This window comes from Seriola dumerili, unplaced genomic scaffold (assembly GCF_002260705.1).
Source record: "Seriola dumerili isolate Sdu_G_001 unplaced genomic scaffold, Sdu_1.0 BDQW01000533.1, whole genome shotgun sequence".
Lineage (NCBI taxonomy): Eukaryota > Metazoa > Chordata > Actinopteri > Carangiformes > Carangidae > Seriola > Seriola dumerili.
Window position 1 is genome coordinate 524,646 of NW_019174788.1, and position 60,948 is coordinate 585,593.

The window sequence follows — 60,948 nt, forward strand, 5'->3', positions numbered from 1 at the left end:
TGCTGTGCTTGTCATTTGCTATCTGCCTTCATTTTTGATCACAGCGCACTGAGACAGCAGTGATGGCAGGCACAACTGCTTTGCCGCTTCAACAATTAATCGCATCATTGGACAATACATGTCTGCCAAAAATTCTACAGGTTTGCTCTGGAGTCTATTTCCAAGGTAGGCATTTTGTTGTTTCAGTGATTCTGAACTGATACCGTGAGTGTAGATGAGGACAAAGATGAATAGAGTAGAAACTACTTGAGGAGATTAGATCGCTACAAATTGGAACATGTCTGGATTTCGTATCATGTCTGTCTGTATCAATTGCATACATTTATATCTATGTAGTATACAGGATTCAGTCTTTTCTTAACCCCAAACCAAATAAAATAGTGAGCATTTGTTTCAGTTGATATATTTGTACTGTTCCTGATTGATAGAAATATTTCAGATCAGAGTATGTAAGATTGTGTACCGTAGAAAAATAAGAAAACGTTTTTTGTGCTTGATGTATCTGCTCTTTGCTGAATTGTGATCTTTTTCTTTGTTCCTTTTTTGCTCTATTTCTTACTTTCTCTTTCAGGGTCTATATATGAAATTTCTGGGAGTGAAGTGTGCTTTTCTACTGGGGATCTAATAAAGGTCATTGGTATTGAGCTCCTATCAGTAAGCTTTCAAGACATCATCAACAATGAGAAGTTTGAGTTGCCTATTAACCACACAGGTTGGTTTGTGCTTTATCAAGGTTGTTTTGAGAACAGATAAAGATTTTTTTTGCTGACCACTGACACATATTTGTTTCTCAGGGTTGTTCAAGGTTGTTCCAGAGGAGATGCCATACAGTACCGTAGAAGAGATGGTGAGCCTGAGGCCTGTCGGCCTGGAATCCTGCCTTCCCTTCACTTTCACCAGCCGCTCCAAGATGACCTTTGGAAATTTAACACTGGGGGCCGGGAAAGCTTTGACTGTGATCTCCGTTGAGCGGCGTGAGGGTGACGAGGATCAGGTCCGCTGCCATGTTCGAGGACAGCAGGAAGCTTCGGCCGAAGTGTGCATCCCTCTTTCTTCCCGAGGGGAGTTCTTTGAGTGTGAGAGCGAGGAGTGCTTTACCCTGAAGGACATCATGTCTTCTGCGTCCCTGTGTAGCCGAAGGTTTCGCTTCAACAACCCCATCAAAAGTGACAAGCCATTTATCCTGAGTCCAATATACCAAGTCCACGCCATCATGCACTGTGAGAATAACTTTGTTTTTCTTTTACTTTGATTTAAAAAGTAATTCAAATGATCTGGATCTTACATACAAAGAGCTCTTTTTTACATATCTGCATACATGTTCATTATTTTGTGTGTGTAAATTACGCAATAAATTGTCATAGTTAGCATATTTGTAATAGTTGATATACTGATTAAGATTTTAGATACAAAACCAATGATGAGTTCATTAGATATGATGCATTGTTATATATCAAACTAACAGTAAATAACGCAAAAAACACCTTGAGCAACTTCTAAATCAGTAAAAATTCACTTATAAACAGAAACTGTGTTATAATGTAATACACATTTGTTATATTGAGCATGTTAACACAGTATTGCTACTTTTATTCACTGTGTTCAAGTTCATTTAATTTAGTGCTGCCACTACATTTTCAAATATTGCCTCTCACATTTTTTTTTTTTTTTTGTACAGTAAGGAAGAATGTGTTGAAGTTCCCGTCCAGCTTAGAGGTGGATGTGATCGACGTCACTGAATTGTGCAAAGATGTAAATTTTGTAACACCACTCAGTCTGACAGAGGTCCTTTCCCAATCTGATGAATCCTTCCCTACAGTAGTGGAGATACTGGAAGGCCCAGAAACCCGCCCTCCATTCAAGTGCAACTGGCTAGCAGAACTTAGCAAGAATGAGCACCTGGTTTTTCACAAAAAAGGAACCTCAGCGATGGTTTTGTTATCGAGCTTGAAGAGCCGGAAGGCACAGCAGTACTTTCTGGTGTCTCAGCAATATGGTGGACGATTTCGGAGGCGGCCAAGAGAGTTTAACTCTGTGTATGAGCTATATGTTGCTTTAGTCCAGGCACCAGGTCTGACGGTCAGTGTGACAAGGAACTCTGAGGAAGTTGAGGAAGAGGGCCTGCCTGGTCTCAGTGTTGGGGAACAGCTGAAGGTTGTTCGCTGGGAAAGGATAGAGTTGCCTTGTGGAAGCAGCGAAGGAAAGAAGCAGTCCGTTGAGGCTCTTTTATGTCAGCGTCTTCAAGAGGAGGATGATGGGGATGATGATGATGATGATGATGATGATGATGATGGTGATGAAAAGAAGGCCAAGCAGGAGAATGAGAAGGAGGAGATTTTTCTGCCTCTGTACATGCAGGGTCACTTTGTGGAGGTACTATCTGATAACAAGAAGTACAAACTCAAGGACTTGGGTAAAGGGTTTAGTTTGCCGCTGGATGTTAAAGTGGTGAGCCGTGACACTGAACTCGAGACTGATCCATTAGTTGGGTTTGCATGTCTCAGAATAGAGGGGTCTATGTTGGAGCCCACCATCGAGGCAAGCTTTCCACACAGGCCAGACCACTGTTTCGAGATCCCAACCCAGTGGCTCACTATGTCTGTCTCTTTCACCAAGGATCCCCTGCCATGGCCCAGCAACCAACCCCCTAAGTGCCATGTGGATAGGGTTACTGAGGTGACAGACACATTCTTTTATGAATTTCGCAAACAGGGGAACTCAGATGAGGCTCCTCCTCCTCGACCACCAAAGCGAAATCTGTTATCTTCAGACCTTCCAAAAAAATCATCAAAAGCCTCAAAGAAAGCATCCAAGGCAGGCAAATCCAAACCTCAACCGGATAAAGGTGTACCAACCAAAGAGTTGGCCAGTTTGACTTTAAATAGTAAAAAAAGACCCCCAGCTCCCCCACCTCCAGTAAGTATGGCTTTTGTGCATGTAGTACATCCCCCAGAGCTATTAAGAATATCTTGTGGTTAAGGTGCCATTTTTAATGTGAGTTATTCAGTGAAGCAAACCAGTGTGACAACTGTTTAAGAAAGATATTTTCTCACATTTCAACTTTCAGGAAATCTCACACTGATCAAACACTATGCAAAACACAAGATGCTTCCACTTTTTGCTGTGGTAAAGAACTCATACGTGTAATAAAACAGAGTATTTTTGACTTCCTCCTTTTGTGCAGGTTATCTTTGATGATCAGCCTCCACCAGTTGTACCCCGAAAGCACTCAGCACCTGAAATGACAACAAGCAAAGCTCTGCCAAACACATACGTGAAAATGGAGGAATCTTTGAAAATAGGTGAAGCTCTTTCTTCAGACTGTTTCACACAGTGTATGTGTGTAACCATCCATCTCACACTTAAAAGTTATGTCTCATGTTATTCCTCTGTAAATTCTGATGTCATCCAAGACCAAAACCAACAATACTCTCCTACTTCTCTATCTTATACGTATGTAGCACTCAGTCTCAAGCCCATATGTTCAAGCTGAAGGTGAAAATATTTAGATGAAGGTTACAAATATATAGTTTAATATTTTAAAAAGGCAAGGTAACTTCTTAAGCTATTATCATATTTTGTCCACATAGTCTTTTCACTGGATTTGTTCACAGAAAGAAAAAATAGAGTACTGCGTATACAAGTTGCACTAACTGATAAACTTATGCTTCTTTCCCCCTAGCATCGGTATGTGACGTTGTAGCAGATGAGGACAGTGACCACGACTATGAAACGGTGGATGATAATTTTGCAACAATGATGAAGAAAGCACAAGAGAATGTCATGTTCTACTAAGAATCACATTCTCATACAACAATGGGCTATGGGAACTGAATTTAAAAGTGAGTAAAGGAAAACCTTGTACTGCAGTTTTTAAGCTCTATATTATTCAGCTATAAACTCCTGACAGTATACTACATCTGTTAGGACCCCTGAGATTGTTTGCAAGATTTAAAGCACCCTGAGGAGCTTCTGGTGACTCATGGTACAATAGAGAAAAATGGAGCAGGTTGCCCTGTTGTTTGTATCAGCTGCTCAACCAGCACATGATCAGCACAGGCAACAGCTCAACCCACTCCGTCCTCTTCAAGGTTTTCCCTGCTTTGTTACACAGTATACCACTCAAACTTTGGCTGAACTAATGCTGCCTTTATCGTAGTATTTGTTGAAATATGATACATTACCTTTGTACAGCTTGTTCAAACTTGTCAGAAAAGTGTTGATTTAATTCTTTGGTAGTTTTGGGGGCTGTAACTTGTAGTTTTGTAAATAATAGAATTATATTGTGCAATACAAAACAGTTATATGGTTCATTCTAGAATAAAACATAAGCAACTTTTTACAGTATAATACAAGAATACACAAAACTGCCTAAAATTGCCAATGTTGAATCAACACTTCTTAATCTCACAACAAAAATTATAAGCTTTGCATAGGTAGTAATGGGTTACTTTTTTATTGTATAAGCATTTAATGTATATGTCAAACTCCTTCCGTGTATATATGCAAACTCTAAACAGAAACAGCTAATAGTCAGTCCTTGCTGGGAGGCAACAGTTAACCACAGTGGCGACAAAAAGGAGACTCTGCTGCTTCTCACGTCGTCATGCATTCTATTGCAAGCAGTAACAGAAACGTTGTCTCCCACCACATCAAACTAATGACCTGAGAGTACAAAAGGGTGCTGCACATTATGTCAAATGCTGTTTTTATTTATTTCATTGAAGATTCCATGATAGAAGTATTCTCATTTCAGTTATATACTGTGGACTGGGAACATGTTCCCAAAAAAATGTATATAAGTTTTGAAACTTGTTGAGTAATGAATGTGAAAAGCTTCCTGCCAAAGAGATAATATACAACATAATATACGAGTTCATTTTGTGTACTATCTTACAAGGACACCGTAGCTTAACTTGTCTGTACGTGGATTTTGTACCAAAGACATCTCTTAAAGTTCAGAATGTACTCAGACCTACTTCCTTTATTCAAATTTTGTCATGTCTTTCAGACAGATGTGTTGGTCTATATTTCTGCATCATGCCCAGTCAACTGAATTTGACACAGATGGACTCACCTGGAGTCAAGTAAAGACAAACATCTAAAGCATAAGATGCAAAATTCAGTTTGTTGTGGCATGGCTAAATATGAGAATACATATGTAAATGAATTGTTGTTGTATTTAAATCTGAATAAATTTGCAAAAATGGCTTGTTCATCATGGAGCTGTGTGATGATTGAAGGGAGTGGTTGTTTGAAATGGAGGTTTAATGCAACAAAATGTGGAAAAGTGAACCGTACAGACTATAATATTAAGAATTACCTTTATTTTGTTGGAAAAATATAATTTCATAAGCATTTCATAATGTTATAAATTATGAAACAAAAGAGTTACTGTTAGCCAACCAAACTGTATTTTGAATTATCTTTTAATTTTGTCAAAAGTAAGTTACATAGACAAAAATAAATCCAGTACTTTTGCTTCCAATATTTAAAATTACAAAATGATATACAGTGGAAGGGGGGGATACAGAAAAATAGTATTACCTGCTAACAGCTTTAGTAGCAACACTTAGGACTTAGAAAAAAGCAGAAGCAAACCCGGGATTAAAGGATGTGTAAATCTACAGAGTCATCGAATATAAACAATGTGCTTTTGAACTAAACGGAGGACTCACAGGATTTCTCTCAATTCTGAGGCACTGAATAGATCAGAGTTCAGAAAGGTTGCGATTTAGTTGACACCTTTGAGTTATAAACCCTATACTTATGATTTAGGTCAGTTTAAATTCAAATAAGTATCCCCACTGGTGCTGGGAAGGTCGAGTGTCTAATCGTCGTTGTCTGTTGATTTGAAGTGATCTTCGTCAATGGTGGAAAAGATGTGACCTTCGTTGCTTAGAAATTCCACTGCTTGCCTGTTAGAGCACATAGACAAATGTGAATCATATTTCTGCAGCACTTTAACTTTCTCTACTGAGGAGCTCACTTTTGGACACATTCACAATAATCCTACATGATCGGTCAAAGTGACATTTGAGGTAGAGGATGAACTTCATATGTTCAAAACAAAGACAGATAGGTGCTTCACAATTAAAAGAAAACAAATGATGGATCAGAAAAAGAAAATATGATTTAGTATTAAATAAAATTCTATTACTTGATAACAGCCAGACTCATGCCACTGAGTCTCTGCTTCAGGTCCTGAATGCTGATGCCCTGTGCATCTGGACAGCTTCTTATCAAACTCAGCACCTTGAAAGATGGGAACATACATTAAAACATGTGAGTCAAACTACAAATATAGAAGCATTTTTCCACTCTGCTAACTTCTACTAACTTAGTTTCTTGTGAAACCATCATGTGTATGCTGTTACCATGTTATTCTTATAATAAGACAGGAAGTAAGAGAAAAAATGTTCTGTGTGGTTGTGCATAAAGAAAAAAAAAAGCTCTGGTCTTAACCCACTGACAATTTTTATATCTAGTTAGTTCTTGTAGATGAGGCCACTGCACTGACCTGCATAATAATGGAGCCAAGTTCTCTCAAGGTAGTGAATTGTAAAATTCCAATATGAATCTGTCATTTAGACTCACCTGATTCTGGTTTCCACTTAACCCATTGTTAGCCATGTCGTTAGCACCTGCATAGCCCCCTGTCACCCCCCCCATGCTCCCCATGCCCGGCCGTGACATGGGTGTGGCGTTACTGCTCATTCCCCCTTCAGTCCCCATCTGAAAGAGAAACGGAACTAAATTGTGCTCACAATGCATTTCCTGGTAACAGTGTTAGGGACATTTTTAAATATAGATACTTATTTACTTATTACTATTTTATACTAATATTATTATTTTTATTTTTTTTAATAAATTATTGAGTGAAATTTATTCCAGTTTAAAAGACAGCTGGATTTCTTGTCTTAACTGGGCTGGGGTCTTCTGTTGTCAGTTGCACCAACAATAAACAGACTACCTTCATACCTTCATCTGCCTCTGACCAACCCAAACGTGTGCTTTCACTGTCAGTGAATACATTTGACTCTGCCATTGAATTTATGGCAGCAGTACTGCGAGCACAACACAAACTAACTAGTGGATTCATCTATACTCTGTTGGGTTTCTCTGCACTAACTTAAACGAGACATTCCCTAACATAAGTAGTATTCATAGGAACCAATAGTTAACTGGATTACCACACTATCTATGTTGCAACCAACAAGAAAGGCTTTTTGTGGTTAATGCTGATGATATATTACCATGCTCTGAGGTTTGCTGAGCACCATGTGCGCTTGGACCACCTCCAGCATATGTGAGGTGATTTCGTTCATATCCTCCAGGGGTCTGACGCTGAACGCCACGACAGACCTGTGGTTCTGAGACAGGAAGACAAACACCCACACGCTCAGTCAATCATATAGAAAAAAGAAGAAAAAATAAAGTTCAGACAATTCACAGAGGAACTAGAGGGAGGGGTCAGATTTGGGAAACATCCTCCTAATCGCACACATTTAGTTCATTAAAACCAAACAAAAACCATGTTGGTCAGCATACCACGGCCTTCTCAAACGGAACAGCAGTAAAATTCAGAAGCATGACACGGCAACAAATACATAAGCTATAAATGTGAATAACACTTCCAAAACATAGAACTTGTGAAACAAGCTTATATGTACCAGCAACTTAAATTTCCTATGGTAATATCTCCTCGCAAGGGAGATAAATAAAGCTAAGTCCCAATTTGTTTCTGGGTGCTATGGAGAGGATTTTAGGACATTAAACTCACCTGAAAGGAGCGCAGATTGCCGGAAACTTTGACATACGTGCCTGGGGGCAGGACAGTGCTGTCAACACTGGGGTCCTGAACAAATAAAAATCACAGAATAATCGCTAACGCATTTGAGTTCTGTAATGTCCCAAACAAGAACCTGATAGAGCTTCAAGTTTTCAATGAGAACCAGTGGAGTCAGTTATTACTGGTAGCAAAAAGTGTGGGATTATTACCAAACCTCACACTTTATATTTGCTCTGGGTCTTGATCTTACATTCATAATTCATGCTGGTATGTGTAACTCTATGGTTGTTTAACCTGATAATTTTATGTTTCTGAATGTGTATACTTTCATTTGTACCATGCGTGTGATTCAAAACTTCCTCAATTTGCTGACAAGGTTAAGATGGGAAGTGACATTTGTTTCTCAGAAATAATGGTCAGTAATGAGTATGCTCTGAACTATCACACCAATGCCATCAAATGATCTCACATCCATAAAATAATGCACTGTTTTAGGTGGTTGAAGAATCACCTTATTTTTTTTAACGGTTCATATGCATCTCTCACATGTGAGCATAAGTAAAACAGCAGAATATATATATTTTTTTTTTTAAATTGTGTGGACAAAGGTAAAATGACGCCCACTAACCTCTGTGTCTACCCACTGCTTCACGTCCATGGGAGCACCTGTCATGTCATCGACCTTGTACTGGATATTGGTCATGGATTTGTCTGTGCTCCTGATGACACCCACAATGGTAACCTACGAGAAAGACACAGAACATGAGCTGTTATCAAACAAAGCAACTGGGAAAGTTAAATGACTACATATTAATTAAGGTGTGTAACAATATGCTGTATTGTATTATCACTTGAATTACTACATGGCACGAAAGAAGTGTTTCCTTCAGAATTATATGAACAATGCAGGTTGTGGGTTCTAGCCCCTTTTCTATATTTTTGACCATTAAAACGATCATATAAAAAAGGGGCACTAACCTCAGAGCTAGCAACCAACATGCAAGTTTTGATGAAGATTTGGATTGTGCAAATCACACAGTTGACATACCTCTTTGCCATTTTAGTTGCAGAGAATTAGCCATTTTAAAAATGGTTTCTATCTTTGCATATGCAAATGTTCCTCAAAACAAGTTCCTCTCTGACATTATTTTGCAGGGGCCCTGTTGCTACATCTTGTTTGCTTTAAAGAAATGCAAACACGCCAGGGTTTTTTATTTTATTTTCAGCACTGTGAAGATAGGTCCTATCACAGACAGCATATACAGACAGGTCTTAACTGCTGAAATGATCAATCAATTAATTAATTAAAATGACAATGGATTAAACATTAAAGTCATTTCTCAAACAAAAATTAGCTAGTTCCATCTTACCTGGGCAACTTCCACATCTCCTACTTTGAAGGTCTCATCAGCCTGGGAAGCAGACATGAGCTGAGACACTGTGCAGGGGATTATTTGTGTCGCACGGGTTCTCTGTAAAATACACACACACAGGGTTTCTGCACAGTTCCCAAACTTACATCTTTTAACAAGACTTTTTAATACCCCATAGAATGTAATTGAATACCACTTTTACAGTCATACTGGTCGAACAATGGCAGAAAACAAAGGACTACATATCATATTTTTGTTAGTGCTTCACAGCTGTGTATGACAATAATTCCTTGTAACATAGTCTATTAATGTGACCTGGACCCATGTATAGATTGCTGGTCCAGGGGACAAAGACCCATGACCAGGAGCCCACTGTCTCATCTCCATCATGTCTGAAGCTACTAAAAACTGATTAATGGATGTAGTTAAAAAATAAATAACTTGTTAATTTTAGTTTTTGCTCAAATCGACAGCATTCCTAACAAATGTCTCCTGGTAGCCAAAGAGGTAACTGCTGTTAATGTTTACAGCAAGGACATCTTTGCACACAAGTTGACTGCTGTGCCTCACCATCCTACTGTAATTCAGTGTTTACATCAACACACAGGGATATGTGCGCAAATGTGTAAAAGGGAAAGAGGGGCTAAATAGACAGGTTGATAAATGAAATCTGTTTCAAGCTTCCAGTGGATTATAGAGAGGTACAGACCCCTTTCTTCTCTCCTCCCTGGGATAAAGCAGGAGATGCAAAGCCTCCTGGAGACTGAGTGTAACCCCCGACCATACTGGACTCACTGTACCCTCCTGAAAAAAACAAAAAGGCAGTGACAGTTGACTTAACTCGGTGTTTACACCACACACTACCTGCTAACTACCAGCCAAGACACAACAACAAAAAGGAGGTCGTTCATATTCAAGCTAACGTTAGTTGCAGTCAAACAACATGGCCACTTTATGAACACAACAGAGTGGACATTAAACTCACCCTGATTCCACATGTTGGCGCCTTGTATTTAAGTTAATAAAATCGATATTACTGACACTGGAGCAGGAGCAACAACAGCACGCAGGTTTTAGACGTCTTACTTGTGTAGAAGTCCCGCGCCAAACTCAATATACAGCGCATGCGCATAGCGGAAGTCCCGCGAAATCTTCAACAAGACCAATGTTTTTGCCCTGGTTTTCGTTTGTCAGACGGACCTCAATCTCTGGGTGTGTGTACATTGCACATTTGTCGCAATGATTGGCGCGCTCGACTCTCAGCTACAGCCCTAACCATACTATTAGTGTGTAGTCATCTGACATTTTGGATGATATAATTTACTGGGGGCGGTGTACAGCTTTGTAGAAAGAGTGCCTGAGAGGTAAAGCTCGGGGCTTAAACTCACACTAGTTTAACAAGCAGGGCGGTGAGCCAGGGCATTGATGCCTTCATGTGCTGTGGGAAATATTGCTTGCACTAACAATGTACTCTATCGAGGCATCTGGCGGTAACCACCGTGTGAACGTTACACACAGTACTGGGTAATGTTGAGTACAATAGGAGGAAATATACCCTCAAGCTTTGACAAGTCTGGAATTATAAAATGTCTACCTACCTTTTAAATGCTTCTCCCCTGTATTAACATCTTACTGTCAAAAATCAGCTGTAAAGACACATATTTGCTCTTAAATTACAACTTCAGATGCAGAAAGTACGAGCATTACTTGAAGGTAGCATTAGCACATTACCACACCGATTAAATAAAACAAACATGCATCCATTCGTGGTGTGAACTTTTATAGGTCGAGTGTAAGATGCTATTTTTGAAACTGTAAAAATAGGCCTACTGATTTTATCTTGAGCCTACATAAAAATAGTTCATAAGGAAGGATTCGGCAAGTACCCAGATTACTGTCTCTGATGCCTTTTTATGGTGATCTCAAATATGTAGCCTATAATTAGCTTTTATTTGCCTTATAGTCTGTGAGTTTACACTACATTAGATGTGTTCTGGGCGTGCTGCCAAAACTCTCTTAATCTATGGGATACTTATCCCTTTTAATTCATTATGCACACTGACTTTTGAATTTCTTAATAATAAGAAAGGTGTAGCCCATATTAGGCAATCGAAGATAGGCTGTTCGTTTAATATTTGAAATTTTATCAGTAGAGTTAGGGAACCAAATATAAAACGTCTCTCTTGCAGAGTAATGGACTACCCTCAAGCCAAAGATACGTCATGAATAGCTGTATCTTATCTTGCTTTGCCCTTTATAGACTTACCTCTCAAGCCTAGACTTCACTTTTGTCGGATGTTTGCTTTCTTCCAAGAGTTCAGCATGTCCGCAGTGAAGCTGCTCCTGTCTTGTCTGCTTTTCAAAGAGGTCCATACGCTGTCAGGTGGGTTAAGTGTCCAAAAGACCAAAAATACATGGAAATGTTTCTTCAAATGGTCCTATCTTTTTGCTGGAATAACTTCGTGTATGCAATTACGCATGTTTTTTTATATATATATATATATATATATCCAGGGAACTTCTGGCACATCACGGATCTGCATTTGGACCATACATACAATTTGACCGACACCCCTGAACTGGTGTGCGCATCAAGCGGTAAACGACCCGCAGTGAATGCGGGGAAATTTGGAGACTACGCTTGTGACTCGCCATGGCATCTTATCAACTCCTCTGTGTATGCCATGAAGGATATTCTGCCAGACCCGGACTTCATCGTGTGGACAGGGTATATGTGTCTGTTCTGTACTGAATGGATAACTGCCTTGTGCTAAGTCCCAAGTCCAGCTTCGTAATCATGGTGTTTTTTTTTTACGAGATACCTTGTACTAGGGGCACAACTTGGCCACAGAGAGATTGCTGCGTAGTTCACCATAAAGAACTACTGTATATTCCTACTGTACTTTCGTGGACAGGACCCTCTCATCATTCCCTCTCCATCACTGCCTCTTACAACATTTAATACTTAAACTAAAAAGAAGAAGCCGATTTTGAACAACCTGTGTTTTGCTTCTCAGAGATGACACACCACATCTACCCAATGAGGATCTGGGAGAAGACAAAGTACTGGAAATTATCAGCAACCTCACTCACATCATAAAACAGATCTTTCCAAGTAAGTCTAAGTTAAAAATCCTGTGTATCATCATCATAGAGCAACATTCATTTTAGTGTTTTAGTATTGATTTAGTATTGTTAATGATGAAAGTTCTTCATTGCCTTCCTCAGACACTAAAGTGTATTCTGCCCTGGGGAACCATGATTACCACCCCAAGAGCCAGCTCCCTGCAGGCCCAAACTACATCTATAACCAAACAGCAGAAATGTGGCAGGACTGGTTGGAGCCAGAGTCCCAAGTAACATTTATTAAAGGTGAAAATAGCCTCATCTGATACTAACAAATGTATGCATGATTGCTCTCCCAAGAATCAACAAATCCAATTATGACAATTTCACAAATTATACATTTTAAAGCACATGTCATGTGTTTTCTACAATGTTCCTCCTCTGCAGGTGGATATTACACAGAAAAGCTGCTGAGTCGAACAGGTTTCAGGATGCTGGTCCTCAACACTAACCTCTATTATGACCAGAACAAGCTGACCACGGACATGGACGACCCAGCGGGCCAGTTTAGCTGGGCTGATCATGTTCTTACTGAAGCTGCCAACAACAAAGAGAAGGCAAAGCATCTTGTCCATCTGTGCTTTGCAACAGGAGTTAAATTGGATTTAAAAGTGGGAGCCCCATCACAATTAGTAGGGTGTTTAAGGGACTTCCACTTATCCGCAGTCCTGTGTGTGTTGTCATGTTTGAATTAGTCCTACTGAGCAATAAAAAAATACCTTGCATGAGTAATTCTTTCCTCTTTTTACAGTTGGTTACCAGGGTAAACAGAAGGAATACTGTCCATTTAAATCTCTTGTACTGTATGACTAATAATGAAAAAGAGGTTGTGAAAGAGATTCATTTGAATCGCAACCAGACACTATCTGGAGTTGAGCTCTCTAGTTGCTCTGGCTCAGTTTAACCCCCTGCCTTGCATAAAGATTGATCAGTTAAAGTAGTAGAACTCAGAAAATGAAAACTGATAATTTTTAACTAACTCTACATTGGTTTCTCTACCAGGTGTACATCATTGGCCACGTTCCCCCAGGTTTCTTTGAGAAGAAGAGAAATAAGCCGTGGTTTAGACCTAAATTCAACCAGAAATACTTGGATTTAATTCAGAAGCATCATCCCGTCATACTCGGGCAGTTCTTTGGCCATCACCATACGGATAGTTTCCGCATGTTCTACAACACAGAGGGTAAAGTCATTCTATTATGATACTACCACTACAACTAAGACAAACTCTTCCCCTTGTTTTGCATCAGTGTTGATTGATTTGACAGGGGTGCATAGTGAAGCTCACATTAAGAGCCAAGCTCTTACATGACCTTATGCCATACATACATTTGTAATATTAGGAAAATCAGCAGGGATTCCTTTTTATCTTTCTGCAGACTCTCCTATCAGTACAATGTTCCTCAGCCCAGGAGTCACACCGTGGAAAACAACACTTCCTGGAGTTGTGGATGGAGCAAACAACCCTGGGATTCGTGTCTTTGAATATGACACCCAAACACTTCTTGTTAAAGTAAGTCAGTGCCAGTCTGTGTAATTTCCATTCAGATATGTTCAGGAACCTCTTTAAGTTGCAGTATACATCTTAAATTCAGAAAAGGCCCTGTAGCAAATAATGTTTTCATTTCTGCTTTTAAACTACTTATCTGAACACCCTCAGGATGTGGTGACCTATTATCTGAACCTGACTCGCGCTAATGCGGCTCGTGGGCGCTGGGAGAAAGAATACCGCCTCACAGAGAGCTTCAGAGTACCAGACGCCTCCCCAGCTTCCATGCACCAGGTTCTGGAGAGCATTGCCAATAGCCACTGCTACCTACAGAAGTACTATGTGTTCAACTCTGTCAGCTATGACCTGACAGAGTGTGACAGTGACTGCCGTGTTGACCACGTGTGTGCAGCCAGAGAGGTAGACTTCAACAAGTATAAATGCTGTCTGGAAAAAGAGGGGGCAGTTGCCATTCATGCTGGGTTGCTGCCAGTCCTCTCTGTGGCTGTAAGTCTGGTGTTAGCCAGTCGGTAATGATCATCTATCACAGATATGAATATGTTAGTGAAGCCTCAGGAAGTTATTGAATAGAAAAACTGAAATTCAAGAATAAGCATTTTGTATATTGTGGTCATGTAAATATTTGTACAAATGACTAGATTTAACAGTTAGCATCACATCAACATGTCTTCATGTTTTAAATTATAGGATATCTGTAATTTAACTGAGTCATTCACTAGATATAATTAAACAGTGAAAAAACAACCTTTGGCTTTGGCAATCTCTTTGAGCGGCCTCTTTACCTTGTTTATTGATATTGGTTGAGTACTTCATTTCCAGTCACTCTAAAAACTGTAAGTACATACCATGCAACTGTGATATTCTGGATCAAATCCACACTTTAGTCAAATGTTTCTCCCTCCTCAAACTTTCCTGTCAAACTCTGCTGTATCTATTTAATAAACTCAGAAATCAATCTTACTTGTATGAATGTTGTTTTAACAGAAACAATCAATGCACTGGTAATATCAGCATGATTAATAATAATTGCACTTATTCATCTCTGTGTCAGTTAAATGCAATGCAATCTGTTACTGAACATAACAGATAAAGCTGCATTATCTTGGTTCTACGATTATTCCTTTTATCTCATCTAACTATATAAAGATTAAAGATTAAATTAGTTTTTGATTACGGCCAGTAAACTGAGGGGAACTCATTGTGATTGCAGAACATAACAGATACCAGACTTTGAGCCTGCTGTGATGACACATTTATTGAGTAACATATGTGGTTGAGCAGTACATTTGATTGACACATCAACAATAATGTAGCAGTCACATTTTTAATTCACATGCTATGGTATTGACAGTGTAGCAATCAGTTGATAAGACCAGTCAAGTCACATGATTAGGACCTGTTTAGCTGAAGTGAAAGGCTGCATAGCTGCGTCAAGAGCTTTGCTGTAGTCTTGGAGTCCCACCTCAGTGCAGGCAGGAGCTGTGAGCTTTCCCTGCTGGATGAGGGAGCACAGTTCGTCCAGCATGGCTCTAAAAACCCTTTCATCTAAGGAGAAAGGGGAGTTTCTCATGAAATTAATTTAAAAAGACTAATTTCGGTAACTTGATCTGTGAAAGAGGTGACTCAATGCGGACTTACCATTTGAGTGATCTCTCTTCCACTGTGTGACCCAAAATCCCCGAACCTTCACATCCTTGAAAATAAGAGCACTCTGGAGAGACCAAGTTTAGTAAGTGTACTGACTAAACTTATAATAATGTCTCTGTGAGATCTAATGTTAAATCTGGGAGGAGATAGCAAATTTCATCTTACCACAGGGACAGTAACAGGCTGTTTGGCCATCCCTCCATATGTCACCATAGAGCCTCCAACCCTGGAATAAATAAAAAAAAATTGGCATTTTATGACTAGATTTTCTTTGCAGTGGAAAGTTACTGTATCATGTTGACAAAGATTATTCGACATCCTCACTGTAGATGACGGAGCAGTTCTGTTGCACTCTTGCCTCCAACTCCATTTAATGCCAGTTTTGGTTTTGGACAAGTCTTTAAAAAAAAAAAGAAGCATGTTGAGACAATGTTTATGCACTGACAGGCAAAACCACATGACCATATATAACCAGACCTTGAAAAGTTCCTTAATCTCAGGCCGCCTCAACGTCTCTTCTTTGATCACGTGAGTCGCTCCAATAGCCTTCAACCTATCACTGAGTTGTGGGAACTCTGGCCTTTGAAAGGAAGGACACAATGAGGAAGTTCATTACACTCATAAATTCCAGCACACAAAAAACTCTCTCTCTGTTACCCTAGGAGAAAAAGACCCCAGTATCTCATAGTCAGATGGCCTTCAGGGACAGACTGATAACCTGAGCCAATGATTAGGACTGTCTTTAGACTTTTTAAAGGAGAGTGAGGAACAGGAAAGAGAGCTGAAGTGTAAGTCATTAATTTACACAAAATAGCTACAAAACTGAGTCATTTCAGAATGAGAGTAGTATGACTGAGTTAACCTGTCTCGGATTACGTTGATAGTGTTTATTCTTCGTGCAGCAGCAATCTGTATGACAGCCTGCCCCACTCCACTGTTGGCTGCGTTCTGGATCACTGTGTCACCTGAAAACACAACATGGGCAAAAATTGTCACATGATGGCTAAAACTACTTCAGTGCACATTTTTTATGCAGGAATACTGCATCCTAGGGTTTCCATTTCTGTTCAGCAACTTAAACTACTAGACATGTTCTCATCATGTGTCTACCACATTGCTTGTGGGGTAATGAACTCCCATGGAGCTTTGAAGGTGCAGAATTCCACCCTATAGGCAAGTTCATGCTCCAAATACCAACCCATAAACCTGATAAACACAGCTAAAATTTACTGACTGCTTCTGAAAGTCTCCTGTGCTTTAGTGACTCACACACACTAAAAAATTGTCTTTCAAAATATTTGTAGTTTCATTATTACTGAGTTTCCACAAGCAGGGGGCCAAGGTGTCATCCATGTGGTTGTTAAGCAAGCAATTTAATCAAAATCTTCATTCGGGACTGGAACATTAGTAAAGTTAAATGACTCCTCATATGTCTACTCCACTATGTGTAAAAAAAATAATGTTATGCCCTTGTGTGTGGACCTGATTACCTGGCTTAAGATCTTCAAAGTCAAAGAGCATCCTGAAGGCAGTGCAGGGGTTTACCCCCAGAGTGGCAGCAGACAACAAGGGAATGTCATTCGGTAGCGAAATTACATCATTCTCAGCTAGCACTGCCTCTGTCCTCCATGTCCCTTTTCACACAAAGCCACAAAATTCATGTCAGGAGACAAAATTGTGACCCCATGGTCTGACCCATGTAAATCAAGGTGCAATTTACCTAGACCAGCATCTTTTGGAATAACCCAGTCTCCTGTTTTGAGAGAATTCACCAGGCTGCCCACCTCTACGACCTGGGCCACTCCTTCATTGCCCCCAACAGCTGGGAGGTCAGGCAAGATGGCATAAGTACCTGCAAAAAAACAGTTAAATTAACAACTGGTCTTCACACCTTACAAAGAATAAATACTTGTTCTGTTTCTTTGATATGTTGTTTCTCTTGGTATAGCTACTTTTAAATTAGGCTATGGTATGAGTGCTAACTAACTTTTACCTTGAATCATGTTGATGTCAGATGGGTTGATTGGGGCCGCCAGCATTTTAACCAGGACATCCTTTGCACCTATGGGGGGCAGATCTACATCCTCCAACCTGGCAACCACAAAAACCTAGTCTTCATCCACCATATGGTTTTTTGATTTGCTCTAGTTGGGTTTGTTGATAGCATCCTTTATCAAACAAAAATACCAAACTTTTGCTGGTTCAGCTTTTGAAATGTGAGAATTTGCAGCATTTGTCTATTTTATGTCACTATACATTGATTACCACTGTTTTTTTACACAAGGAACTGAATATAACATTTGGGCATTGGGAAATTTTGATGAGCATTTTTCTTCTTTCAATGAAAATTTCAAACAATTAAAGAAAAAAATTAATCAACAGATCAATATCTAACAGGTCGATAACAAAAACAATTGTTCGTTAAAGCCCTAATCCACAAAAATTTGTAAAAGTTTGTTGTTGATCCTCTACTGACCCCTACTGAACATGTCACTTTCATTATTTCCCCAGACACACCGAAACCAACCAGTACACTTAAGATGAAATTATTACTTTAATCAATGAATCAATTAGTTAATTGACAGAAAATCATATATATATTATCATTTTGCAACAAATTTGATAATCAAGTATTTTTTAAAGGAAAAATTACAGAAATTTGCTTGACACAGGCTCTCAAATGTGAACATTTGCTAGTTTTCATAGTCTTCCATGATAATAAGGTGAGATTAATTACTTAGCAATTTAATAAAACAAAACAGCACAGGTCTTAAAAATAGACATTCACACAGGACCCATTTTCAATACCAGAGCTACAAGATGAAGGATGGAGAACCTTTCATAGGTGATACTGTACTTCAGTGTTGCTAATTTCTAACAAATATGGAGTACACCTGTGGGTTTTGGGGCCCAAGGGGGCCTCCACTTTTCATGGTTGGTAATCCAGCCATGGCTGTGTGCTATTCTTTAATACAGGTGAGGCAGTTAAACAGACGTATATTTGCCAAACAAACCAGTCTCATTCTTGAAGTTTTTTCTCTTGTAAGCCTGAAAAATACTGTTTGAAAACACTTCTGATAAAGCATAAATCTCATCTTTGCGTCTTTGTGTTTTCCCACCCTCCGACTGCAGGGGGCAGTAATGAGCCTATTCCGACTTGGTGCGCCACATTAAAACGAAGAAGACGCTGCACTAAAACTTACTCGGACAAGCGAGACAAAGGTGAGATTAATGCTTTATCAGAAATGTTTTCAAACAATATTTTGGACTTTTAAAAGAGAAAACACTTAAAGGATGAGGAATAACTGGTTGACATGGCAAATGTACGTCTGGTTAATCACCCCACGTCCGTTAAACAGCAACGTACAGCCGCTTCCCTGATGTATTTTCTATGCAACCGTGGAAAAGGTCACATATTTACAATTACTACTGCAAAAACGACATGTTAAATGTTATTTAAACGGATCTCTTACTGAATGGTCTGAGAAGGGTCTCCGTGTTTTCTGTACAGAAGTGTCTTGCATGTTTGTGCAGAAAGTCCAGCTGAATGACTGAAGTGAGAAACGTTAGCATTATCCCTGTGCCTCGATAGTTTTAAGAGAGCAGAGGCGAAGCTTCTTCTGCAGGTTGTCTGGCTTCTTAAACACACCGTGTGAAGTGGCAACAACATCGCAAAACATGAGTCCACTTCAAAATATCAAAATAAAAACGCCACTATGTTATAATATTTGTCATGTGAGCTATGAGTTTAGCTAGCGTTCCTCTCACTGTGCGGCCATATTGGAGGTTGTGTCATTGAAAATATAAACAGAGAATAGCGCCACCGGTGGACAAACTCGGTACCTCTATTAGGTAGAACCATGGTACCCTACTGTACATTGGGTTCTTATCTTTTACCAGGCAGAAAGAAAAGAGGAATTGGTTGTATTCGTTGGTATTTCACTTCATGTAATACTATGAAGCTCCTTTTCTCAGGATTTCATACCTCATGTATTTCCTTCTTTGAGTCAAAAAGAGAAAGGTCAGAAAGTGTCCTCAGACGATGACCCATAAAATCAGAATCAGAATCTGCCTTGATGGCCAAGTGTGTTTACACACACAAGGAATGACTGTTTTTTTTATTTGCTCTTGATTATATGTATGAAGTGGGTGCTTATGTACAGTCAATTCATGTTAACATGTCTAAATACATTATATACGGTGTGCTTAGATTTATATTAATTATGGTGATTACATGTACATCTTAAAGTACAGTGTGTATTTAAAATGTAACCATATGACTGTTTTAACTTTTGTGATAGCGTGCTATGGTGAGTCAACAGTGGTGAGTGAAATTTTGTGGATGTCTTACTTCTAATTTGGTTTGTCTCCACCTATACTCACTTCTCTACATTTCAAAAGGAAACACTGTAGCAGTGATGTTGATAGGTTTTCAATGTAGTGAGTCCCCGGGACCCACAGGTGGTGATTTGAGTGGGTCCCTGGGAAATTCAATGGGTCCCATATAAATTTTTTTCATTTCTTATATTTTTGTATTTCTTAAATTGTAGTGTTAAACTCCTTTGATCGTGGTATGATATGGTTATAATTAACGGATATATTCATGTATGTTCAAAACGTATCTGAAATTAAATAAGATTCCAAATCTGAAAAGTTTAATGTAAAACAACTGTCACAGCGGCATGACATACAAAATTCAAATAAAATAGCATTTTTGTAGCAACATAAATAGCACTAAAATAAATTACTAAAATTCAAATGAAAACAAAATGGTGTATGTAGTACCAAAATAAATTATAAATAAAAGTGCTGATTTTAACACATAAACAAAACATTCTCATCACCATGACAGAGTCAACAAATAAATTTTCACCAAAATAAGACCAGAATCTTCTTGTCTGAACATCAACTAAATCAAATGAACTGAGTCAGTCACTGTGGAACTTTTAGTACACAAATGAAACTTAACTAACACAGTGGAAAGTCTGTTGAGAAAAATAAAGTGATTTTATTTATTTCATTACAGCACGTCCCCAAGACGTTAAAACATTGTCGACATGAGTGAACACAGCATCGAGCAGTGGAAATATGAGTTTATTTACTACTATGAAGTTCGTATCTTTAATTGTTGAAACGAAATCCGCGGTGACTGGCTAATTGTTGTGGTAGTGGCTAAACTAGCATGTCGCGATACTGTACACGGGGGATCACGTCTGCGCGGAGTAGATGCGCAGAGGGTTGAAACAGCGCTTGCCTGGTCTGCTGACAGCGAAGTTACTTTTGCTAGTTACTGTGATTTTAAACACGAGTTGTTGTTCACAATGTTTCGTTTTTCATGGAAAAAATGAGTTGCGTCCCTGGGACGCATGGATAGTGAGTTTACTGCTTCCTTTCAGATTTTAATGCGTCAGGGACGCAGGACGCGTACCTAGCAACATCACTGCTGTAGGGCTGCATCTACATCTACTATAACCACATCTGTTTGACAGCTAGAGTCACGTGTTACCTTGTTGATTCATATTTTACATTCAAAACATATTACTATTGAACATTTAAAGCATGGCTTAGAGAATAAAGTTCTCAGTACTAAATAAGACATAGTTCAAATTAAGTCCATCTTGACCAGCTCAACTATTAAAATGCTGGTGCCACTTTCTGCTTAGACCCACTTTATTGTTGTAATTAATGGCTTTATTAATAGTTTTGAAACCATATGTTAAAGCTTAATATTAATCATGTCCAATTAATAGGGACAGCTCTGGGGTTGCCATTTTGTAAAAAATGGCTGGTATATCCCTTTTTTTTAAGGAGTGTATTTTGATACCAAAGTACATTTTGCTTATAAGTATTCTGTGCTCAAAACCTTTGAATGCAAGTCTCTTACTTTTAGTGGAGTATTTTTATGTTGTGTTATTTCTACTTTTGCTTTAGGATCTGAATATTTCTTCTATGACTGCTTAGCGAATGTAGTCAATGATGTCATACAGATCGCGTGATTGTAAATAATTATAAGAGAAAGAGTACATGAAAAACACACATGGATACTGACATATTTATTAGGAAATGGAGCAGATCTTTACATATAGAAACATAATCACAGTAATACTTTGAAAAGCCTACATGCTGCTCATCATTGACAAACTAGCCATTAAATTGCCTGAGATCAAGATAATTGTAAGTTTATGGCAGTAAACACTGATACATTCATCAGTATTAAATGCACATTTTTGGAAGAAGCTCAAGCCACTTACCTGACGATATAACACCACAAATGAAATGGCTGATGGTCACAAACAAAATGTACCACACAGAGCAAACTATGATGCAGAATGCTTTGATGTGCTTCAAATGTTACCCTGAGCAGATAGTCTTACAGGTCCTTGGATTTTCAAGATATTTCAAGATATTTCTAACCCATCTAACACCCGACAATCAAATAACAATAACACACCACTGAGGGGTCAGACAGGTTTGTTGCAATCACAACTTCTGTCATGGACTTTAGTTTCCAAATGATACTTTGAAAACATCACTAAGTACAGCAGAATATTGCAAACATTACAATACAACACTTTTGTTCAACCTTATAGTGGGTGTCACAATCACCAGTTAGACTTTGACAGATGAGGTATTCAGTAGATTCAGGGATTAAAAAGTTACAATCACAGAAATTGATGAACAAAAGTCATATGTGTGCACACCTTTTCAATGCAGAGAAAGGAAAGTGTTCAATTTAGTTAGAGGATGTACTGGCATTATAATTGTAAGTGGTAAATTCAATGTAAATATGCAGAAAAAAATGAAACCATTCCACCTAATCAGAGCACTTACATTCACAATCTTTCTGTCCTTTTATATCCTGAGTGTAATTATCAAAAAAGTGTTTCCTTACGTAACCTTTACACTTGGAAAACGTATAGTATATAAACACAACCTAACATTAGACTACAAAGCAAGATTTGAGTGTTAATTCATCCATGACACATTCTTTTGTCATAAGCATTGATAGTCTGAAACACCAAGTATCAGCCATGTGTTGAGATGAGACAACCCCAGATTATATACTACCAGCCCCAGTCCCTTTTAACAATATTCTACTACATCCCCATCTACAACGATTATAGAGGAAAAAAATACAATAATAGTGGAACATTTTCTTCATATCATATTATATCATGGCATGTTATGTCAATGTGGAGAAAATATAAAGAACATTATCACACTGGGTGCATGGAAAATTCAGTCAAAAAACATGTAAATCTCAATCTTAACTGCTTCACATCATTTGTTATCATTGCTTTTTTTTGACACAATCTTAGTATTTTTAATGAATAAAAAGAGAAACTGTTGCACCTAGACATTCAAAAGCAAACAATACTAAGCCCGTTTTACTTTCGCTCCCTTGTCCTATGTTTCACATCATGCGGGTGAGCAATTAATCCCAATTTTGTCTTGAATAAACACTCCTCGACTCTTTCCAATCAATCTGAAGTAATCCCTGAGTTTTTCAGATTGGCATTTCCTGAGATGAGACTAAGAGTGTAGTTTTTTTTTCTCCCAACCAGCAAGCAACTGTATGTGGTATATGAAATTCTAAAAACATATAATATAAAATATGTAACACATATTCAAAAGAGATTAAAATGAATATAAAAAAAAGAAATGAATGCATCTTACACATGATTAGTGCAGAGTAACATTGCATTGGTTTTGGCATAGTTAGGAATAACAATGTGCCTCTCGTGAAAGACTCATTGTGCACAAAAATAGAAAGTAAATTAAAAAAAACATACAAGGAAATAAAAGAAACACAGTTTAAGTCAGTCATAATACTATGTACCTGTACAGTATGTGCTTTATATTGTTACTCTTGTATTGCAATATCACTGGAATTATACTGCAATGGATTATTAAGGACAATGATTTATCAAGTAAGTAACACGAGTACCTCGATGTTAAAAAATGTGTTACCCAAATATATTCTCAAGTCATTATGTAGCTTTGAATGACATTTAGCAGTTTTCTGACGTCTAATTAAACATTAATTGCTGAGAGGCTTTGACAGGATCAGGAGAAGCTGCAGCATTCTTGGATGAAAATAAATACGTAGTATGATTTTCTTTTTAAAAAAGGCTTTAGAATAATTTTACATATATATTAATTGGGTGTAAAAGTCTCGTCAGCTTCTCCTGTAAAATGGGAGTAAAATGCTGATTAGCTAGCTAGTTCTACATGCTCCTCCGTGCAGGCTTGGTGTTCCTGAACTATTACCCTACAAAGGGTTATAGGGAGGTAATGTCTTAAATAACTACCTATAAATGGATCACACTGGATATAAACAAAAACACCAGCCTTCCCACTGGCAACATCATGTCTGATTCTGCCTCGTTTTCTTCAAGTATCAAGAGGAGAGCTAGCTGGACGCCTCATTAACTCAGTCCAGGTCAAGTATCTTATTAGAAAGTAAGTTGTACATGTTTTGGGTTTAGTATCACATTCATTGGAATTCTATCAAATCCATGTTGAGGTAATAAAAAAAAAAAAAGCAGCAGCCTTTCACACAGCAGCCAATAAAATGAGAATATAGTATAGATGGAAAGTTCACAAATGTAATACTTCCAGCTCCCAGAAAGGTTAAAGAGTAATTTAACACCAAACTGAAAAGCAGCATTTTGCCCTCTCTGTTTAAGAGTAACTGCACCCAGTCTAATAATTTTTGCATTCCCTACCAAATAATGATCACAACATGTTTTTCCACACTCTGAGCAGTTGTGATGTAGCGTGAAGCTATAGTACCACACATCAACAGTACAACAGACCACACCTGACTACATTTAGGTTCCTGAGATTTAAGTGGCCAAGCACACAATGTAAGAAATGCCTGTTGGATTGTCAAAAAGCTTCAGAAAACGCTCTGTGTGTCTGTCTGACAATTTCTGTAACTTTTCAAAAGCCGCAAATCCAACATTCATTCCAACTTGGCCAGGTGTGCCAGGTGAATAAGTTATCTGAAGAAAGATATCACAGGATCCTGGAGTACACCTGTGCATCACCTCAGCAAAATGAGAAGTTCAACCACTGGATGTCAACAAAAACTGAAGCTTTTCAGGGAGTGTTAAGTGACTCTTTGAGGAGGTATATTATAACTAATGGCTAATCCTGTGTAAATACTGTAGTGCAAAAAGGATTTGATTTAATCCCAATTCAAATCACAATCTCCAAAGATGTATTCTGAGAATGTTTGGTTTACCATCAGCAGTTAGGATGACAGTTTTAGTAGCAGACCAAACATGCACCAGTGAGGTAGATCGTGCACTTTTAGACAGCCAGCAAAACGCTGGATGAAAATAATGAAATTTCAACAAAATAACTCTGACCAAAAGCTGGAAACCACTTCTGGTCCGACATTCATTTGGCCTCAGGAAAACTGGATGGTCAATTGCAATATTAGCAGATGCCAATACATTGCCTATAGCTATACCCTAAAACCCATCCCATGTGTTTTCATCAACCCTCCCGTTCCCCATGCGATATGCAAGCTAACATTCATTACAGAGGTACTAACTGTCACGTCTCTGCCCTGTCGGATAGTGAGGTGTAACAGTCAGGAAGAGGACTAAATGGTAAGGCAGCAAAAGTGTAGCTCCATACTAAACACACAAACTGAGTATTATGCAAAAACAAGAGGTATAATGCCCACAGTAGAGGCACAGTATCGCATAAAAAAAGAAATCGCAGATTCTACAAAAACCTATTAGGATAATCCGTTAAATGGCATTAGTCACTACAATCTCAAAACCCTCAAAAAACAGCAGTGATTCAAACATTTAGAAAGCGTCCTGAGTGCAATAATACAGCAGTATTCCTGAGTGTTACACCAAATTAAAACAAAAAAAAAAAAACCAACTTCAGCAACATTCTTCATGAGCAATTTTTTTTTAAACCTGAGGTAGTTCCAAAAGCAGCTTCAACAGGTGGAAGGGGGTCGTGTGTCCCATCCCATCAAAGCAGTTTGATTGGCCTCTGTGCTTCCCCGGTGTCAGTGTTGCCCGATTCATCGTTTTAATCGGAGGTCTCAGGAGGCAGTGCCGAGTGGCTGTGCTCCTCCTCATCTCCTTTCAAAGAGGACGGTTTTCCCTGAGAACCCGGTGAGGACTGTTGTGCTTTGATTGGGCAGTTGGCAACCATGTGATCGATGCTCTGGCAGAAATGGCACTTCTTGGGCTGGGGTGGTAATTTGCACTCCTTGGCATGGTGGTCCAGGCCTCCGCAGTTGTAGCACCTACAAGAGCCAACAGCCTTCAGTCAGATATAATGTGTGCTTAAACCCTCAATTATCATTTTAGCACTTAATAAGCTTTGATCACCTCATTGCCATATCATCAACATTTGAGTTGATATGGATTGCTTTCAAGCAAAGAGTTGCCTATTTACACATCTAGTAGTTACAGAGCAACATCCACATTCATCCACAGTCATGTTTCTGGTCAGCTGGGAAATGTGAGTCCAAGATTTACTCTCCTTAAGCTCGATTTTTGGTCTCCACTTACTCCTAAGGGAAATATCTGATTTTTAAGCTACTAAATGCCCCACTATGTTCACCCACTAGTCCGTAACTTTGTCTTTGTGCTGTGTGACGATGACTGGTCATGGATGAACAGATTTTCTGGTGTCAAACTTTGCACATACATCATCCTGCACAGTGAAGCTTAAACATCCAAATGAAGTAATGAATGAATTTTTGAGTGAAGAGGAGACTTTATGTTTCACCTGTTTGCCACTAGATGGCAACATTTCACTAGGTGTGACTTGAGTTGCATTTGCATAAATCTCACAAGGGCATTCCAGGTCACACTACACTGCTCTGTGAGGAGCACACCAGGTTGAACATCTCAAAACACATCATGTTTATTAAATTATTGGTCAAAAATTATGACCAAAGTTATTACATTTTCTTAGTAGCAGCATTTTGGGCGAGCAGGAGATTCTGGAAGGGATAAATATTCAAGCGGTCTACAGAGCTATGGTTTCCATGGCATGTATTATGTCAGATATCATGAACAGCTTGCCCTATTTGTCAGTTTGTCACTGCCAAAAGCTTCCCGTTGGACTCTATTGTGTAAGACATCCGTTTCATCAGCATTGAACTTTAGAAATGAACACCATGCGGGGTCAGCGGGAGCCATCAGGGGTGCCATCGGCCACCTCTGTTCAAACATAATCTATAGAATGGCCACGTGTGCAGGGGCGGAAGACAGATGGGTGGTGGGCGTGGGGCGGTCAGTGTGTGCCACTGCGGACCCCCTGCCACCACTGTAGCAGCAGATGAAGTTATGACAGGGCGGTTTCCAAGGGTTCAGAGCAGCTCTGTAGCGACGGCTGTAGGGTTGGTGTTGAGGTCTATACTGTTACATCACAGAAGCTCCTAACATCAGCATCCATCAGGAGGCAAGAGGAGGAAAGGGGAAGTGGCCCCTTTGTCTAAAAAAGCTGCAGTAATGACTCTGACCCTGACGCGCATCCCGCGCCCCCCCACCCTTTCCTCAGTCCTCTAACCCCCAATCCCATCCCAGCCCCCAGCCCACTTGCATTTACTCATACGTTGTTGCCATGACAACAGTGACCTTTCACCCCCTTGCCCAGGCTCTTGCATCTGTTATCAATTAAATGGACAGGAGCTTTTTCCCCTCCCTCAGTCATATATACACACACTCACAAAGGTGGTCTATGAAACATGGACTAAAAAACAGCAGCTCACTATGGTGGCATCAAACATGATATTGTCTACTCCTGTCCCAAAGATATCCAACTATTGGCTATAAATATGATCAATCAATCATACACAAATCCATGAATCACCATCCTGTGTTGCATAATGAAATACGCTAGAGGGTAACAATATCTTATCCATGGATCAGTGTGGTCTAGAGAGAGTTATTGAACCACAGCAGGCCTCCCAGGACTCTTTGAGGCGGTAATGATCTCTGTTCTCACACTGACTACTCTCTGGCTCTAATCACAACTGACAGGGGGGTGAAGTTGATACACCTCTAACCCTGCACTATATTGATATTCAAAGAAGGACCCAAAAATCAAGGCCCCCTTTGCTCCTTTTACTTGGAGGGGCAATGTTGCCTTTGAATGAAACTTTTCAGAAGAAATGGTTCAGGAGTAATGATACTGTATATTTGCAGATAGATTGTTCAGTTTTTTCCATTTTGTAACTTTCATAAGACCTGGACTCATGAAATTTAGCTCTCATTTTTCAAGAATCATGCACATGTTCAGTTCAAATGAAAATCACAACTTTTGCAATTGTATTTTTTTTTTCCAGCACCACCAAAGACAGTCTTACTCCTTTCATGTCAAGTAGAAAGAAGAAAGTTCTTGAATATCAACAAGCTCAGAACTTCTATATATTAATGTTTGTGTTATTTGAATTGTGATTGATTTTTGAATTATTAGTTTGGGTTTTGAGTTGCAAATCACAGTGGTAGAGGAGGTTTAGGAAGAGAGGGAGAGTCATTGGGTGTGAATTCACTTGGGGCCAGCAGATTTAAACAGTTATTGATCCAGGTCACACATCAAGCCTGCTGGTGACCCTTGCTAGGGCTAGAGGTGGGGGTTGAGGAAGAGGAAGGAAAATGGGGAGAAACTAAAACACCATTGTATATCTGATCCAAAGTGGACACAACAATGACTGTTTGTTGAGCTATTTAGCGTGCATGATTTGTTGCTGTCCAATCTCCAATTTTTCTGATTTAGATTTTTGTGGATAGATAATATGTGTCTTTGTGTCTTGCATACTCCTTAAGATAAATAAACCATTTGAAAACCCATTGGATTATATGAAAAAATGCATCATCTCAAAGATAAAAACACATCACTCATTTTTGAAAAATCAATGTTTTGGAGATTAATGGTTTTCACAGAACAGTAGCAGTTTATGGAGCTTGTTCCATATACTAGGAACTTTGTATGAGACCCTCTCAGTATATTTTAGTGTGTGAAATTAGTTGTGTTAGCATTAATGAATAGCAGCCTTGGGTTTGGGCTTTCATTACTTTAGAGTTCTCAAGCTTGACTTTTTGCAAAATTCCTCCTGGTGTTCATGGGTTTTTATCCAACGTAGCAGAAAATAAAATAATGAGGTGTACCATGTTGCAAACATCTTACAGAGGCAAATAACATTATCCACTTTACTCATTTATTTAGTTTATCTGACACTTATATATTTCAAATGAGTGAAAATAAAAATGTCTTTCCTGTTCTCTCCCAGTTCATCCTTGCTTACCTATCTCCTTTTGAACGTCGCTTCTGGACCTTCTTGCCTTTGGGTCTTCGCTCGCTGCCCAGACAGTGGATGCCACCTGGTCCTGTAACCCGCTGAGACTCCAGGCCCTTTGATGACTTCTTGAAGGTAAACTCGACCACCTCGCCCTCCTTTAGGCTGCGGAAACCTTCCATGTGCAACTTGCTCTGAAAGGGAACACAGGAAGAGAATCAAAATTATTGTTTGGGGTTTGTGGAACTTGCGTTCTGTGGTGTGTAAAGCCCTGTATTTCTTCATATGACAGAAAAAGTCAAATCACAAACAGGCGAATAAGCTGTGGAGACTTTTGGTGATTTCCAAGTCCCCAGTAGAAAATTTAAACTGGAGCGTTTATTAACACCTCTGTCTTATTTGTATCTCATTAAATGAGTCGCACACACAGTACTGTCCAAATCCCGTCTATGGACATGTTGCTATTGTGTTTGTATGCAATACTGAGTAATGCCTTGTTATCAGCTGGTATAATTAACAATACCAACAACAAGCAAGCAACAGTATTAACAAGCTTCTGACTTGCTCTACTAGAACTCAATCAACTCAGGTGTGACATCATTCCCACCTCCAACATCTGACTTCCGAGGTAAATGGAACCCCCCCCCCCACACACACACACACACACACACACACACACACACACACACACACACACACCAGAGTTTGATAGGTGTTATCAGGTGTCTGGTATTTTAAGGTGATCATTATGTCTCACCTGATAAATAGACAAGCACTACTAAGCTTGCTGTTCCCACTCTACTGCGCAGTTTGTACACACACTGCCCTGCACTGTTGCCTTAATGCTGCTTTGTCTTTCTGCTGTGTTTGGGTGTTAAACCTGATGAGGATAACCTTCAACCCACCCCCTCCATTTGGAGGAACAGCATTCCACACTGCTGTCCCCACCCCCCATCCCTCTTCCCACTCACATCAAATAGCACAACTAACACACTGACCACTAACCCTAAACTGCAGGATGCAGGAGTTAATGCTGAGGTTGGGGGTGGGGTGAGAAGGCAGTGTGGCTTCTCTGGGGGGTTGGGGGTCAGGGTGACATTCCTTGGATAGTTGTTTGGCAGAAAGACGTGGAAGATAAAAGTTGAGGGAAAGCACAAATGATTGATATCTCCCTTTGATATGAGTGCTTGAATATGTGACATCTTTTTTTTTTTTTTTTTTTTTGAAAGAAATGCGTTGATCAACAACAACATTGATGAGGCTTAATTAATCAACAGTGGCGCAACAATGAAACTGGTGGTTCAAACATGTTGAGAGTAAACCATAACCTAGCCCCGTGGTTACCTGCATATTCATTAAATGTTCACCTGAAGTGACCTTCAAGAAAGTCCCTCTCAATACTATTTTCTTTCCAAAAAACATTTCCGATAGCCAAAGAAAGAAAATAGAGATGAAGGGAAGGAAGGTGTGGTGTGCTTTTGAGGATAAACCCACGAGACTGGTTAACACAACATGGGAAACTCCTCTCTAAAATTCCCTTGTGAGAGATTAAATTGTCACCACATTGTCAGCCACCACAGGCTGGCATAGGAAGAAAGATCTGTGATATAGCACGTTTGTTTTGATAGACATTAATCCCATTTTCTCTCTTAAATTTTAAGGAAAGTCACATCTCTCTATCAATCATGAGCAACAGACTGCACTCTGTGCTTGCCAAAACCACTAGGAATCAAACTGAGCTTCTCAAAGGGTACGTTTCAATTCAGACCCAACAGGAGAAGTCTTAAATACAGGATATGATTTAAACAATACAAGAAGTAAATCTCCTAGACACATCTTCAGGTTAATCAACCAGTTAGGACACCTCAGAACTCAAAATGTATGCTGCTGAATCATTACAAACACAGCCAGTGGTTCAAGTGAACTGCAACGCCTTCTGCATTAAACAGAAAACAAAAACAAACAAATGCCCCATCTTCTCTAATCCTGTGACGTTCACTCACAGTTGAGCATGTGCTACAAAGTCCTGAGTGGTGACGATACACAATTGGTGAGCCATGACATTTGAGTGATATCATGGAGGTCCACAGAGCCCCAATCCCATCAGGCCTCTCTGCCCTGGTGACCGTTAACCCACTTCCTCTCCCATGTGTGACCTTCCCCACCCCCCTAACGGACCCTCACCAGCCACATGCCCACATCAGCTTATTAGTACACGCTCACACAGAGACCTACAAACACACAGGTACAGGATCAGAGTGTGGCCTTTACACTTGGATGCACGACCTGATGCTGAGGCATTATCAGGGGGGTCTACTGTAAACTCAGTCCAGAATGTGTCTAGAAGCCCAGTAATAGAGAAAGACATCAGAGCAGTGCGGGACAATAGCAGGACTGCTGCTGAGACAAAGAGGGCCTCGGTCACGGCCGAGGGGTGCTTCATTCACATGCGTGGCTCTATTGTCCACCTGCACAAAGGCCGGTGGACCCTGGGAGTTAATTTTCTTTGAAACGTGGCCACTAATTTTAGGGCTAAAGCCTTTTACGTTGCTATAACCCCTGTACATCTGTCATTGACACGCGTGTGTCTAACTTTTCTTATGACAGAGAAGGAAATAAGTCATTGGTTTTCTTGTGGATGAAATAAGAACAATCACAATGAGGTTATTGCTTAGGTTACAACTTTTCTGGAGCAGTAATCAACTTGTTTTCATGGCACACAAGGTTGTGCACACTGGACTGGACTTTTTTAAGCAGCTGGCATTGAGCCTGTAGTGACACCAACTACTTCTTTATACTGTCTTTTTAAACCTCTCTACCTGCTGGAGCACAAAACTAAGCTTCCGCACGCGGTTGAACTCACATTTTGGTTTTCAAAATGACTAATCACCAACTTCCTGTGTACACCCAAACAATATTTCAGTTTCAACTGTTCCTCAGAACAATTAAATCTTTCTATATGTATCATTGAGCAGAAAACACTCTGCAGGGAAACGGACACAAATAAGAGTTGCTTGAGTGGGAGAACATGCAAACTAATGAGAATAAACCGTGGATGGCAGACCTTCTTTAAATGGATGTGTGCACTTTGTTAGGGAAATATATCCACAGCTGGAGGCCATAGAAAGTGGTGACATGGTGGTGTGTGGACAAGGAAATTTACCTCAAGTAAAACCGCATACCCCCTTTGCTCTTTAAAACTGGTAGAAACACACCACCACACACACACAGAGGGGATTGAGCAGACAGCAAAGACCCTCTAATCACTTTATGACAGGAACCTGAGGTGAATGAGCAGCTAGTGGGGACTCCTCTCATTCACATGCTAAGCCTTTATCTTATCAGACAAGCAGTGGAGGCGCTCACTCACATGAGAAGTAGGAGGGAAACGCACCCCCACCTCCCTATCCATACCTCCCACTTTACCATTAACACTTACAAGGTGGGTGAGGGTTTTGGTTAAACCTTGATGAAATGAGGGGATTTCTTTTATTTCTTCAGTATGAGAAAGAAACAATTAAACCTCAAGTGAAGAATTAAATATTTGGTCAGAGCATACATCTATATCTATCTCATAGCATGACAATTTTTTTTAGACAAATATATGTTAAGCAACTATTTTGTATTATGCCAAATTTGTTTAAAATGCACATTTTAACCTTAAAAAACAAGTGCTCAATTATCCTGATTATGCATCCATTACCGCAAAAAACTTGTGAATTGTCTTAAGAGCTCCCACTTTATGGAAACATGCACTGAGGAATGGCAAAAACATGAAATCCACTCATGTTCTAAAGTGAACATGAAAGTGAGGAGCACTTTCCATGCAGCTCACACAGAACCTATACTATCCTTTAAGCATTGATCTCAACCTGATCTGCCTGTCTGTAGAGGCGTAACCACTTTCATTTCTCCATCACACTGTATCAGTATCAATCTGAAAGACCACGAGGGTGGTCCGCAGACCAACACGTCTTGCCCTGAGGGAGAAACACCCACCACTGCATTAAAACCACCAGTCCAAACCAGATTAACCGATCACGTAAATTTACTTTAATGAAACATATCGAAATCTCAGCTAGATTACAGTTTACCTTATATTTTCCAGTATATTTCTTTTACAAAGTCTAGTGACTTATTGCAGCTTGCAGCCAATTAGGTTGGAGAAGAAAATCTAAATTAATTAAACAACATTGGAAACAGGTGGGATGATCTCGCTTCCGCTGTTGCTTAGGGAAAAGTACATTTCCAGACCGAAATAGTAATTGAGTTTAGAGGAAACGCCAGTGTTGCTACGTTAGTTAACACTTTCACCCCCCTCCCCCCGAGCAGAGGGTGATCCTACCTGATGGACGAATACATCAACCGGCTCGTCCAGTGGCACTCCCTCTCGGTTGGTCATGGACAGGAACCCGAAGCCCATGCGGACGTTGAACCATTTACACACGCCAACCCCGTGGAAAGACTGTGAATCCTCCTCGGTGCTCGGTCCTTCATCCTCCTCGGTCTTACACACTCCTGCAATGAAAAGTGTATGTAAAGTTGCATTAGCTCAACTCGTGCTGTTGCAAATGAAAGAATTTTTGTACTCTTTGCAAAAATAGCATACTTTCAGCAAGGTACAAAAGCCGTAAAAAAGTTTTCTTCTCATTGTCTCGCGCTGGTGCATCACTGATCAATACGAACTGATTAAATGAAGACACAAGTAACAAGCGTAGGCTGTTGTTTTGCCTTCACTTCGATTAAAATGGTCAACGTATTCATAAAAAGAAGGAGACTGAGCTGTAGTCTTGTGCCACGAGTTTGTGCAAAATAAGTGATCTTGAAGGCTGCCTGGTGTCAGGATTTCTAAAGAGCGTTTAATGCTTTGATAAACCACGGATTGCAGATCACGTGTGAACAAACTGGAAAATGTGCCATTACAATCAGATAGACAGTTCACCAGAAAACAACTTAATTAGCTCGTTGAAAAGAAAGAAAGAAGCTTGTTTTGTTACTCAACCTGGGAATTCCTGGTTAGAAACAGAGCCCATGTCTTCACTTCTGCGTTGAGTCAAAATTAGCACCCAAGCTACAGTATCCTTTTTTTTAACCCTCAAACTGGGTAATCCTCACAGATTGCCACTTTCATGCAAAATGCTGTGAAAAGCAGAAGCTGCGCAGCCAGAGGGAAAGCGGGAGAGGGGGGTAAACAAAAGAGGGCTGGCAACCTATTCCCCCTAAACAATGAGGGGTGGGGGGGTCACCAGGCAGAAATTTTGCTGAAGAATCCCCCCCAAAAAAATCTCAAACACAATGCAAGGAAACCCAGCCTCTTCAGAAACCACTTCAATCATTCACAGAGATAACTCCCCCCAAAAAAACTCCCAACATACCTTCTGCCATGTTTGAGGGCCAGTTTACTCCCAGTGTTCACCGCTACCGCGTCCGTCTTTGTTTACTGAAAACGCGTTTTTCGCTCCCCTGCAGTGGTCAGCTCTGCTGGTCAATACAAATGACCATTTCCAATCCAACAAACCCCCCACACTCTCGGTCATGTCCACGTGATTCACAATTATAGTCCCCAAGGATTAGATTGCATATTGTGTGATGGAAGGGCCCAAATGTGGGAAGTGACCAATCACTTCTAACGAATTATCTTTCAAATATTTTAAAATAATATTTCCATCCCGACCTCTGTTCTCATGGTAAATTCAGTGAAGAGTTTGCAATAATGTCATTTATAGCACTAATATATTCAGTGGTAAGGTAGTCTGTTTCATTTGCAGGACTAAGACATATTTGTGTATGAAACATGGGCAACCTGCTTTTATTCAGACACTCTCTCTCTGTCATGTCTGAAAATTGTTTGTGTTATGACACTAAAATGACGTGGATTGACATTTAGTTTTAGGCTACACTGTGATAAATCTTTTAAATGTTATGTAGGTAGCTACATGTACATGTGTGCAGTAGATTACATGTACCCATAGTGGGGTGACAATAGGAAGAAGGAAGTAAGAGTAAAACCTGGTTTTGCGTGTTTTAAAACATCAATTTTTTTTTCTTCCTTTTTTTTTTTTTTTTAAATTAGGAATGAATTTAACAGGACGAGATTAAGTTTCTAGTGCTCCATGTTACCTCATATTTTGTCTCTTGTAATGTGTTTCCTTGTGATCACTGAGTTGGTTAGCTGCTGTCCTAACACGCCAAAGAAAGGTTTGTAATGGTAATCCAGATGAAACATGGAGGGGGAAGGGTTTTCTCTTTTTTTTTCTTTCTTTCTTTCTTTGAACGCAGTAGAGCAACGGCTAAACTGAGTCAAACTGAGCTGATGAGTTAGAGCTATAGGAGAAAATGAAAGCGGACTAAAGTTTACGGTTAAAACACACACACAAACAAAACAAGGTGGCAGCGTGGAAACAAGCCAGGCTGGTCAAACGAATTCACGGATCAATAGTGATTGATCACATCATGTTAAGATGTTGACTGGTGTCCTTGTGGGATGATGGATGAATCAAAGACAGAGGAAAGTGATCCGCTAACCGAGCCCACAGTGAAATATCTAATACACTAATAAAACTGAAATAACAAAAAAAGCTAGATTTTTTTTATAGCCAACCCAAATTAATAATAATTACTTATAAACATGGTAGCATAAATTACTTAATGCAGAGGTAGGCTAATTTATTGTAAAAAAAAAAAAAAAAAAAAAACTAAAAAAAACTAAAGTGTAATTGTAAAATACATATAGATACACACAGATTTAATTTGAAAATGATTTTAAGAATTAAGTAGTTTTTGTGAGTGAGGTTGCAGCTCCACATCTGTGCACCTACAATCCGCCTGATGGATGTTGCAGAGGTGACCTGTCGATTTCATCACAACTACGACGACGACCCCTTGTGGACCCGCAAAACTCTTTGTGAGACCTATATGTGGTCTCAAACGTTACATAACTGACTTGCAGTTAAATATACCCGATTATATAAATAAGAACAACACAGATCAGAGAAGGATATGCCCCGTACCAGTGATTTCATTACATAAAAAAACTTGTAATCAGTTTTCTTATAAACAGGCTTCTTGGCCGGGGAAGGATTGTAATATAATCTACGACCATCTGAAATGGCAGATATGCAAGATAAGACACAGGGGAAATTAAAATAAGTGTATGAGAAACGTTTTTTCTGTAAAGCTGAATACACCCGTAACGCAACATTTGAACTGATTTAAGCACGTATTCACTTCCTTGGTTTTTCCTTGTTTGGTTTATGGATAATTTTGACTTCATAATAGCTAATAAATATTATTTAAATTCGACTGGAAAACGATATTTTATTATGAGACACTGAGATGGGAGATGGCAAGACAACCCCTTTCCCTGTGGTATTAAAATTATTTACATGGACTGCAATAATACTAATAATACTATATAATACTATAATTTACTATCTATAACCTACTCCAAGACGTTTAAAAAATCCTTCGGAAAAACCTGACATACATTAATAATTTTAACGAATAAATCTGATGGAAGAAAGAAAGAAGTTACAATGAATGACCTTGATCCTCAAACACAGCATCTACTTTACAATGGCGCAAAATGTTTTTTCATGGACAGACATTTTAGCTTCTCCCACTCTTTTCACTTTAATATTGTCAGAATTTCACTGTATAACTTTGGCAACTTCTAAAGCTTTTCACAATCTTATTTAAAAAAAAATCGGTTGCTAATATGGCCTGCTTCATGTACCCACTTTCCTTCGGCTGACAGCACACTGACGCAGTCAGTTTTACTGTAATGACAGGCTACAGGTTGTTGGACAAATGTCTGAAAAAGTCAGTTATTTTGGATTAGACAACAAATAAGTTCAACCCCAGGTTGCATGGAGGTATCTGCCCATCGGTCAGTGCTCAGACTAAACTGCTTCGTAGACAAGGAAAACAATCTAATGAAGTGTCAGCAAGTCAGATCATCTCCAGTGGAGGGGTCAGTATCTCCCAAGTGCTGCCATATTATCTTGGCCGGAAGCCAAGGCGTTTGGATCTCACTCAGCTGGACAAGGTGCAATAAGCTAATGGACTGCAAAGATGGCTGTCTTCACTGAACGCTCTATTACATTCACAATTTAGTCTAACAACTGTTTTTAACGTTTTTTTCTTATTTTATGAGAGTGGAAACAAACAATAGCCTAAGATGTGGTTCTGATCACATGTTCTCCAATAAACCTCTTATTTTATTCAAAGGTGGAAATATTGAATAGGCTTAAATTATAACGTGCTCCTTATGAATATAATTAAAAAGTCGTAGGGAGAAATTCGCAATTGGCTGGTTTCCAGCACGGGAAAATGATAATAGGCTTATTAATAATAAATAATTTTTCCACAAGTTCCCCGCTCTCTCCGTCCATTAAACTGCATGTTACAACATCTAGACATCTAGGGTGCCATCATTTCCCGTAGCACCTGAAAGCAGCATGGTAAAGTTGCCGTATGTTCTATAAAATGACCACTAGATGTCAGTATGTCTATGAACTCACAGCATAGGGCAAACGTGAGAGTCAGGCGATCAAACACCGGAGTTTAAACTTTACAAAATATTCTGACACTTTTATTCTGTGCCTCCAGCGAAGAGATCAGACTCGGGCTCTGTGATTAGTCACGGTGATGTCGCTAATGACATAATGACAAGATTATAGGCCTAAAGCCTGGAATCTTGATCAATTATTCTTGCTGATCTGCAGCATTTCTGATTTTTTTTTTTTTTCCTTTCCTTAAACGTTATATTTTTGTCTGCGCAAGTATCTGCATCCACAGGGAAAGCAGAGATCAGAGGAGTCCCGCCTCTTTGAGATCCAAAATGCGCTGTGTAAAGGAGCAACCAACCAACCAACCAACCAACCAACCAACCAACCACGGAGGCTGGAAAATCCCTCTGACATTACCGGAGAGCATCACACTGCATCTCGACGCCGGTCATCTGCTCAGTGTAAGGGGGATGGATCTTCTCCTGGGCGGGACAGGGTCAGACAGCTTGGAAGCGTTAAGACAGTTCAGAGAGTTTACAGTGTGGAGAACCGTGTAAAGCGTCAACATCACCGGGATTAGTCGTTAGACTACTGGTAGGCTACAGCGTTGAGAACGAAATTTCCAGCAGTTCTTCCAGGAGCAGGAGCAGGCGTGAACAGACAGACCTCACAGCTCAGCAGAATGCAAAACATGAAGCTGCAGAATAAAGTTGTAAATCCCACAGCGAACTGCTTCAAGTAGTTTGCTGCGACTGGACTGGAATCATGTAGCGTCTGTGAAGAGCAGCTCGCAGATTGTGAGGTGAACTCTCGGTGCGGGGAAAACAGTAACGGACACACAGAGGTTTATTTGCGCTTCTCGTCCCGTTCACGCAGTTTGCAGCTTCTGCCGCTCCAGCCTAACATGGCCCGGCTACGAAGGAAAGCGTGCATAGCTCTGTTTCTTTTTACGTTGTTCATCTTTGGAACCATGATGGGACTGAGGACCCTGAAGCCCAGTGACGGTTTCTCGGACCTGGCTCCGGGTTTAGTGCTCCTGCCGATGATAGCAGGGAAGATGGACCGGCGCTCCGTGTCCCATGATGCCACCGCGTCCCCAGGTCAAGCCCGCCCAGCTGGCAGCAACACCAAAGTAGTTTTGTCCAACTCCGGCCCTGAGGGCACCATCTTTTATGATGTTCATATCTTTTACTACACCTGGTATGGCACCCCACATATGGACGGCAAGTACATTCACTGGGACCACATCCTGGTGCCACACTGGGACCCCAAAATTGCGTCCAGCTACCCGAGAGGGAGACACATGCCGCCTGAGGACATCGGCTCCAGTTTCTACCCCGAACTCAATCCGTACAGCTCCAGAGACCCGGACGTGTTGGAGTCCCACATGGAGCAGATCGGAGCATCTGCAGCAGGTACAGTTCAGAGATGCATAGGGCAATCAAAATTTTCTTGGAGAGAGAAGAGCTGAGTGTTGTGTTTTTTTTTCCTGCTCAGCAGCTGCACAGAAATCTGGCTTCTATAAGCGCAAAACCGCCTCCTTTTCGCTTGAGGGGCAGTAAACATTTTCAGCACCACACATCCACTGGACAGCTCCCCACTTGCTCAACTGAAAGTCCCCAAATATCTGCTGCTGCGCTTTCCGCCTGCAGCACAGAAGAAACTTCACAACTTTGGAAGCCTCAGTTAACTAGAGATTAACTTTTAGGTCAAAATTATCACAATTTCAAAACTTAGACAGGCAACTTTAGAGTGTGTTTCACTTAGTGTATTTTTCCACACAGCATGTCCCCTAGAGCTGAGTAATATAGTTGAAATCAATATCAGGGTATATTTATTTTAAACCTGATCTTAATAACTCTTAACAAATGTTAAAAACTTTAATAACTGTTTTGGAATCATTACTTAATTCACCAGAAATACTGTAGGCAAAACAATAACACAATATGGTCAGATCATTAGGGTATGATATGTTTCGACTGAGAGTCAGTAAATGGTAATATTTTTGTAGTATTCAGATAAACAACAAGACGTTTGACAAACAGACTTAATAATAATAGTAATAATAATACTAGAGCTTTAAAATCTCCAAGGGGAATGAATTCATCTTAATATAAAGGCCATGTCTTAAGGTTAAGTTGGAGTGTGTGCTTTAGTTACAAGAAAGGGAAAAGAAGCAGTGTAAGGTGTTAAATTATCACTCAGCCCTAATCATCTCCATTCCAGGCTTAGATCTGTTTTTTGGATGTCTCATGAAATATTAATAGGTACAGTATGTTGTTAGTCTTTTCAAAAACTTGTATGACTTTCGTAAAAGACAGCAGTCTGGTGTCAAGTAACAGCCTCGTGTGTCCAGCCATCAGCAGCCAACACATGATAGGCCCTGATGTTTCTGTTCTGCGGCTCAGTAGGTTATTGTACACCATCCGGAATGATGACCGGACCATCCAACCCTCTGAAACCTCACTGCACTGACAGATGGATCACGGGTGGACAGACTCACAATGCTTCGTTAAAACACTCCATTTAATTAGGCAGCACAGCCAGCCCAAGTCTAAATTGTTCTTTTGGCTTGATGACTGATCCCCTAAAACTTCAGAGGCCCGTAAATAAACAAATAGCAGTGGCCATATTCTTTATACACACAAGACATAGTTGAGTATTGAAATCTAATAGTTCCCACAGCTCCGCAGCAAGCAGACTTGAGTTTAATGAATTAGCTCTGAGTGCACATCCAATGTGCCGGATCCTCTCTGGTGCAACCACTGTGGCCAATATGACACCATTTCTCAGCCTGCATCAGAGCATGAACAAGCATTTCTCTACTGCAATTTATGAGCTGTCACAAACTCTACCTATGCAGAGAGATTGCCACTAAAACAAGACATAATAAATAGTCTCAAAATGACAGATGCTTATTCATCAATCGGGTGCAGGATATGGACGATGGGCAGATAGGCATTCAGATAAAAACTATCAATTCTCCTCTAGACAGCCACGGATGAATTACTTAACCAAAATACAAAAAGACAAAAATGACTACAAAGAGACGCAAAACAACCACAAAGTGATGCATAATGACCCTGAACAGAAGCAAAAAACGACTACAAAGAGACTGAAGATGTCCACAAAGAGATGCATAACGTAGTTTATAGCCATTAATAGTTGTTTTTCCTATGTAGTAGGGGTCAGGGGCCTTTTGCATATCTTTGCACAAGGGCATATTGTCTCATCATCCATCCAGCATCTTTCCACAAACCTTACCAGCATCTGTCAGAGTCCTGTAAAATAAGAACAGTAATTACCCTAATGAATTATCAGGGTAGAAATTTCATTCAGTGGTCTCAAATGGGTCTGTAAAACTGTGTGAAGGGCTGCATGAAAATGTCACTGTAGATTAATAAAAGCAAATGTTTTTCACCACCCTTTCTCCCCACAGGATTGTCAGCATTTCTTGCAATCAACATGAAATCCATACACCATTCCAACAATGCATAAGTTAACATTTTTAGAGGTTCATATGCATTTTGGACATAGGTTCACAGCAGATAATGGCGCTCTCTGAGGTATTAGCCAATGCCTTTAGTCCTGAATACATGATCAGACTTGTGTGTTTCTGTGTGTCTCCAGGGGTTCTGGTCCTGTCCTGGTATCCTCCTGGCCTGGCTGATGACAACGGGGAACCCGCTGAGGATTTGGTACCAGCTGTACTGGATGCTGCATATAGACACAACCTGAAGGTAAAAAGGCATCAGCACATTTTGTGTGTGTGTGTGTGTGTGTGTGTGTGTGTGTGTGTGTGTGTGTGTGTGTGTGTGTGTGTGTGTGTGTTTAAAAGACCTGACACAAAGCCAGGAAAGAGTCCATGGCTCCAAAACAGAGCAATGAATCAAATCTATTCTGAGGCATGATATTCAGCTCAGTTTTCACAGCATACACCAAGTAGTCCCAGGAAAATGATTGTTGATTTGTCCATTTTAAATCAACAACTTTTGACGGAGCTGTTGGATTTCCACCAGGTGATATAGGCTTTGCAGTAGGCATTTAAAGCACATTCCCCTCTATTTCTTTTGATTTCATTTGGTAGATTCCAGTGAACCAGCCCTTTTTGCAAGCAAGACCTGGACAAGACAACAGCATAAAAGGTTCCAGACAATAAATGTGTTGTCATGGAGGACTTAGTAGTAGTTTTGTTTTAGATTGAGTCCAGGCTAATGACTGTAATCAAAAGGGTTGAAGAATAGTAACCATTATTTTCAGGCTTGTGTGAAAAAGTGGGGGATGTCTGGTAACAGGTTATGTACAGTTAACCAACTTAAAGTATGCCTTTCACACACTACAAACTAGACTAAACTACAGAAAGGCTACAACTGACACAGCCAATGCACTATATTGTATTTAAGTAGCCTAATGTGTAAAACTTCCAGCTTGTAGAAGTCAAATGTCATTTCATGGAGATATGCCCATTACTTTATTTCTAAATGGTTGCTAGAGGTTCAATGAGTAAATATGATTGTCTGTCCATTATCTTTCCATCCATTCGCCTTACGAGTAGCACAGTGACACAATGCTATGGATTACTGATGCTTCACAGAGGTGAGCAGCGAGTTTAACACCGCTCAGGATAGTAATCTCAAACCAGCTATTGTGCTGTGATGAGTTATACTGTGAAGCTGCAGTTTCCTTTTGCCACTGGAGAGTAAGATTGAGAGCTGCCAAAGCTCAACTTGTTTTGCCGTTTCTCCTGTAAGGCTGTCTCTGCTACTCAGGCATTTGACTCTGACGCTGCAGTGACATCCCCAGCATTAGAGTGAAAAACAGGTCAAAGAGCTGCTTCTGCTGCTGGAGCAGTTGTTCAGTGAGGACTCAATGAGCTTGGGAGCACATCAGCAGGGTGGAGAGGTGGGGGAGTAGCAAAACCACATGACCATTTGCCAATTAGGTCGGAAAATGGTGCGATGGAGAAAATAACTGCCGCCATGTTGGCCCCTCTGTCTCCTGTCACTATATTGTGGGCTTATTAAACTTTTACGGGGAACCCTTTCTTGTAATACGATACAATTCGTATCAGATGCTCAGATAGAGAGACAAAGTAAGATTATGACTCTGTCTTTGATGACATAGCTGTTTTTGATAGACACACAGTGGTCAGAGTTTGAAGTTCTTTTGTTAAGACTTCCCCTTTAAAATTTCTCTGAACTGAGAGTTGAAGAGAGATACATCATGTTTTCATGTGCTGATCAAAAGCTACTCGGGGGGCATTCTTTCCGTATGACTGAATTAGAAATGTCATATAAGAGAGACTGGCTTGTAAGAGTTTTCTTATGTCAAAGCAGGTACCATTAATAATGCATCAACGGCATTTGCACAACACACTACATATTTAAGTAAAGAAAAATCAGACAGATGACATGCTAGGGGGGGCAGGAACAAGATAAAACCTTTACTGGTCCATGCTGAAAAGGAAAAACAAAGTACAAAGCATCAGCATTACTGTAAGGTTTTGTTAGAGTTATTATAATTTTTGGAGCTGAAACGAAAAGCTGGGGAATTGAGCAAAGAATAATCTGCAACTTCATTATCGATTGTGTCAATGGAAAAATGCCAAATATGCTCTTGTTCCGGCCTCTTAGATATAAGGAATTACTGTTTTTCTTTGTCATATATTATTGTAAATTGAATATTTTGGGGTTTTGGACTGTTGATGGAACAACACAAAATGTTTTAAGAGATCACTTGGGAAATTGCAATGGGTGATAATGAAAATAATATAGTTGCAGCCCTAATGATGTTCATCAGAATAAAATAGTAAACTGAGGCCATAGCATTGAGAATTATTTTGCTTTTCGAGTCCTTATTTACTTAACGTAACATATTTGAGACATGATACAAAGTTTGTCAAATTGTGAAAAAGATCAGTACAGAATAAGCTTCATATGTGCTAACATCAGCAGGTTACAAATGTAATTGTATTTATAGAAGCGCATTGAAGTATTGTATATGATTAAAATAACTCAAAACCTACACAGAAACAAGCTGTATTTACATGTTGCTAAAGTTATCATCAAGGTTAATTGCATATAAAGTAACAGAAAGGGTCTTCATTATTACACAGCTCGTTATCATTCCAGAGTTTGTATCCTGATGTGAAGATAAAGATAATTTACTTTCCAGCAGCAATGTGACACATATTGACCTCGTCCTCTCTATAAACAAGTCTGATGAGAGGCAGTAGGTTTGTTAGGCATGCCTGTCAGATTTGATATCACATTTGTTTATTCTGCCGTTTGGCTGCAGGGAAAGATATAATGTATCTCCGCGAGGGCACGACAAGAACGATGGGATTAGATATGCAACGCTGAGCTGATGAGGTTTTACACATAATGCTGTCAGGATAGAAGCTAATAGACTGAATTTAATGCCGTGCTTTATTGTCATCAGTGACCCAGCTAGCATGACATTTTCATAAAAAGCGTGGAGGAAGCGTGTGTGTAAAAACAGACTGTGACATGCTTTGTATAAATCCACTGAACATTTTTAGTATATCATTGAAATAAGGAACTGCTCATCTTTGTGTTTTATAAAAGCATTTAAAAGATCATACTCAGAGAGCAGAGAAAGCTTTAGAATAAAATTGCATGCACAGCAGCATGTTGAGTGCAGGGTTTCCAAGCATCCTCTTCCAGTTCTCCTTGTTTTTGATGAACTCCTCCCACTCCCTCTGCACAGAAGGACATTTATCTTTGAAGTGCTTCTTCTTGCATAATTTCAGAAAAACGCTGACAAGGTAAAGAACTTTGGCTCTGATCATTTGGAACTACTAATGCTGATTTATTTTTTTTTTTAAGCAACAACATTAGATAATGTCTTTGCTCTTTTCGACTGAAAGGCAGGCTAAAAGGAGGGAGGGAAGCCCAAGTGGAGAAGGACAGCGACAGATGGTCCCACAGGAGCAGTGCCAGCAGCCAAAAATGTATCAGATCTGAATTCAGGAAACACACATATCTGTTTGTGGTAGCAAAGTGGCTACCAGCTAATCTGAGAGGTGCTTAAGAAAATATACGAGCAGTTTTGCTTTGAAACATCAGGCGTGTGGAAAGTCTAGTGCACAAATTATACATAGATAAGACAAAGAAAGAAAACCCAGGGAAATTGAAGTCTCAGGAGAACTCTGCTTGTCTAAAACACACACAACTTTTATTCTGTGAAAGAGGGAGAGGATACCTTTCTGTGTGTGCTTTGGTCTCCATCTGTTATCTCCACCCTTTCTTGTCCTGTGGTGATTTGTCTCAACAAGGAGCCGAGCGCTCTGGTTGACAGAGCAATCAAAGGCAGCATGTGAATTAGCCTTTACCATGGTTTTATGTAGCTTCATGAGGCATGAATATGGCATTAACCTTTCCATGATTTATGGCCAGATTAAGCTATTAGAGGCCCCTGGACATACATTTGCTGATGGGTGTCTGGTGACCCCAGATGTACTGAGGAAAATCAGACTCTGAACACAATATGACTCAGAGCTGCAAGTTTGTTTTTTATTATGGATAAATGGTTTTGAATGAAAAATGCCTGTTAGAAATCTAAGTGGAAATGTATTGAATTTTTGTGTTTTACAGTCTAAACATGAGATTTTCAGTTTGAGAAATACATATATATATTGGGTTATGAAACATGTGGTCTGTGTTTAGTTATGAGAGAGATTTAAATCAAATTCACTTGTGCTCCAAGATCAAGATCCTTCCACTATTTCTCTGCAAGCCATTATGACCTACAAGTTAACATTTAAGTTTTATATGTTGTGGGTAGGATTAGCACATCAGATTGGATAAGGACAGTTATGTATATGTACCTGAGTTTAAGATGAGTCATTAAAAATATTTTAGAGCTTGTAACAGAACAAGTAACACAGGGAAACAAAATTAGAACAAAGAAAATCTAGATTTTGATACAGCGCTCCTACAGTTTACTGAAACCTAAGTGACATGCTTTTGTGCCTAGTACAGATGCAGGTGAATGGAAACTAGAACAGAGCTAAAAACAAATCCTGGCTATCCCACAACACACTGCTAAAAACGCACTGATCCCTCTTTGTGTAACACCACAAAAGAAAGCGATGTACTTTTTCTTATTATATAAGTTGAGCAGCATTTCAGCAGCACCCACACACAGCTCGTGCATCGTGTATTGTGTATGGCTGTTGGGTTGGAGAGCAGATCACATGGAGCCTCCACAGCAGTGCTGCTGCTGCTCGACCTCAGCTTGAAGAGGAGCTGAAATAGTCCTTCTGCCCAGGGGAGGGTGGGGGCGGTTTGGTGGGGACAGGGTGGAGGGTTGGGGGTCGGAAGCTGGGTGCAGGAGGGAAGGAGCAGAGGGGAAGTGTGCATCATGGGTCCCATGACTCAGTTTGCCTCTGAACAATCTGCACCCTGAGGGGCTGTAAAAGTTGAATCTAGTAAGTAGGCCATGTAGTTGCATATACACAGGGGAATATGGCCCATGGGTGCCCAATGATGGCATCAGCCACACTTTCTTGTTTCCAGATGCACCGAGTAGCTACATTCAGTCTTTTGTGACCTTACATTGGGATGTGCGTCCAATGGCTTTGACCACAGAGTGAAACTGACAATCTCGAATAAAGAATTCCTCAGTTTTGTTGAAATTAATCTAATTGTTATTAAGGTCTGGACCTCTATCTTTGTGACGGCTCACATCCCTTCTTTAGAGCTTTCTGCATGACATGGCACTAAATTCCAATCTGCTCAGCATAAATCATGCTGGGGTCGTTCCAGGCTCATGCTGTCAGTGTTTATGAGGTATTAAAATGCGTTGACTCCTGTCTCATTTACTTCTAAATTACCACAGAGTAATGGGCCAGTGTGTTTACAAAAATGAGCAGAGTTTTCTAGTAGCCTGCACTCTGCTGCAGTGAACAGGAGAGCATCACAGCCCCCCCTCCCCCATCATCTGTCGATGATTATTACGTGGCTTCATATCATCTAATACCCCACAGCTTTTCAAAATAGGTTCATGTTTGATCTCACTTTACTGGGCAAGAAGTCCAGAGAGTTATGGCTTCATAAACATTGATTTCAGACCGCCAGGATCTTTCTTCCTCTATCTTTTATTAAAATTGATATTTTGGAAGCAAAATGCATCTGACACCATCAAAAGGTACATTTTCTTGCTCATAAAAGCACTTAGCATCTTCGTTACTGGCGTAAGTGATTCTGTTTTCTTGCTTCCAGCTGACAGTTTATCTATAGACAATTTAAAACAATTTGCAAGGCTACAGTCTATTCCAAACATCACTTAATGCATCGGTACACTTATGGCCAATGTCGTAGTAAGATACTGTGTTGCCAACAGACCTTTTTCCACAGCTTCCAGTCACTAAACCATTTTAACTGATGATTGGTATGTGATTACAACAGCTAACAAAGATTAAATGCTGTGAACAAAAGCAGCTTTTTCATTAAGATCTTTTGCTAGATAATGGTTGTTTATTTTAAGTAAAAATACTGGACTAGATGCAGGCTTAACACTAGGTTTATATCTGGAATAAGTCATGAGTTATACACTGTAGGCTCAGTCAACCATGTGTCAGTTCAGCTGATGACATCTTGCATTCATTTAGTTGCTGTTGGCCTCCATCATCTTAAAAAGCCATTTTCCCTCACATTGTTCCCCATGGTTGTCCACTGCTGGAGAAGAAAAGTGTTTCTCTTTGATCATGCATTATTCAAAGTCAGTGAATTCTCTGGCCGTGCCTTTAACTTTTTGTGTACATGTCACTTTAGGTCCCTTGTTCCTCTGCTGCTTTTGTTCATCATTTGCAAATACCCATTTTAGAGCCATTATCTGAGTGCTACAACAGTCTCCTGAGAGGTACCACTCTGGGTGAAAAAACTCTTCTACAGTGTGACAGAATTTGTCAGGAAACTAAAACAGAGTGAAAACATGGTTCTTTACACCCGCATCCTATCCAAAAGGATCTGGGTAAGATAGTGTGGTTGAACTAAGTCAGTGTTGCCCTCTTTTATTTATAGGTTTTTAGAAGACTGTAAAGGAATATAGTCCATAACATAGCAGTAGGTTAGAGAAAGCAGATGCCATGCTATGCTTTCGGGCCACACCATGTCAAAATGGTGCATGATTAACTTCTTTTGTTTTGCAGAATTGAAATGGTAGAACTACTTCTATTTTTTTGTGAGGGAATTAACGGTCTGATCATCTATAACAACCTTTGACTATAATATTCATTTTATTTTTCCCTGAGAAGCTGACTGTTGATTCATGGTCAATACTTGTTAAGGTCATCTGTAAGTGCTGACTGTGGCATCTTTTTTTTTTTTTTTTTATTAACAGGTAATAGGATGAATGGAAGCCAACAAGTCATGTGTCTTTTTGCATGTTTTTCCCAGGTTGCATTTCACATCCAACCATACAGAGGACGCAATGACCAGAGCGTGCATGACAACATCAAGTATATCATTGACAGGTAGGCACTGGTCTGCACCTCTCCATCACTGTGTCAACTCAAATAGAAGGCCATTAAGATTTCATGCATAACTGAAAGAACAGTAGTCACAAACCTGAAATACTTTAAGTAAGAATTTCTGATTATATAAGGCCAGTTTCATGACTTATGAATGAGTTTTTGAAGCAAATGCTTTTTCCTCAACCGTTAGTAGTGGGGTTGCTCTGAAAAGGAGCACCTGTCAAGTACATACAAACTCAAAAGTCCACCCCTCAAAGATAATTCCCCCAAAAGATTTAAACAAGAAACAACAAGCAAATCTTAATATTTTGTCTCGATAGTGATGGTAATAGCATGGTGGGATGACTGGTCTGCCAGACACTTCCAGAGCAAGATTATATAATTATGTACTGTTCAATGCCAATTATATACTATTCCCCTCTATACCTTTTTACTAGGACACATCATTTGGTCATAATTTTCCCATGACCACGTTTGTTCATGACAGGGTATCCTGAAATGTTATATTTGCTGTGGACAGTCATGGAACATGGTAGGATAAATCTTAATCTTAAGTTTTTGGTGACCCTGTAAACATCCTTCCAAACCGCTTTAATGTACAGTTTCCACTTTTGTATTATTTAAGGTTTTTACACTCATCTTACTACACAATGTCTTGACAGCATCACATTAAATATATTCTTTATTGTAAAGGTAAATATTAAGTGAAACTGTGCCATTTGATTGAACGTTAATATTCTACATTTCTCGAATTATTTTATACACATTTCCTTGAAATTTTCCCAAGCAAATTTGGCATCTTCATAAACTTTTGGCTCTCCACCAGAATTTAAAATAAAGTTCTGTGGGTGTGAACAATATTTGACTGCAGGGCATGTGTTTGTAATGACTGACCCATGCTGGCCAATTGCCTCTTCAGGGGTCTAAGTGCCAAGATTCGTGCTTCCCAGAGGATAAACCCTTTCCATGTTCAATTGATTTTAATGACTCAAACTCCACCAAACTCAGAAACTAACTTTTCAATTAAGGCCTGCAAAATGATCAGTTTCCTGTAAAGAACAGTGCAGCCTCTTGACTTGTTTCAGCACTAACTAACTGTATCATTGTCTTTAAAGGTACGGTGACCATGGAGCCTTCTACAAATTCACCTCAAGCACAGGGAAGAGTCTCCCTCTGTTTTACATCTACGACTCCTACCTAACTCCCCCAGAGTCCTGGTCTGAATTTTTGACTCCCACCGGCTCCCACAGCGTGCGTGGCTCAGCTTATGACTCCATCTTCATTGCCCTGATCGTGGAGGAGCGCCACAAGCACGACATCCTTGCAGGTGGCTTTGATGGCATGTACACTTATTTTGCCTCCAATGGCTTCTCCTTCGGCTCTTCTCACCAGAATTGGAAGGCCATCAAAGCGTTTTGTGACGGCAACAATCTCCTCTTCATCCCCAGCGTGGGACCTGGTTACATTGACACCAGCATTCGGCCGTGGAACAACCACAACACGCGCAACCGAGTGAACGGCCGTTACTACGAGACGGCCCTGCAGGCAGCACTCAATGTGAGGCCAGAGATGGTCACTATCACGTCCTTTAATGAATGGCACGAGGGGACGCAGATAGAGAGGGCGGTGCCTAAAAAAACTGTGACACGTGTATACTTGGACTATCAACCACATGGACCCGATCACTACTTGGAGCTGACCCGCCGCTGGGCAGAAGAATTCAACAAAGAGAAAGAGCAATGGCTCATGTGAGCTTTGCTCAAATGAACTTGAAACAGGATGCTCTAGTTGATGTTTGTGTACACATGAAAGAACAACAGAATGGGGAGTGAATGTAGAGACTGATCAGTATAGATGTGAGCGCATAAGGACTTTCTTTTACCTTTTAACTATACTGGATGTGGGAGTTGCTGCAAGTGTGTGTGTGCAAATTTGTGCTCACATGCTAATCTGAACAGGACATTCTTAGTTGAACTTTCAGGTAAAGCCGCAATAAAGAGTCAGTCTGGGGAATTTTCTCCAACTTTTATTGACAGCCCAGACCTCTAAAATGCTCTGTAGGCCTGTCACTCATCACTGACTGCGACTTATTTCACAATTAGCTCAAACACTCCCACTATCAGAAAAACTACTGCCTGACATATTCATAAATACTACGTGTCACCATGTGAAGTCCTCATATATAACTCATTACAATAGCAATAGTGGCACTTTTATGGTTTTTCATAAAACAGAATGAGACACAAATGTTGATCTTCCCTTTGCTCAGGTTCAGAGAGCTCATTAATATGGTGATGACATAGTGTTTTTAAAAGCAGTACATGAGGGTTAAGCATGCAAGTGAAGAGTGGTTTTATTGCAGATGTCATACAAAAATCTTCAACATGAGTCCTATAAAATTAAAGGAATAGTTCAGCATTTTGGGAAATATTGATGAGAAGATTGTTTAAATATGAAGCTACAGGCAGCAGCCACTTGGCTTAGTTTAGCACAAAGCCAACAACTAGCCTGGTTTTGTTTAATGGTAACAACATCCACCCTTTAAACATTATAACTTGTTTGTTAAATCAATACAAAAACATAAATCTAAAAAGGACAAATTGCAGTTTTACAAGGTGTTATGTGCTGGACTATTTCTTGGCCAGGTGCAGTGACTTTATGGAGTCTCTGCTAGTTACCTGACAAAACTTATGGTTACTTAAATCAACTTATCTATCAGCACAAAAGCAAATACATTTATTTCCCAATATGTTGACCTATTCCTTTAAAAGTTTTATTTCAGTTTTCAGTTCTCTGTCTCATTTGTTTTATATATATTGTACAATATTTAATAAGGTTTCATATAATTTCAGATTGTTGTAATTCTGTCAAAAAGGCTGCACCACTGAAAACCATCTTGAAGAAACTCCAAGAAATGTATATTAGCTGGTGAGTAAAATTAAATGTCCTTTAAATATTTGTAGCATGAAGATTACCACTGCTACTCTTCACTATGCTAACCAACAAAGGTGTTCAGTATTAGAGTAAGTCAGTCAGGCCATTGGAGGGCAGTTACACTAAACTTTGCCTTAAACTTATATATATATATATTATATTCAGACCTACTTGAATTAATCAGAATTTTGGTGTAATTACCTGTATGGAAAAAAGCCATGTTCATTGTGGGCACACATTACCTTCTTTCACTTAAGTTAAATCAATAGAATCAGAAGTTGAAAGTTTTGAGGCTTGGGCTCAATGTTTTGGATAAAAACCTATCACTTACTGGGGCACTCTGTTGTATGGATGTGTGTGTGATTTAGAGTTGATGAAATCCTGCTGTCTATTAAAAGTAAAACGTACTTTCAGACAGGCATCTTTGAGAATAATTTGTCTTTGGTTGATTTTTTTTTTTTAAACACAATCTGAGTCTTGATTTCACATGCAATTAATAATTAATGAGTAATCCAGACACCTAAAAATACCGAAAGCATGTGTCAAATGGCCTCATATTCATAATGAAGAGCGATACTGAAAAAAAAAAAACACCTTTTATTGTGGCTGTGCCAAGCTTATACATTCCATCAAAACAAGTTTACATCAGATCAGTATTTCATAGTATGCATCCACTTGGTCTGTGTGTGAGTGAACATGACTCTTAAGTATTACAGTATCTTCTAACTTGTACATGTAGTTTAAGCTACAATATAAAACAGAGTTATTGTAACTGAAGCTGGGGACCAACTGTAGTACAAGCCTCACACAGTTCAAACTGACAAAATAAATACAGGGGATTCATAATTTAATAAAAACTGTTCTGAACTCATAAAAATTTCATGCATAGTCAATGCAATTCCCACAGAACTCCTATCCTTTTATGTTATCAGAAAGATTGATTCAGGTCTTATATGGGGGGCCTATGACGCATAACCCTTATCAAAATAGTATGTCAAAACATTAACTGAAACCACTGTATTCTTAGTTAAACCACACTGCTTTGAAAATTCAAAAAAGTTTTTTGTTCATAATTGCAAAAAAAAAAAAAAAAAACTATACTGTGTTGTTAGACAAATGTTAGACAATTATGACACTCAGTTTAAAATCCCACATAATCCCAGGATAGTAGACAAAAAAGTAAGGCAGAAAATATGTTCATCAAAAGAAAAAAGTAACATCAGACCTTAAAGCAGCAGCCAGAACAATACCAGTGGTTTAAGACCTGAGTTGTTCCTGATGTTTAGTCTTTCCTGAGAAACACTAAATTCTTCTGTGTGAACATCAAAAGGATTCATCTTTTCTGACCAAGCCCCAAGGTCAAAGCTATTTGTGCGTCTCAGCGTGTGTTGCGGAGTGTGGAGAGTTCAAAGGTCATTTTCCCGAGTCCTCTGACAGTCCATATTTGCGCTCCAGCACATCAACCGTAGAAGAGAGGGCACTGAAAACAGAATTACAGTCATTTCTCAATTAATGTACCAAGTCTCCTTCAGGTTAAGTGTGGGAAGGTTGGCGGGAGGTGAAGTTCAGTCACAAAGTAGAATTTAAACACAATACAGTCAACTTGACTCCATATGGCATTTTATCACCATTGTCCCTCTTTGTGGTGACAGTGTGGTAAGATTGTGGAAGAGCATCGCAAATACGTCTGTGTGTAGTAGACTGCAGCAGTGTTTTAGTTCACTAATTAATGCAAAACACCCCTGATTACTTTCTGTGGTCAGTATTTAAATATTCTATCTGCACAGGCTTGCTCACATTTTGTTTACTAGCTTCCAGGAGACTCATAATCATAGCAGGTGCTGCAGCTGGCTCATCCTCCCAGTGGTGGAGTATGTTGTCATGACACTGTTGCCTCAGTAGAAAGCACAGCAGTAAACCAAAACACTGGCAGGTGCACAATGCAGGTGGAGCTTTCTAAGAAATTAGCCTGTGCTCGATTTTGGTGCATATATTTTCTTCCAGAGTTGTTAAGTAAACAGGAACAGGTCACATTACATGCCAGCCAGTCAATTTACCTCAATTTAAATAGTTTTATCACAAAATTATCATTTAAATAATTTAGAGATTTGTAACTGCAGGAGATGAAAGCCAACTGGTCCCAGTAACAGCATGAACTTACCAGCCTGGCCTGATGATGTTGTATTTACCAAATTGGGATAAGTCGACCACCGTTGATCCTGCACGGCTCTGGTCTCCTATTGGTCCGCCATCCACCACTACTGCTAGGTTAGGCCAGAGTTCTTGGAACTCCTTCAGAATAAAAAAAACAAACAAAACAAACAGCAGCATTAAAGATAAAGAAGCAAGAAAACAAAGAGAAACATCATTCTTACATTAATTAAGATGTTGGGAAACATTTTTCCACTTACATGTACTTTCACAGTGCTGGTGTATGAGCTGATGTTGGCGCTGGTAAGCGCCAGTGGCTCCCCACACATCTGGCAAAGGCGCCTCATGAAGGCATGGTCTGGGATACGTACACCTACAAGCTGAGGGACACAAGGACATGAAAACAACAGATGATTGACATTTATTAACAAATCACTTGGAATCATTTGGTGTTTTATTTTCAGTAATGTCTCCTAAAAGGAGTGAACTTACTGAGGTAAAGGGGTTGAGATCTGTGTTCAGTGTTTCAGACCTTTCAAACACCAGGGTGACGGGACCAGGCAGCAGGTCACCTAACAGCTCTTTCTTCACCTTCACCTTGCAGTACCTGACCATGTGAACAAAAACAAGCCAAGTTCAAGTTGAGCTGTACTTTTAAAGCCAGTGATGCTGTAAATTGTGAGCTGTGAAATTCAATTTCAGATGGTATTACACTGTTCAAAGCATTGTCAGTCTAAAGATGTTCTATATTTAGCCTTGAGCTGAAATTGTTAAATGATTAATCAGTGTGTGGGTTTGTCAATGAAAAGAAAAGCAAACTGTTCTGATAACCAATAATCATTTTATATTTCTAGCAAAAATATCAAACATGCTCCCTGCTCCAGCTTCTCATTTATGACGATTTGCTGCTTTTCTTTTTGTTATGTGATTAACTGGAAATCCTTGGGTTTTGGACTGAAACAACCACTTATAAACCAAGAAATTAACTGAAAAACAATCTTAATCACATTCATCAATAATGAAACTAATTGTTAGTTGCAACCCAAATTCAGTCCAGAGTGATGATGCTCAGTTTTTTCCATCAGTCTGCCATGTGTCTTCTGATTTAGTGATGTATCTATCAAGCAAATTAAGTTATGAATAAAGGGGTATTTCTGTTATAGCAGGTGTGCTTGTTGCTTGAAATGTAAACCGTGCCTTGTTGGTGTGGAGATGTTATCTCTGCCTCTGCTACGTGTGACTCCGCTGTGTATGAGTAAAATATTGTGTGTGCAAAATAGTAGGTCTAGAAAGAAATCATCACACTTCTGAGGGACTGACACTAACACAAGTTACAGTTACAAGTTGCCACTGATGTTTTAAATTGCAAAGAAGTCTGCATTAAAACTGTAACTCTTAGAAATACCACTGTTCGCGCTCCGCCAAACAACAAAATGGGCCCAAATCAGTCTTCCTCTCATTCTAATGGTAAAACAGCAGAAACTTACTTATAGATATCCTGGACTTCTCCTACACAGATGGCCAGTGGTTTGTGTCCATTTCGACCTTTGATGTTGTAGGTTTTTCTGATGGCTTCAGAGTTTTGGGCCAGACATGCCAGGCCATAGATTGTGTCTGTGGGCACAGCAACAACATGGCCCTCCTTCAGGGCCTTCACCGTGCAACGCAGGATTTCAGCACCATCTGCAGTTCAAAAACAGGGAGGGTCAATGGGGCATCATCCACAGCAAAGGCTCCAATGACAACAAAACACAGGGCAAAAACGTCTCAAGGAATGAGGGGAGCACATAGAGTAAAATCTTTTCCTAAGCTGCAGGAACTGATGTTTTCACAATCACAGAAAGGATTTCACCTTTTAAAAACAAACCGGGGAAGGTCCATATCATTGACAACAGGAAAATCAGGAGTCTGATGCAACACACTGTGACGTTTACTGACAAACACCTTATGTCAATCTGTCTTCAGCCGCTGAAACCTCTCGGAGACATTCACCTGTTTGGAAAACAAACAAGTCTACAGCAACCCACGTGTACTTCAGCTCACCTGTTTGGCCCTCCTGGTTAACAGTCGGCCCGTTGGAGGTCGGCGGCAGTAAACGCAGCACTTTGGTCTTGAGCTCTTTGCACATTTCTGCTCCGACTCGACAAGCCGCGGCGGATCTGTGAGCTCCTCTTGATTTGAGTAATTCAACAGCGATGTTACAAACTGACTTCATAAAACCAAAGCTACAACCACGGACTTTTCGATTCACAGCAGAGGAACATGTTGTCGCCAGATGACATCACTGAAAAGTCTTCCGGGTTACGCCCCCAAACTATGACGATACGTTTCTTAAAGGGCAATATCAGGGACATTTTCCTTAAAATGAAAAAACACCATTAGATAAGAAACTTAATTACAAAAAAACCCCCAGAAAAACAAATTCAATTCATTTGACAATTTAACATGTAGTCCATAAATGAATATATGTGAAACTGTCTCATAAAGAAAATTTGAAAAATAAATAAATTAAGTGTCCGTGCATGAATTACAATTCTTCTGCAGTTCCTCACGTTGTATAATGAAAAATGTCAGCTTAGGGGGTATAACCTAATTTCATTGTCGTACTTGTGCTAAGTGCAAATGTATGTTGACGTTTGTGAATTGTTCATTGTTGTTGTTTATTCAAAATCATATGATGGAATTTGACCTGTATGTGCACTTTCTTTTATTTGTAGAAATACTACACTAACTAGTCTAATTAACCACTCAGCTGTAACTACTACAACCTGACGGACTGCAATCAAAAGATTAAATACTTTGAAATGGAACGTGCTGACTGCTTTTCCTGCTTTTCTCATATCCAGCAAGTCAAGTCCAGTGTAATCCTAGAACAAATACATGTGGAAAATTACATTACGATTTTTATGTTTACATGCTCATTTGATTGAGATCCCCCAATGGGCTTCTATAATGAGTTTAATGTGTTTTAACCTGTTATTTTTCTGCACCACATGCTTTGAGGATGAAATTATATCATAATCATGCATTGAGTATTTAAAGGAGAATCCAAGCCTTTTTAAGAATTTATATTTCTTATTCCTATGCCCAAAAAAAAGGAATAATATAACAATAATATAATACATACAGTAAAATATATTAATTAACCACCTTGATAACTACTTAAACTGGTTACATTTTCAGGGTTGAACAGTCAAAAAAATAAAAACTCAACATTAATATGTTTAATGTTAATGACAGAATTCAGTTGACATTCAACTCATGAATTATACCCATGCTTATGCATATGGACAGTAGGGAAGTGTCCCCACTAATATTTTCTGTCTCACTACACTAGGAAGTTTTTTGAAATTTTTATGTGTGACTATACTATGATGTTTTTTGACATTTTATGCATTACTATGCTATCACATTTTTATTACATTTTATGCATATGACGTGTTTATGCCTTACTATAAACTGTGATGTTTTTTGATGTTTTTATGCCTTACTATATTATGACGTTTTTATGACATTTTATGACTTGTTATATTATGACATTTTTATGACTTACTATTCTATGAATTTCTCATATCCTTCCCATATACACTAATGTTCTTATGGCATTTTATGCCTTACTGTACTTTGACGTTTTTATGATATTTTATACTTCACTATACTATGATGTGTTTATGCCTTACTATACTATGACTTTTTTTGACATTTTATGCCTTACTATACTATGACGTTTTTATGACATTTTATGCCTCACAATAGTATGGTGAGACTATGCTTCACCATACTATGATGTTTTTATGCCATACTATACTATGACGTTTTTATAACATTTTATGCCTTACAATACTATGATGTTATTATGCCTTACTATTCTATGACCTTTTTATGATATTTTATGCCTTACTATAGTATGATGTTTTTATTCCATACTATACTATGAAATTTTTTTGGACAATTCATGCCTTATTATAATATGACGTTTTTATGACATTTTATGCCATACTATACTATGACGTTTTTTGACGTTTTTATGCCTTATTATACTATGACGTTTTAATGACATTTTATGCTTCACTATACTATGATGTTTTTGTACCTTACTATACTATGACGTTTTTTTGACATTTTATGCCTTACTATACTATGACGTTATTATGACATTTTATGCCATACTATACTATGACGTTTTTTGACGTTTTTATGCCTTATTATACTATGACGTTTTAATGACATTTTATGCTTCACTATACTATGATGTTTTTGTACCTTACTATACTATGACGTTTTTTGATGTTTATATGCCTTACAATACTATGATGTTATTATGCCTTACTATTCTATGACCTTTTTATGATATTTTATGCCTTACTATAGTATGATGTTTTTATTCCATACTATACTATGACATTTTTTGGACAATTCATGCCTTATTATAATATGACATTTTTATGACATTTTGTGCCTTACTATAGGAATACGTTTTTATGCCTTAATATACTATGACGTTTTTTTGACATTTTATGCCTTACTATACTATGACGTTTTTTTGACATTTTATGCCATACTATACTATGACGTTTTTTGACGTTTTTATGCCTTATTATACTATGACGTTTTTTTTGACATTTTATGCCTTACTATACTATGACATTTTTATGACATTTTATGCTTCACTATACTATGATGTTTTTTTGACATTTTATGCCTTACTATACTATGACGTTATTATGACATTTTATGCCATACTATACTATGACGTTTTTTGAGGTTTTTATGCCTTATTATACTATGACGTTTTAATGACATTTTATGCTTCACTACACTATGATGTTTTTGTACCTTACTATACTATGATGTTTTTTGATGTTTATATGCCTTACAATACTATGATGTTATTATGCCTTACTATTCTATGACCTTTTTATGATATTTTATGCCTTACTATAGTATGATGTTTTTATTCCATACTATACTATGACATTTTTTGGACAATTCATGCCTTATTATAATATGACATTTTTATGACATTTTGTGCCTTACTATAGGAATACGTTTTTATGCCTTAATATACTATGACGTTTTTTTGACATTTTATGCCTTACTATACTATGACGTTATTATGACATTTTATGCCATACTATACTATGACGTTTTTTGACGTTTTTATGCCTTATTATACTATGACGTTTTAATGACATTTTATGCTTCACTATACTATGATGTTTTTGTACCTTACTATACTATGACGTTTTTTTGACATTTTATGCCTTACTATACTATGACGTTATTATGTCATTTTATGCTTCACTATACTATGATGTTTTTATGACATTTTATGCCTTACTATACTATGACCTTTTTTGGCATTTTATGCCATACTATACTATGACGTTTTTTGACGTTTTTATGCCTTTCTATACTATGACGTATTTATGACATTTTATGACATACTATACTATGACCTTTTTTGGCGTTTTTATGACTTAATATACTATGACGTTTTTTGACGTTTTTATGACTTACTATACTATGACTTATTTATGACATTTTATGCCATACTATAGTATGACGTTTTTTGAAGTTTTTATGCCTTATTACACTATGACGTTTTTATTACAATTTATGCCTTACTATACTGTGACCTTTTTATTGCATTTTATGCCTTACTATACTATGACCTCTTTTGGCATTTTATGTCATACTATACTATGACCTTTTTTGACGTTTTTATGACTAACTATAATATGACGTTTTTTGACGTTTTTATGCCTTTCTATACTATGACGTGTTTATGACATTTTATGACATACTATACGATGACCTTTTTTTGCGTTTTTATGACTTACTATACTATGACCTTTTTTGGCGTTTTTATGCCTTAATGTACTATGACGTATTTATGCCATTTTATGCCTTACTATACTATGTCGTTTTTTGACATTTTTATGCCTTACTATAGGATGATGTTTTTATGCCTTAATACAATATGATGTTTTTTTTCACATTTTATGCCTTACTATACTATGATGTGTTTATTCCTTACTATACTATGACGTTTTTATTACATTTTATGCCATACTATACTATGACATCTTTATTACATTTTATGCCTTACTATACTGTGATATTTTTTAATATTTTTATGCCTTAATATACTATGACGTTTTATTGACATTTTTATGCCTTACTATACTATGATATTTTTTGACATTTTATGCCTTGCTATACTATGACTTTTTTATCACATTTTATCCCTTACTATAATATGACGTTTTTATGACATTTTATGCCATACTATACTATGACCTTTTTTGGCATTTTATGCCATACTATACTATGACCTTTTTTGGCGTTTTTATGACTTACTATACTATGACCTTTTTTGGCGTTTTTATGCCTTAATGTACTATGACGTATTTATGCCATTTTATGCCTTACTATACTATGTCGTTTTTTGACATTTTTATGCCTTACTATAGGATGATGTTTTTATGCCTTAATACAATATGATGTTTTTTTTCACATTTTATGCCTTACTATACTATGATGTGTTTATTCCTTACTATACTATGACGTTTTTATGACATTTTATGCCTTACTATACTATGACGTTTTTATGACATTTTATGCCTTACTATACTATGACGTTTTTATGACATTTTATGCCTTACTATACTATGACGTTTTTATGACATTTTATGCCTTACTATACTATGACGTTTTTATGACATTTTATGCCTTACTATACTATGACGTTTTTATGACATTTTATGCCTTACTATACTATGACGTTTTTATGACATTTTATGCCTTACTATACTATGACGTTTTTATGACATTTTATGCCTTACTATACTATGACGTTTTTATGACATTTTATGCCTTACTATACTATGACGTTTTTATGACATTTTATGCCTTACTATACTATGACGTTTTTATGACATTTTATGCCTTACTATACTATGACGTTTTTATGACATTTTATGCCTTACTATACTATGACGTTTTTATGACATTTTATGCCTTACTATACTATGACGTTTTTATGACATTTTATGCCTTACTATACTATGACGTTTTTATGACATTTTATGCCTTACTATACTATGACGTTTTTATGACATTTTATGCCTTACTATACTATGACGTTTTTATGACATTTTATGCCTTACTATACTATGACGTTTTTATGACATTTTATGCCTTACTATACTATGACGTTTTTATGACATTTTATGCCTTACTATACTATGACGTTTTTATGACATTTTATGCCTTACTATACTATGACGTTTTTATGACATTTTATGCCTTACTATACTATGACGTTTTTATGACATTTTATGCCTTACTATACTATGACGTTTTTATGACATTTTATGCCTTACTATACTATGACGTTTTTATGACATTTTATGCCTTACTATACTATGACGTTTTTATGACATTTTATGCCTTACTATACTATGACGTTTTTATGACATTTTATGCCTTACTATACTATGACGTTTTTATGACATTTTATGCCTTACTATACTATGACGTTTTTATGACATTTTATGCCTTACTATACTATGACGTTTTTATGACATTTTATGCCTTACTATACTATGACGTTTTTATGACATTTTATGCCTTACTATACTATGACGTTTTTATGACATTTTATGCCTTACTATACTATGACGTTTTTATGACATTTTATGCCTTACTATACTATGACGTTTTTATGACATTTTATGCCTTACTATACTATGACGTTTTTATGACATTTTATGCCTTACTATACTATGACGTTTTTATGACATTTTATGCCTTACTATACTATGACGTTTTTATGACATTTTATGCCTTACTATACTATGACGTTTTTATGACATTTTATGCCTTACTATACTATGACGTTTTTATGACATTTTATGCCTTACTATACTATGACGTTTTTATGACATTTTATGCCTTACTATACTATGACGTTTTTATGACATTTTATGCCTTACTATACTATGACGTTTTTATGACATTTTATGCCTTACTATACTATGACGTTTTTATGACATTTTATGCCTTACTATACTATGACGTTTTTATGACATTTTATGCCTTACTATACTATGACGTT

At 38.6% G+C, this 60,948-nt stretch overlaps 7 protein-coding genes across 7 annotated transcripts; 3 read left to right on the forward strand and 4 right to left on the reverse strand.

Annotated features, from left to right (window-relative positions):
* The first annotated feature begins 54 nt into the window (after positions 1-54).
* On the forward strand, positions 55-5,216 carry themis2 (thymocyte selection associated family member 2). The gene is made up of 6 exons (XM_022764278.1): positions 55-165; positions 572-712; positions 795-1,220; positions 1,679-2,916; positions 3,185-3,302; positions 3,683-5,216. Exons 1-6 carry the CDS (start codon positions 63-65, stop codon positions 3,793-3,795), a joined length of 2,139 nt encoding a protein of 712 aa, XP_022619999.1. The 5' UTR covers positions 55-62; the 3' UTR covers positions 3,796-5,216.
* rpa2 (replication protein A2) lies at positions 4,441-10,273 on the reverse strand. Its single transcript, XM_022764279.1, has 9 exons — positions 10,151-10,273; positions 9,875-9,969; positions 9,163-9,264; positions 8,421-8,534; positions 7,784-7,858; positions 7,257-7,373; positions 6,598-6,735; positions 6,161-6,255; positions 4,441-5,918 (listed from the first exon to the last, which is right to left on the reverse strand). Exons 1-9 carry the CDS (start codon positions 10,161-10,163, stop codon positions 5,831-5,833), a joined length of 837 nt encoding a protein of 278 aa, XP_022620000.1. The 5' UTR covers positions 10,164-10,273; the 3' UTR covers positions 4,441-5,830.
* A 1,181-nt stretch (positions 10,274-11,454) lies between these two features.
* Positions 11,455-14,314, forward strand: smpdl3b (sphingomyelin phosphodiesterase acid like 3B). The gene is made up of 8 exons (XM_022764233.1): positions 11,455-11,548; positions 11,680-11,893; positions 12,183-12,280; positions 12,394-12,537; positions 12,679-12,848; positions 13,294-13,474; positions 13,671-13,804; positions 13,952-14,314. Exons 1-8 carry the CDS (start codon positions 11,461-11,463, stop codon positions 14,312-14,314), a joined length of 1,392 nt encoding a protein of 463 aa, XP_022619954.1. The 5' UTR covers positions 11,455-11,460.
* A 728-nt stretch (positions 14,315-15,042) lies between these two features.
* On the reverse strand, positions 15,043-19,231 carry mecr (mitochondrial trans-2-enoyl-CoA reductase). The gene is made up of 10 exons (XM_022764353.1): positions 18,922-19,231; positions 17,442-17,539; positions 17,169-17,300; positions 16,939-17,082; positions 16,311-16,413; positions 15,926-16,028; positions 15,773-15,846; positions 15,614-15,674; positions 15,440-15,512; positions 15,043-15,346 (listed from the first exon to the last, which is right to left on the reverse strand). The coding sequence occupies exons 1-10, from the start codon at positions 19,116-19,118 to the stop codon at positions 15,183-15,185; spliced, it is 1,149 nt and encodes a 382-aa protein (XP_022620074.1). The 5' UTR covers positions 19,119-19,231; the 3' UTR covers positions 15,043-15,182.
* A 6,279-nt stretch (positions 19,232-25,510) lies between these two features.
* lin28a (lin-28 homolog A) lies at positions 25,511-33,766 on the reverse strand. Its single transcript, XM_022764354.1, has 4 exons — positions 33,736-33,766; positions 33,079-33,251; positions 28,743-28,927; positions 25,511-25,730 (listed from the first exon to the last, which is right to left on the reverse strand). Exons 1-4 carry the CDS (start codon positions 33,764-33,766, stop codon positions 25,511-25,513), a joined length of 609 nt encoding a protein of 202 aa, XP_022620075.1.
* Positions 33,767-38,147: 4,381 nt separating this feature from the next.
* Positions 38,148-51,053, forward strand: maneal (mannosidase endo-alpha like). The gene is made up of 4 exons (XM_022764352.1): positions 38,148-38,658; positions 40,874-40,983; positions 47,665-47,741; positions 48,857-51,053. Exons 1-4 carry the CDS (start codon positions 38,148-38,150, stop codon positions 49,491-49,493), a joined length of 1,335 nt encoding a protein of 444 aa, XP_022620073.1. The 3' UTR covers positions 49,494-51,053.
* A 198-nt stretch (positions 51,054-51,251) lies between these two features.
* yrdc (yrdC N6-threonylcarbamoyltransferase domain containing) lies at positions 51,252-55,118 on the reverse strand. The gene is made up of 6 exons (XM_022764315.1): positions 54,870-55,118; positions 54,314-54,509; positions 53,319-53,433; positions 53,087-53,206; positions 52,837-52,967; positions 51,252-52,155 (listed from the first exon to the last, which is right to left on the reverse strand). The coding sequence occupies exons 1-6, from the start codon at positions 55,039-55,041 to the stop codon at positions 52,089-52,091; spliced, it is 801 nt and encodes a 266-aa protein (XP_022620036.1). The 5' UTR covers positions 55,042-55,118; the 3' UTR covers positions 51,252-52,088.
* Positions 55,119-60,948: the final 5,830 nt, after the last annotated feature.

Bases quoted from the DNA above. Each gene is read 5' to 3' on its own strand.
- themis2 (XM_022764278.1), top strand. From the start codon at position 63: ATGGCAGGCACAACTGCTTTGCCGCTTCAACAATTAATCGCATCATTG. The intron at 1,221-1,678 runs GTGAGAATAACT...TTTTTTGTACAG, and splicing joins AGTCCACGCCATCATGCACT to TAAGGAAGAATGTGTTGAAG. The intron at 3,303-3,682 runs GTGAAGCTCTTT...CTTTCCCCCTAG, and splicing joins GGAGGAATCTTTGAAAATAG to CATCGGTATGTGACGTTGTA.
- rpa2 (XM_022764279.1), bottom strand. The intron at 8,535-9,162 runs GTAAGATGGAAC...TCTTTCTCGTAG, and splicing joins GAGATGTGGAAGTTGCCCAG to GTTACCATTGTGGGTGTCAT. The intron at 7,374-7,783 runs GTGAGTTTAATG...TTCCTGTCTCAG, and splicing joins GCAATCTGCGCTCCTTTCAG to AACCACAGGTCTGTCGTGGC.
- smpdl3b (XM_022764233.1), top strand. From the start codon at position 11,461: ATGTTTGCTTTCTTCCAAGAGTTCAGCATGTCCGCAGTGAAGCTGCTC. The intron at 12,281-12,393 runs GTAAGTCTAAGT...TGCCTTCCTCAG, and splicing joins CATAAAACAGATCTTTCCAA to ACACTAAAGTGTATTCTGCC. The intron at 12,849-13,293 runs GCAAAGCATCTT...TTTCTCTACCAG, and splicing joins CTGCCAACAACAAAGAGAAG to GTGTACATCATTGGCCACGT.
- mecr (XM_022764353.1), bottom strand. From the start codon at position 19,118: ATGTTGTTGCCACTTCACACGGTGTGTTTAAGAAGCCAGACAACCTGC. The intron at 17,083-17,168 runs GTAAATTGCACC...TTGTGTGAAAAG, and splicing joins TCCAAAAGATGCTGGTCTAG to GGACATGGAGGACAGAGGCA. The intron at 15,847-15,925 runs GTCTGGTTATAT...TTTTTTTTAAAG, and splicing joins AGATTAAGGAACTTTTCAAG to ACTTGTCCAAAACCAAAACT.
- lin28a (XM_022764354.1), bottom strand. From the start codon at position 33,766: ATGGGCTCTGTTTCTAACCAGGAATTCCCAG. The intron at 33,252-33,735 runs GTTGAGTAACAA...TTTTCATTGCAG, and splicing joins TTCTAACCAGGAATTCCCAG to GAGTGTGTAAGACCGAGGAG. The intron at 25,731-28,742 runs GTAAGCAAGGAT...TGGCTCTTGTAG, and splicing joins CGACGTTCAAAAGGAGATAG to GTGCTACAACTGCGGAGGCC.
- maneal (XM_022764352.1), top strand. From the start codon at position 38,148: ATGGCCCGGCTACGAAGGAAAGCGTGCATAGCTCTGTTTCTTTTTACG. The intron at 38,659-40,873 runs GTACAGTTCAGA...GTGTGTCTCCAG, and splicing joins GATCGGAGCATCTGCAGCAG to GGGTTCTGGTCCTGTCCTGG. The intron at 40,984-47,664 runs GTAAAAAGGCAT...TGTTTTTCCCAG, and splicing joins CATATAGACACAACCTGAAG to GTTGCATTTCACATCCAACC.
- yrdc (XM_022764315.1), bottom strand. From the start codon at position 55,041: ATGAAGTCAGTTTGTAACATCGCTGTTGAATTACTCAAATCAAGAGGA. The intron at 53,434-54,313 runs GTAAGTTTCTGC...TCACATGGTCAG, and splicing joins GAAGTCCAGGATATCTATAA to GTACTGCAAGGTGAAGGTGA. The intron at 52,968-53,086 runs GTAAGTGGAAAA...TTTATTCTGAAG, and splicing joins CCAGCACTGTGAAAGTACAT to GAGTTCCAAGAACTCTGGCC.